General features: G+C 43.3%; 1 protein-coding gene across 2 annotated transcripts; it reads left to right on the top strand.

Moving 5' to 3' along the window:
- The first annotated feature begins 3,001 nt into the window (after window positions 1-3,001).
- On the top strand, window positions 3,002-35,843 carry MTX3 (metaxin 3). Of its 2 annotated transcripts, XM_083152346.1 has the most exons (9): window positions 3,002-3,132; window positions 9,431-9,500; window positions 14,830-14,906; window positions 20,507-20,599; window positions 21,490-21,672; window positions 23,564-23,640; window positions 24,986-25,143; window positions 25,381-25,469; window positions 31,411-35,843. In XM_083152346.1, the coding sequence occupies exons 1-9, from the start codon at window positions 3,064-3,066 to the stop codon at window positions 31,507-31,509; spliced, it is 915 nt and encodes a 304-aa protein (XP_083008472.1). In that variant the 5' UTR covers window positions 3,002-3,063; the 3' UTR covers window positions 31,510-35,843. The 2 variants fall into 2 exon arrangements, with proteins under 2 accessions (XP_083008472.1, XP_083008480.1); XM_083152354.1 differs by lacking the exon at window positions 25,381-25,469.
- Window positions 35,844-60,948: the final 25,105 nt, after the last annotated feature.

Here is a 60,948-nt window from a genome sequence, read left to right as displayed (position 1 = left end):
AGTTGGTCCTAGACCACCAACCCAGGGCACCCCTGCATGTGTCCCGAGGCACCCCAGGAAGCCACGGTACACAGTTTGGGAACCACTGTACTAAGCAATAATAACACAATTAAACGTGCAATGGATAAACAATAACATACCACCTACAGGCCTAGATAGGATGCAGCTACATTTCACACCATCACTGTAGTAATGGATGGTACGCAGCAGACAGTAGATTCCTCATAGCTGAATGTTCACAATGAAGCAGAGAGGTGGAATTTTAATTTTCAAGTTTTTATTTACAGTGAATTACACATCCCGGCATGGCCAGGCTGCCATGTCAAGCTGGGACTTGGAGGACCAAAAGTACAAGCTTGCCCTTGTACCTGCACTTCAGTACCTACTGCAGTAATTTTTTTCCCTACAAATTATTAAAATGAACCCTTTGGGCTACTACTGGTCAGGGCACCGGGCAAGCCTGAAATAAAGGATTAAAAGTAAACATTTGTTATGTATTCATAATCAGCAAGGCCTGGTGTTAGGGTAAGCTGCCATGTGGTTCTGTAAACTCAAGCAGACCCTCCCAGACACTTCTGACTGGCAACCCATGTTAAGTAGTGTTCATTCTAGCGCCCGCTATCTTTGAAAATCCATGCAGTTCCTCTTCCCTGCCTGGGGTGTCACTGTCTGCTGTAGTGCTTCTAGCACAGTGTGGTCTGTATATCAGCACTGATATGCAAACCAGACCTGTGCTAGAAACACCACAGCAGACTGCGACACCCCAGGCAGGGAAGAGGTACTGCATGGATTTTCAAAGATAGCGGGCGCTAGAATGAACACTATTAAGACTTGGGGGTACACTTAGTAAGATGGGAGTTCTATTGAAGATGGGATATTTTCCATAGCAACCAATTAAAAGTAGAATCTGTAGAAATTACAGACATTGTTGTTGCTGCTGTGTTCAAAACAAACAGGGTTTATGGATTCCAGCATGTGTGAACTATAATGTCAGAAAGTGAGATGCTGAACATGAACATTTTGCAGGAAAATACTAAAGATAATTCTGGGAGAGTACAAAACCTCACACTACATTTACCTAAGTAGCGTTTCCCGAACCACTATTACAGGTAGGTGCGCTTATATCTGGAATACTGGGACAGGGGTACTAAGAGAGAGAACAATGCATTAAACTGCATAAACAGTGACTTTACATGTAATTTAATATTTGGTTGCATACTATATATTTCACACACACGTTCCCTGGTGCTTTCCACAGTCCACACCAGGATAACATTTACACCAGGATAACATTTACATGATAGACAGCACTCATGATATAAACACCAGGACCACAAGGTAAGTTACAGATAGTTATTTACAGTGTGACCACTCTGCATGGCTGTGTAAGAAGGGTCACCAAAGGAGAAGATACACAAGAGAGAACGTTTGTCAACTAGACAGGGACTGTATATTATACACCTGCCCCATTTACATAACACAATACACACCTGCCTATAGAACACATATGCCTGACCGGTCAATTTTACCCATAATACTATACTGACTTGTCCATAACACCACTCACTTACTCCATCCTGTCTACATAACTATATACACACCTGCCCTTTACCCATAATCATATACACCTGCCCCACCCTGTCCTTATAATGCTATACACACCTTCCCCTGTCCATATAACACTATATACCTGCCCTGTCCTATGTGCAATGTTCCCTCTAATTTTTTAAAGGCTGTGTGCGGCAAATGATTTTGGCTGTGCAACTTTGGAAGGAAAGTTAAATTTTTTGTGTGTCATATATATATATATATATATATAACTGGAAAATGACGTTCAGCATTTGTGTTAACTTTACTTCAAAATGATATTAAACATTTAAACATTCAAAACACAGCACACAATGTAGTAAATGGGTGAAACACACATTAATTGAGTCCACAACTGCAAAAAGGGACCACTGCTGCTTTGTGCGCTCTGTTGTAATGTCTGTGCGCACAGCTTAGAGGGAACACTGCCTATGTGCCTAGAATGCTATACAAATCTGCCCCATCCCCTACACCAGTGGTAGCCAACCCTAGCCCTCGAGAGCTACCAACAGTTCACATTTTCCAGATAACCTACTGTAGCTGCTGCACTCATTACACATTTTAAAAGATACACAGATGGAGCTAATGAGCTCACTTGTGTTTCTGTGAGGAGACCTGCAAAACATGCACTGTTGGTAGCTCTCGAGGACTAGGGTTGGCTACCCCAGCCCTACACTATACACACCGTCCCCTGTCCCATCATGCTACACACCGGCCCCATCCCCATAACACTATTACTCACCGTCCCCTGTTCCATAATGCTACACACCTGCCCCATCCCCACAACAGTATACACACCGTCCCGTGTCCCATCATGTTACACACCTGCCCCACCCCCATAAGAATATACACACACCTGCCCCATCCCCGTAACACTATACACACCGGACCCTGTCCCATAATGCTACATACCTGCCCCACCCCCATAACACTATACACACCTGCCCCATCCCCATAACACTATACACACCGGCCCCATCCCCATAACACTATACACACCGGCCCCATCCCCATAACACTATACACACCGGCCCCATCCCCATAACACTATACACACCGGCCCCATCCCCATAACACTATACACACCATCCCCTGTCCCATCATGCAACACACTGGCCCCATAACACTATACACACCGTCCCCTGTCCCATAATGCTACACACCTTCCCCATCCCCTTATAACCCTACACCTGCCAGAGACAACACTGCCAGAGATGCACCCCAGGACGGAGGGGACCGGCGGAGAGCTCCCCCCGCTGGTGGCCGTGTGACCGCACGGCAGGAGGGCCCTGTGGTGACCAGCGCGGCGCCCCCGCAGGTCACAGACAGGACACGGGGTGGTCTCGGATTGCGGGATGCAGCACGCTCCGGCAATGAGCTCAGGCCCCGCCTCTAGGGGGCGGCACCGGTGAGTCCCCGGCAGGAAGTTCCCGGCTGTCAGACAGCTGGCCCGCAGCATCAGGGATTCCCACCGTGATGGAGCTCAGGTTCTGGGGCGGAGATTGGGGGCTGCCCTCCGTGCACCCCGAGTGCCTGGTCGTGCTGGTAAGAGAGGCTGCAGCGCATGGTGTGTTCTGCCAGTGTACACTGACAGCATAGCCCTGCGCATAACCCTGCATCCGCTGCACAGACACTGCAACACCTGCATCCCTTGCACAGAGGCAGAGCACTGCAGCACCCCGGCTGCCATATTCCCCATGTAGTGTGCTGCTTCTGCTGTAGAATATAATCATCTACACAAAGTGAAAGTGATGTGATGAAGGTCACACTTTGCTGGTAGTAACTGGGGGTATCCGGTGGATAGGTCAACAGTCAATAAGTCGACCTGTATTGGTAGACATATGGAAAAGGTCAACATTGACAAAAAAACATGTCATAGTAACATAGTAAGTGAGGTTGAAAAAAGACGTTAGTCCATCGAGTTTAACCTATTTGACTTGTAACTACTGATTTGAGTATGTCAATAGTTCGATATCAATTTTCCATGATTTTTTATTAAAACCGACTTGTTCTTACTTAACAATCCAAGTGGGGCAGAGTTAGATCAAATGTTCCCAAACGTTATGCTTTTCATTTATGAATACCCCCTCACCTTAATTTGAAATTTCCACAGTACTTACGAATGGAGTGGAAGCAAGCGGTATGTGTGTACCTATATTAAGGAGTAGTGTGCGGTCAGAAAAAGTGTTGGCTTTTTAACTGTCGACCTTCCCAATATCGTGATAATGGCCCTGTCAACCTTTTCAGTGTGCCGAATTAAGGCTTGTTGACCATCAGTGGTCCTCCGAATGAATGTTGACCTTTCTGTGGTAGATCTAGTGACTGTATGCAATCAGAAATCTGTCCGCTGGCTGTGTACTGTCTCCGGGTTCCCGCTAACGCCTGTAGGATAAATGCTGCTGCTGCTTACTCCACCCGTGGCAGCACGGAGCAGATGAACGCTGTTGTCTAAGCGCTGTGTGGGTAGCTCGCATGGGATTGCTAGTTGGGTAAAAGGAGGAGATGCTGATAACGCTGCAGGTGGAATGCAACGTGGTTAGTCTGCAAGGCAACGGGAGATGTCTTGCTCTTCCACCATTACCAATATTATTTTCAAGTGGCTGTTGACCTGGACATTGTCAAGCTAATATTTCACAACCGTAACTGTGATGAATCTCTAGGGAAGCGGTTCCCAACCGTCCTCATGTGGCAGTGCCCTAGACTCTCTGCAGTTTCTTCAAAGCATCTATATGCCAAAAGTTTTACACTAATAATAATAATATTATCATCCTTTATTTATATGGCTCTATAAGGGATCTGCAGTGCCCAATTATAGACTACATAAACAAATAAACAAGATAGAGGACCAGTACAGGGTGCATACCCAAAGCTGCATCAGCAGATGACACTGACATAAATATCAGGGAGGCAGAAAGCTGCAGGATTTGGGGCCATCTAAGATGGTTTAAGTAAGAAATGAAAAAGCACAAAAAACTGTGGCAAGGCATGATGGAACTTGTAGTTTCCCAACAGCTGGAGGCCATAGTTTGGACATGCCTGCTTTATATGCTCATTAGACCATTAGCTATATGCTTTTAGACTTCTCTATCTGCCATGTATATGCCCGGGCTACATCATATACACAGGGCTCTTCTCTTCCTGGTCAAGCTCCTGCGACCAGCGATTAGAACGGGGCTGAAAACAGGAGCATGCACCCGGCGATCACCGGGGCACACTCCCATCACTGGCAATATGGTCGCCAGCGACCATATTCCCAGCAATATCAGCCACTATCACTGCCGTGTGTACCAGGCTTTAGTCTATATATCTTTACATATTTTTCCCTGTTTAATTCCATAAGGCTTTGAAACATTTATGCCCAAGTAGCTGAAAGCTGGTGGGAAGTATTTTATTAAGGGTCATTGGGGAAGGGGTGGGGGCAATGTATTTTACCAGGCATTGAATGCAACCAATCTGCAGGCGACTACGTGCAGCACTGAAAAAAAAAAAAGCATTGCAGCCATAGCAAGACCTTGGGCAAGGCAACCATCGATGGTCATGCCCCATGTCAGATACAAGAGATGACAGTGCAATGACCTAATGTAAGGATGGATTTGGAGCTTTCATTGCTGATCTAGCATCCAGATAAACAAACTTGCTGTTTAAACTTAGTGGCTAATGTATCAAAGAATGCTAAAACTCGATGATTGCTTGCGTTTTGAACTTTTAAGTAAAAAAAGCATTGTGTAGAGAACATTGCACCGGGTTTCTTTTGGCTCGCGATGTGCGCTCCCACGCATCACATACATATATATACAGTACAAAATGTAACGTGTGTGGGCACAATCAAGGTTCAGTCATCGCATCATGTCTAGTACAAATTGCCTCCTGTATAAAGGTACCCATACACGCTGCGATGCGCACTCCCGCGGGCATCACATCGCACAGTACAAAAAGTATGTGCTGCACATACTTTTTGTACTGCCCGTGCATCGCATCGCACGCTAAACGCATGCGTTGCCATGCGATACGCCCAATAACGCGTCACATTGCACGCTGCTATCACAGTGTGTATGGGGACCTTAAGGAATCACATTCGAAATGTACTTTACATATTTAAATCACTAATTGTAGTCTAGTCCAAATATTATGTAGTTCGAATAGCACAGTGTATAAAGTTCAAATTGCAAAGCACATTGTATAGCTTAAATCGCACCTAGCACACATCTCGCCGTGTGTGGGCACCAGAAGATAAATGGTGCTGATTGGGAGATTAGTTTGATCATTCGCATGTTTTATCACTTGTTGATAAATAAGGCCCTTAATTTGAAAAATGGGGCAGAGAGAGATAAAAGAATGGAGACTGGGCAGATGGGTGGTGGGAGTGAGAGAAGAAAGAGAGAATGGGTCACCATAGGGCAGTGGTCAGGGAACTCGGTCCTCATTACCCCATGCAGTCCATGTTTTCCAGGTCTCCTCACAGAATCACAAGTGAAATAATTAACTCCACCTGCGGACCTTATAATATATGTCTGTGAGTAATTAGTACACCTGTGCACCTGCTGGGTTACCAGCAAAACATGCACTGTGTGGGGTAATGAGGACCCAGTTCCCTGACCACTGCCATAGGGGGAGCTAGGTGAGGGTAACATGAGTAAAGCTGGGATAAGACCAAGAGATAAGGGGTAAAATATGCCACTACTGCTAGCGACTCTGCAAAAGATGGCTACCTAATATTAGCATGTCATTATGAGCGTGAGGAAACAAACGGTGACAATAAAGCCTTTCTGGGAAGACCTGAGATGATAAGTGTTTAGTCGTCCTACATACTCTACATACACATTATGCTGCTGCTCCGTAGGTGCAGTAGATTTACTAGATTGCATTTGGACCTTTTCCTTCCATGTTGTGTGTTGGGCCTATGAAGCAGTAGTGTAATGAGACTACATACGGTTTTAATTACACTGTAAAAGTCATTGGTAACGCAGCTAGTGGAAATGCTGTTGGCATGTTTGCAATTTGCTTTGGTAACGGGACTTTGGGGTTTGCTTAGTGCTGGATGTTGATACAAGCTCACAGAGTGATGTGTGATGGAGGCCAGGCTTGTGCATGGACTGTGCATGAGTCGCCATTTGTAATAAATGCCAGGAAAGCTCCCATTTCTTATATACTGCACACTAAGGACATCTCCCGTGGTGGCTCCAGTGTCTAGTAAACCTGATACCCCCAATGTCCTAGACAGATGCAGACGGTTCCTGGAAACGCATGACTGGGTTCTGGCAGCTTGTCTGACCCACTATTCCATTGCACTGTTCTTTTGCGGCTTATGATTCTTTCCCTGAATACTAGGTACAGTTGTAGAGAAATCAGACTTGATTATGATATTACTTGTTTCTCTATGCCAGTGGTTCTCAAACGCAGCCCTCAGGACTCCACACAGTTCACGTTTTATAGGTCACCTGACAGACGCACTCTGTCTGACACATATGAATCGTTCCACAGGTGGAGCTAATTATTTCACTTTTCATTCTGTGAGGAGACCTGCAAAACATGCACTGTGTGGGGTCCTAAGGACCAAGTTTGAGAACCTGTGCTTTATGCCTAACCAGTCTCTTAGAACAATTAAATGTCCTCTAATTAGGTGTGTGTTCTGTTGGATTAGTGCAAATTAATGTTAATGAGCAGTGGCCTGTAGAGTATCTTGTTATTAGTTTTCTCCCTTACCCGTTGTCAGAAAACGTGGCTTACCTATAACTATACCTGTCTGATGTCAACATGAATGTCGACAACCGACTTTAGGGTTAGCATGCTGTTAGTGTTGACATCCTAAATGTCGACTTTTTTGTACCACACCCTTAGAGAACCACTGTTGTAGAATTTAGACTACAATTTAATCTTTGTAGCCTGCAGGTCTGTTCCAGTAATATTTCTACAACAATTTTCCTGCTTGTAAAGTTCTGTTTCTTATGTCAATGTGACTAGTTGAAACCTGAAGTTCTTCATTTATGTGGACTTAAATCCAGTTTAGTTCTTTGTGCAGCTAGCAGCAATGTTCTTACAGTAGTCTATAATTAACGTGTGTTTATGATCAGAGGCGCTGGCGTGTCGGCTGTAGATTATTCCGCAGTACAGGCAGTACAGTATGACTTTGGTCCTAGGAATGACATTGAACACTTCCTGACTGCTCCGTTGTGCTTTGTTGAGTTTATGTTCCTCTAATCACAGTCTAGAGGTTGTCTGAGTTGAACTTTGAAGTAGCACGTATATTTATTATTATTATTATTATTTATTTATAGTTTATTATATAGCGCAGCATATTCCGTTGCGCTTTACAACTGGAAACAACAGTGATTAAACAAACTGGGTAGATACAAACCGACATTGAGGTAGGAGGCAGGGACGTGCGGTGAGGTAAATGGCTGAGGAGTCCCTGGCAAGTACCAGAGCTAGATTTGCACACAATACATGAGCCATGGGGTATATTCCGGCATTCTACACGGGATGCAGTTAAAATCCCGGCGTTCAGAATCCCGACCGCCGAAATGCCGACACATTCTCCCTCCTGGGGTGTCCACGACACCCCTGGAGGGAGAATAAATTAGTGTGCCGAGCGTAGCGAGGCACCGAGCCCGCAAGGGGGGGGCGATCCACGTCCCCCCCTTGTCGGCATTTCGGCTGTCGGGATTCCGGCGTCGGGATTCTGAACGCCGGGATCCCGATCGCCGGGATTCAATACTGAATCCTTCTACACATATGCAGCAGTATACACTGCTGGAGATTCGCTAAGTTTTGATAAGAGATGTGTAGAAAGGTAGCCAGGTGAGGCACTGCCTCACCTGCCATAGACTTTTCACTCCAGAGTTTTGACTATAAAAATCATTAGAATAATAAAAATAAGATCTTTAAAATATATTCTTTGTATTTTTGACATACTTTATAAAATCAAAACTCCGGTGTATAGGTTAGTATGACAGGAAAGGCTGTGCCTCACCTGCTTCACCCCACCGCACGCCACTGGTAGGAGGGCCCTGCTCGCAAGCTTACGATCTCTATTTGTTTTGTTGTGACTTATTTGTGCAGTTTTTATAACATCATTTTATTTGTATTATGAGGCTAAATATTTGTGTGTGTATAGATTATATTTCTCGAAGAACTGTTGGCATAGTAATTTATGGGTATTTTTTTACCTCCGAGCACTGGGGGCTTCTCCCCCCCCCCCCCCCCCCCCCAACATCCTATCTGTGCGGAGTTTGTATGCTCTCCTGGTGTTTGCATGGGTTTCCTCCTGGGGTGCTCTGGTTTCCTCACATAATCCAAAAACTAAGTGGTTGGTTAACTGGATTCTGATGTCTTGATGAAGTGATGTTTGTGAAAGGCAAGTTAAATGCATATGGGACATTGGGTTGACCACTAAAGGTAGACAGCACTGTGCCCACCCCCAGCCCCCCCCCCCCCGGCGCACTGCCCCGGCCGCAGTGCGGTGTGTAGCCCATAGGCTACAGTGGGCTACCGCCATCTGAGAACGTCGGTAGCCCAGGGACCCCAAGTGATGCTGCCTGATGCTGATACATCAGGCAGCTTTGCATCCCCATAGTAACCTATGGGGGAGGTGGCTGGTGGCGGTGCAGGAGGGATCGCAGCATTCCTGCTGCGGTCCCTCCTGATAAATTCAGGGGATAATATTTGTGGCTGATCCCCAAACGAGTCTTTTTGGGGATTCAGTCACTAATATTAAATGAAGAATGGACCCCTATATGGTTTTAGCTAATAATGTTTGGAAAATATGTGTGCTTATTATGTGTAATACAAATTTGTAACATTGCCGTGATTTCTTACCTTTCTATCATGTTTGTGTTTTTTCTAGACATATGCAAGATTTGCTGGTGCTCCGCTGAAACTAAATCCTGTGGATTATACCTGGGCATGTCATCGTGGTATGTCTTACCTCCAGTATGGGGATGGTTTCTAAGGGCCCAATACATTAGGACGAGGTACTGTATGTGAAGCTCGGCAAGTGAAAAGGCAGCTCTCCGGTGCAAGGGTCACATGCGATATATCATGTGCAGTCCTTTTGCATATGATATGTTGCATAGCATCCCAGCTGAGGCTGCCAGATCCGACAAATCTTTAGTGCGACCACTGATCCGATGTGTACTGGACCTCAAATTGGAAAGAAATCTGAGAACTTATCGGTTCAATGCGTCGAGATCGGGTCAAAAATAGGCCTTTACAGTACTTCAAATAAGATATTTCTATAACTTAGCTCAGCAGTGTATCAAATGCTGGCAGCAGGGTGGTGGTCAGTGACGAAGGCAGATTTGCAGCAAATACGTTTCACTAAAAAGGAATTATTTTGCTATTTGGTTAAGTCATTGTAGGTAAGGGATTGTATTATTTTAGCTTCCAAATGGTGGCTTGTTAATGTTTTGGTAGCCCTATAGTGAATCTAAAAAGATTTGGCCACCATATTGCGCCTCTCCTTCAGCTGAGGCTTGGATAACAACTAGACATTGGGTGTACTGGATGTTCCATCTATAGTGTCATTAAATACTAGAAAATGACAACACATTACGTCTCACATAAAACAAGTGCCACTGAAGTTAAAAAGTAGAACCCATGTACAGGTAATACTCCGAAATATGAGGCATATAGTCTCCTGCTGTGTGAGACCTACATAATGTCTACCTATATTAGAGGTTCCTCCCCATGTTTTAATCATAGATCGATAGATAGGCCCTTATTCCAATTCACTCACAAAGGCAAATTCCTTCTCAAATTGACAAAACCATGTGCACTGCAGGTGGGGCAGATGTAATGTGCAGAGAAATTTAGATTTGGGTGGGGTTTGACTTCAAGGTGAGATCTATATTGCAGTGTAAAAATAAAGCAGTCTGTATTTACCCTGCACAGAAACAAAATAACTCACCCAAATCTAATTCTCTTTACACAAATTTGCCCCCTCCCCCCCCCCTGCAGTGCACATGTTTTTTTTCCATTTGAGAAGGAATTTGCCTTTGCGAGTGAACTAGAATAAGGGCCATAGTACTTTTCCATCCACAGCTGCTGGTGTTTCCACCAGAATGTACTGTATGTGTACTGTATGTGATCTGTTACTTATCCAGAGGTCCTCTGTGACAATATAATATGCAGGTAAAAATGCTTCCTTTTGGGGCTCAGCGGCTCATAGCGCGTTTCGCTGCCTGCTATAGGCTGCTTCTTCAGATCCTTTTATAGTGATTGGCTCTTGTAGCTCCAAAATGGAAAGTAAAGCTACATACAGTAGCTCCTAACCACGGGTTACTTTGTATGATGCCCAGGGATGTGTAAGTGTAGCCACGTACTTTTATTATGATTACACGTAAACACTATAAGGAGTTGGGACTGAACCAGAACTTTTTGATGGCAACCCTACAACAATAGTTTTACGCAGGTAGGTTGTATGGGTCATAGGGTCAACAGCACAAAGGTTGACATGCAGTGGATAGACCACTATAGGTCGACATGCATCAAGGTCGACATGGGCAAGGTCGACAGTCAAAAGGTAGACATGGGTTTTTCACTTTTTTTGTCCCGAATGTCGTCATCGTGGACACGGACACCGGAACGTAGCACCGCTGTAAAAAAATGGCACATCAAAGTGCCAAATCGTATGTGAGCCCTCCCGGGGAGCTGCCAGGGAAATCGGGTACAACTTGTCCTTAGACCAAGTTGGCCTTCAGTATTTTGACTACTGTATATATCAATAAAACTTTGCTTTTATATATTACATTGAAAGTATTACCCTTTGTTTTTTTATAGTTTTCATTTTTAAATCTACAAAATAATTTGGGTGCTATTGTGCCTGGCATCTGTGCCATTCATATGCTCACCTTTACCCATAGAAAGTATACTTTATTAAGCATTTCCATCCTTCACTGAATGCACCTGGCAATGAGGCAGAAAATGAGTTCATACAAAGTAATCAAAAACCCATAAAAATAAGTTTTATAAAGCTTGGATTTCGGTTCTAGGTTATGTAGTGAAGAAAGCGATTTTTTTTTTTTTTCATAGTTGGAAATGTTCTGGGAAACATTATACAGGGAGATATTACAGTAAGGCCGTCACAAAGACATGACTAACTTAGGAAGGAACGCTAAGCAATGGATTCTGAGGTGATAGGGGCTTTTAGGGAGATTATGTAACATCTTTTACTAATGAGGGGTCTGGTATTGGAACAAAGAGCATGTAGTTTGGGCCATTGAAACTGATGCAATGGACATCATCATGCCTATGCTGTATACACTGGTTAAACCACCCGAGGATTCTGCTGCCTTTATATTTAGACTAGGTGATTCATCGCGCCCTACGGGCGCTCTTCACACCGTCGTAAGGGGCTGCGCCCCCTTAATTTGTGAACGTTTGTATATGAGAAATATGGTTAGAATTGTATGAAAGATGCCCTGTATTGCAACTTAGGTGTCCGCGAATCGCGGGAGGGGGGGTCGCGGAGGGTGCCGCGAATTGCAGGAGGGGGGTCGCGGGGGGTGCCGCGAATTGCAGGAGGGGGGGTTGTGGGGGGGTGGATGCTGCGAATCGCGGGAGGGGAGGGATTGCAGAGAATCGCGGGAGGGGGGTCGCGGGGTGGGTTGCCGCAAATCGCGGGAGGGGGGTTACGGGGGCGGGGGTTGCGGCGAATCATGGTAGGGGGGTCGCGGGGGATGTGCCGTGAATCACGGGAGGGGGGGTCACGGGGTGGGGTGCCGAGAATCGCGGGGGGGTGTGTGTGTGCCGTGAATCGCGGGAGTGGGGGTTGCGGGGGGTGTGACGCGAATCGCCACAAGAAAAAATCAACACAGAAAGGTCAACACATGTAAATGTTGACATAAGTGTGGCACTTAATTGGTGTCCATGTCGACACATGAGAATGAATATGAAAACATTCAAAAAATGAAAAAAAAAAACTTCAAAAACTCATGTCAACCTTTTTCATTGTCGACCATAGCCATGTCAGTGTTTTCCATGTGCAATTTAATTCTGGAGCTGCCGCGAATCACGGGGGGTGCCGCGAATTGCGGGAGGGGGGGGTCGCGGGGTTGGGTGCCGCGAATCGCGGGAGGTCGGGGTTCACAGGGGTTCCGGTGGGGGGTTGCCGCGAATTGCGGGAGGTGGGGGGTCACGGGGGGTGCCGCGAATCGCGGGAGGGGGGTTTGCGGGGGTGTGTGACTCGAATCGCCACAAGAAAAAATCAACACAGAAAGGTCAATACATGTAAATGTTGACATAAGTGTGCCACTTCATTGGTGTCCATGTCGACACATGACAATGAATATGAAAAAATTAAAAAAATTAAAAATAAATCTTCAAAAACTCATGTCAACCTTTTTCATTGTCGACCATAGCCATGTCAGTGTTTTGCATGTGCCATTTAATCCTGGGGCTGCTGCGAATTGCAGGGGGGGGGGGTGCCGCGAATCGCGGGAGGGGGGTCGCAGGGGGGGTGCCGCCAATCGTGCAAGGGGGGGTTGCGGGGGGGTCCTTTTTGCCGCGAATCGCGGGAGGGAGGTCGCGGGTGGGGTGTTTTTTCCGCGAATCGAGGGGGGGGGGGTCAGGGGGGAGGGTTTACAGCGATTCGCGGGAGGGGGGGGGTCGCGGGGTGGTGGTTATGCCGCGAATTGCGGGAGGGGTCGTGGGGGGGTTCTTTTTGCAGCGAATCGCGGGAGGGGGGGTCGCGGGGGTGTTTTTGCTGCGAATCGCGGTAGGGGGGGTCGCGGGGGAGCGGGTATTTTTGCTGCAAATCGCGGGAGGGGGGCGCGCGGGGGGGGAGGTTTTGCCGCAAATCGCGGGAGGGGGGCGCTCACCTGGTGGCTGTGGAGTAGCAGTGCTGGGCAACATGGGAAGGCAGTGGGTGTCTGGCACTGTCTGTGGGCTCACTGGGCTGGTTCTCTGTCACATACCTCCCAACATGACCCTCTCCAGGAGGGACACAATGCTCTGTTTCTAGACTTCCCCTTAATGTATGATTGCCATCACCTGTTTTAAACAGGTTAATTTCTCAGAAAGGTGTTCAGCACAGATGAAGGCAATCACACATTAAGAGGAAAGTCCAGGAACAGAGCGTTATAGACACAGACACCCACTTTGAGTGACAGATGTAGCCAAATATATAGGAGATTAATTAATTCTTATTACAGTCATTAGTTGTGTTACCGCATAAAAAGATCTAGTTCTGATTAGAAGTGGTCTGGTTATATTCTGGTTATATACCACTTATTAGGGAAAATGTATCAAACTTTCTAGAGAGCTAAAACAGAGAAGTTGACAACAGCGACCAATTGACTTGTAGCTATCAATTATGTAGCAAGCTTAAGAAGCTGATTGGATGCTATGGGAAAATTCTCTACCTTTCCTCTCCAGAAGGTTTGATGCATCTACCAGATTGTCAGAATATGTCAGAGAACACTAATGAGCCAAATGTATTAAGCCTTAACGAGTGATAATCAGCTCCTAACTTCTGAGCTGATTGGCTGGTCACTCTACTTTTTATCACTTGTTAAGGCTTAATACATTTAGCCCAATGTGTAATATATGTGATATGTGTGATATATGTGAATTTGCATTATGCATTTCCAGGTAACATTGTGCATTAATGACTATAACATCTGGGTCTGGTTGAGGTTTGTTCCTGTCACCGATAAAGGCAGCCATTTTGTGGGCTCAACTGCATTCCATCATGTGATTACAGTGGTTTCTAAACTTTTTAAATGCATGGCACCCTAAAGTACCAGAATTGTTTTCACGGTACCGCCAGGCCAAAAGTTCCTTATTGAAATATTAAATTAAGGAAATTGTGTTTATATGTCCGGGTGAGATATGTGGTGAGAGAACGGATTTATTTCTGTTTGTCCTTGTGTCTTCTGGGAAGACACAAGCCCTAGTTTAGCCTATTACACTGACCAAGTTGAATTTGAATAATTTCTGGGCCACCAGAGGCACATGTGCAAGTGTCCCAAGGTACCCCAGGGTGCCACGGCGCACACTGTTTGGGAAGCACTGTGTTGTGTCTTAGTGAATAGACAAGCTGCTCTTGGTTCAGCCTACAAAATGGCTGTTTGCACTTCATTACACCATTTGCATCCTCCATAAATGTTTTCACATCAGTATGTATGATAGAACATTTTTGTATGACTATGATTATAGTTTGCATGGGTTTATTACCCTTTCAGCTTGTGACTTTTGAATGCTGAACACTGCTGACTATTAATGTGCTGCATTCCCACCTCACAGGGTCTGTGCCTGTACTAACATCGGATGAGGAAGTTATCACTCAGCCAGCAAATATTTTAAACTTTTTCAGGAAACAGGTAAGATGATGATACTGCAGTTTTCTTTGCCGTCTTATTGCTTTAGTGACTAACTATAATCCACACGTGTTACTATGGACAATGTATAATCAATATAAACACTTTTGTGGACCTGAATGGAGTCTTTCATTTTACCTGGCGCTCACTGCCTTTCCGATCTTAATTATTTTTTGTATATATCCTTTGGGAGGCCACAGATTTAGGAAATGTATCAAACCTTCAATAGAAATCTAGGACCAGATGCACTAAGATTCAAAATTGATCAAATAGAGAGTGACAAACAACCAACCAATAAGCTCCTAACTTCCAGTTCACAGACTGTGTTCGAAAAATGTCAGACAGGAGCTGATTGGTTATCACTCTCCATTTTCTCACTTTTGAAGCTGACTGCATCTCGTCCTTAATTGTAGAAGTTTTACATAGGTAAAAGTCCATACTTCACTACTCTCCCAGAAGTTTCAGGACACTCACAATTTCTCAGGTAGTCCCCTGCACTCCCTGAAGTGTGGATGGATCTCTCCATTCCGCTCACTTCCTGACTGGAAAAGCATCTTTTAACCCTGTCTCTTCCTCAATCTATGATTACCATTTTGCCACAACCGGTAGTGGCATCTAATGATACGAGAGCTTGGCCCTGTCTGCGGAAGTGGCCAGTTGCATCTCCTCTCTGGGCTTCTTCCAGTGAGGAGCTGCAAAATGTTGGCAAGTATGAACCAATTTAATTACAGGTATCATAGGCATATTCTATAGAACGACTAGAAGCTTATTAAATGCTATGGTTAATGTATTCACTTGTCCTCTGTAGAAGGTTTGATACATCCCTCCGATAGTTGTTATGAAGAATTATGGCTTTGATGGGCAACAGATACCCCATCCCCCCCCCCCCCCCCCCGTCCGTCCGTGCCCTCACATGCATGACTTACCTCATTCCTGCTTGTTATTTGTATTTTATAGCTTGTTTATATAAAAGTCCTGCTTATACCATGTGTTATTGCACATGTGTGTTAATTCCAGATGTTTTTACATGTTTCCCACAAAAAATCTAAATCTACCCCAAACGTATGAATTAATTACCACAGTATATGCATGAGGTATTGGCTGTGGTCCCTTCATTTTCAGTCACAATCTCTGCTCCTATAAGTTTCTGGGGGCTCGATTATGAAATGTACCAGACTCTAATCAGTGTAATTTGTCCCTGTTCGCTTTATAGCCTATGGGGTGTATTCAATCCAGGGTCACTACTGTTGGGCCAGCCCGACAGTCGTGACCCTGTCCCGTTCTCGGCCGGCTCGCCATGAAATTGGCAGGTGGGATGCAATGTCCTGTCTGCCAAACACCAAAAAGGGGGTGTGGGCACAAGATACAGCCATGGATGGTCGAGCTGTTGCCGGGAGCTCGACAATCCACGGCTGTTCTCGGTAGAACGGGCCCATTCTGTCTAGATCCCTGTTCAATGCTGTCCGGGAAGACAGCATTGAATAGGACCCCGCCGCGATTTCCCCTGTCGGGAATAGCGGCGAGAAATTGAATACCCCCCTTAATCTGCACATTTATCAGGTGAGCGATATGAAAGGGGATCCCCACTAATTACCTGCCGCTAGCACATATGTAATCAGATTACTGCAGTATAATGCCAGGAGCGAACTCTGAAGTGAAATGATTGCACAGGTGACAATACTTTTATACTTCTCAGGGATAGTTGCTATGTGGTAATATTCTACTTATTGGGGCTATTCAGGACAATGGCAAATTTGCACCACAATCTTCATTAGGCATATTTGTTTATGTCTTACACTGCATATGTCTTTGTAATGTCATCAACAATGGCCAACGTAGCCAATCAAACTGTTATATGTGGCATGAAAGGAAGTATCAAAATGCTTGTGGGTGGTATGCAGGCACTAGGACCCAGGGTGCTCTGTCTTCCAATCGGATGCACCATGTGACTGCAGTTATCTTGTATAGCTATCCTTATGGTTGCGGCTAGATCCGCTTCTGTTTTGGGATTTTTCCCATCATGCATGTGGATATCAGAGATATGGCACTGCAGTTCCCATAGAATTCTACAGGGTTGCGATGTGGCTGTATGCATCAGGCTCCAGAAAGCTAAATGTTTCTCTTGAGCTTGTACCTGATCAGCAACACCATCCATAGATGGAGTGACCTATAGAAGCCTGTGGAAATCTCCAGAGAGGGAATTAAAGGATCCCTCTCCATCGCCCTCGTCGCTTACACAAGACACTGTATGTGCAATATGACTTCTGAGTCATAAACTCAGAAGTACTCACTTTGCATTAGAAAGACCTTATCGGAAGAGCCGTCCCAAGTGTAAGTCATGGTGCACATGGCATTAACGGTAACAATCGAATGAAGTAGACTATGCGGTACACGGTACATCCCTCCCTGTTCCATTTTTATACAAATTTGTGACACTGTGCAGAGAAATATCTGATTTCCATTCCTTTTATCGAGAAGTTATTTTGGATAAATCTATGTAAATAAATGGCTTAGTTTGTCGTCTTCTTCTTTCTACTCTTTGAAAATTCTGAAGAATTGGCTTTCATTACCTAATTACCCGGAATGATGTAATCCTAAGGAAGTCCGACCAGTATTAAAGCTCTTGCAGTTAGTAGTGTTTGAAGAGTTTCTAATTCTGTGTTTTGAAATCCGTTTCCTGACTCCAGATATTTCAGCATTCCGTAAGGTAATCTGCTTGAAACAAACATCTGCGGCAAGCAGTCCCAGAAATGCCAGTCATCGGCATGACCGAAGTTTTCCAGTTACGTGTTATTAATAAAGGTTCTTTATATAAAGAGAGACTGTATATTGTGGCGGAGTGTTGTGAAATTCAACATGTGAACGATTATTATCTTTCATTTATAAAGCATTAGACTCAGTATTTCTGTACAATGGGAAAATATCATTGGGGGCCTATTGAATTAGACATCACCTTGCATTTACAGATTCGCATGCATGGTATGGAAGGTCCTGCATAGGTTTGCACGGTTCAGCTACTGTATATACTGTATAGGTAACAGAACTTCTTAATCCAGCACCGTTCCCAGATTAAATAAATGCATTCTAGATTTGCAGGTATCGCCTCTCCACTGTCCCATGTGGGTATATAGTGTAATCCTGTATAAATTCCAGATGTGGAAGTGTTGCTACTTCAGATATTTCGCATTGGAATGCTTGTGTCTTTTTACTGGGTTTGGCAGATATTTAACAAGCCAGAAGAAAGTGAGAGGATTGCTAAGCTAGCGCGGTGTTAGACTTCTGCGGCTTTCAGAAGGGAGCCAGCCGCACTGGTGGTCCTTTCATTCTAATACATTTGTGGCTAAGTACGGCTTCTCTTTCTGCTGGAGTAAAAGGCTGGATATTTTATCAGTGTGTGTGTGTGTGGTTGGGAAACCTAAACCGCTAAGTTAAGCTTAGGTAAACCGCTTTAAAATACCTAATACTTGCCTTGCAACGCAGAGCAGTTTGTGTAGCACACACAATTGTATAATGAGGTTTGAGTGTAGGACACTGGTGTCCACATTAAAGCAACCCTTTACTGTAACTAGCTTCTGCTGAGGAATTCATTTCATTTAAATCTTTTGCATCTGTTATGGGTGGCGGGATGCAAAAATCCTATCCCGCCTCTAATCGCATGAGCATCTCATTGATACTAATCAAATATGCACTAACAAATTCAGTTAGTACTGCAAAGGGCCGCTGCTCCGGTAGGAGCTGCCCCTTCTGATGAACGTCCTGGTCCACGAATCCCACTGCACATGTGCAGACTAGTGCTGGCGGCAGCGGAGCATGCTGGGAGGGTTCCGTGCCGGATCCCTCAAACAGTGATGGGGAGACCAGTCCATAGACTTCATTGGGGTAATGCCAGCTCTTCTCCAAGGAGCTGTCCTTTGTGGTACTAATAATCACATATGTTAGTGCATATGCGTTAAGTATCGATGCAATGTCAATGCAGAATACATCAGCAAGGTTTACTCCAGGTTTTTTTTCTCTACTCCATTGACCACATATTTACTTAAACCTTTGGCTGCTTACTCTATCCTACCAAGCAAAAATGCTGTATGCCACTAAGAAGCGCTTGCTTGTGTGACCAACAAATGTTGTGGCTGGCTAACTAATGGTGTTTGGGTGCTTGCCTCTGTGATATAGTATATGATCTCTGGGAAGGTATGCAACGCGAGAGATGTGTGTGAGTCAGTTTTGCACAGCTGGTGGAAATATTTAGGGAGAGCCCGCTCCTGCAGCACAGCTTGGCCTGAGAAATGTCCGGGCATACAATCAAAGAGGTCAGTAAGGGTCTATCTGCTAAGCCTTGGAGATACAGAAGCAGACGGAAATAAAGTACCAGCCGATCAGCTCTTAACTTCCATGTAGCAGGCTGTGCACAGGGCATGCTGAAAGGGATCCATGTCAGATCCCTCAACCAGCGATGTGATGAGAAGCCCTCTGCTATGGAACCCCGACATGCAGAGCTTAGTGCATAGTAGTAAATTGGGTTTTTACCACATTTCTCCTTTATTGCATTCTGCCTTGTGTTTTCAAAATGACAGTAAGAAGCTCATTGTTATCAATAGATGTGTACCTCAGTATATTATACTATGACAGAAGAATGTGGACATTGCCTAAAAATTGTCAGCTAGGAGCTGGTTGTGTGGTACTTTTATCTCTACAAGGATTTGTACACATGCCCCTATATTAGGGATGGGGAGCTTTCGGCCCTCCAGCTATTCTTGAAGTGCACATCCCAGCATGACCTGCTACAGTTTTGCTGTCTGGCCATGCTAAAACTGTTGCAGGGCATGCTGGGAGATGTTTCCATTATATTGAATGTGAAATAGTCCCGGACAATTTGAAGGCAGCAGTGGTCCAGTCTCTCGCGCCATCATAGCAGTACATGGCTGCTATGGTACTTGGGAGAACCATGGACTCTCTCTGGGTAAGCCAATCTGACCTCACAACCAAGGGAGCATGATACAGTAGGGCAGATATATTAATCAAACCTAACATTTGTAAAATAACGGGTCCCGCTTCTCCTGCATAATTTGGAGAAGTCGACACCCGTTACTGCCTCATGTATTAACTCCCCCTTTGACGATAAGGAGAGGCGTTATGGTGCCCCAGGCAGCCCTGCGCATGCACATTTAAAAAAAAAAAAAACTTCTGCCCATACCCCCCCCCCCCCCCCCTGGCCTGCAGTCTGGGCATGCTTTTATCACAAGGTGTTGTGCGCAGCCCAGAGCCAGCAGCAGTGGGGATAGGACAACACTAGCCCTGAGCTGGCGAAGCGGCCTAGGTGGCTGTTAGTACATCGCCCCAGCCGCTAATTACTGGGGGGGATTGCGGGGGACAGCCCTGCCGAGCGTTAATTATTGGTGGGTTGTCCTTAGTGCACCTTAGGTGCGCTCGTAATACGTTATAAAAAATAACGTAAACCCCCCCCCCCCACGTTAACTAGCTTCTGCACTTAACACTAGTTCATATATCTGCCCCAGTATGTGCTGATCTATGTAAAACATTGTTCTAGTAGCAGGAGTTATACCGGTTGAACTGCATAGCAGAATAAAATGTGTTATTTGTTACAGAAATATAACGCTGATTATGTGTTATCGGCAAGAGAAGGATCGGATACGCTGGCATATATTGCACTACTCGAAGAGAAGCTCCTACCTGCAATGGTATTTATACAGTAATTAGGGTCTGTATATACTGTTTCTGTTTGACCACATACATTAGGTCACTTCCCTGGACAGCATGTGGGCGCTGGTGCTTTCTGCAGTAAGATTCCATTTCATAAATCGAGTACAGACATACATTTCAATTACATTTTTTTATAATTCAGCGCTTCAGTCCAGTAATAATCATGTTCAAATAAGAATATTAACAGACTCTATTAGTTACCTCACAGTACTTACTTCACCACATATGGTCGGCATGCATTTGGACAACAGGGTCAAAAGTAAGCTTGATGGGGTCTAAAAATAGCGATACAGTTTTATTTTATTTTATTTTTTTTGGGAATTATGTTGTATATTCAACCATATCTTAGAACAGTCATTGAGAACGTGTACACTTGCAGGCTCTCTTTGCTCACCACACTTTGGGCAAGGTGGTGTGCTCCACTAACACTGCGCTCACCAGTTACTATTCACAATCATAGTCCACCTGGATATGAAAATCAATCAAAAGTTGGAAAAACATGTAGAACCCCCAAAAAACCTTGTCGTCCATTGTCACGTCGATCTTTTGTAACTGTCTACTTATAGCAATGTCTACACTTCACTTGGATCTTTTTGACCATCTTAACCTTGCGCACTTTTTGACATAATACATGCCGACCTATTTACGACTTATACTTTGCAATACATTTTTTAGTGACACTTGTGAAATGAGTTAATGCCGTACAAAAGCGTGCACACGCTGGGATATTGGACTTACACTGTTTACATAGTATGCTTTCTCTATGGAAACTCAATCCTTTGTCAGCACTGATTTATAACTACAGTAACCTTGCTCTGCCGCCTGCTGATTCTCCTGTTCTTAGCAGTGTTCCTCCATGTTGTTACAGCTGCACACATTTTGGATTGATGATGAGAATTATTCCAATGTGACACGGCCCTGGTATGCTTCACGAACTCCTTTCCCGCTAAGATTTTACCTGCCTGGTAAGATGTCCAGGGAAGCTTTGAACAGGATCCTGGTGACCAGAGGACAGCCTCCCCTGTACAGGCTGAATGAGGTGGAAGCTCAGGTAAACAATAACCAGAAATCCTGTAATCCAGTCTGTACTGTTTGCAAGTTATTGGTGAGGTGATGAGGATTTCATTAGGTCTTTTGAAGTAAATCTTTTCCAGACAGGTTATAGGAACTTTTGCATCATTACCAGTAGCTGTTCTGTGAATGACAAATATGTATTAAAGGTCTAGTGCAGGGCTGGGAAATTGCGGCCCTCCAGATGTTGATGAACTACACATCCCAGCATGCCTTGCATCAGTTTCAGCATGGCCACATAGCTAGACTAATGCAAAGCATCCTGGGATGTGTAGTTCACCAACATCTGGAGGGCCGCAATTGCCCAGCCCTGGTCTAGTGGGTCCATTAGCTGTGTATTTAGTAGGGCTGCCGGCATCTCGGCCGTGCCCTGGTACTTGGTGGGCTTGTGACTAACCAAAGGAAGTGTGGCCAGGCTCCATCCAGTGGAAAAACCCATGTCGACCTCGAGACCTGTCGACCTAACGCATTTTTCAACCTAAAACCATGTCGACCTTGTCGCATGTCCACCTAGAACCCTTGTTGCCTGTCGACCCAACGGTGTCGACCTAATGACTGTCGACCTAAGACGGGTCGACAATACGATCATATCCCTGCAAAAGGAGGGGAGCGAGTGCCTCAGGCAGGCATTAATGGGTGAGAAGCGGGCTGTGGGCATCTTCGTGTGGGCAGCAGGGATCGGCGGTCAGGGGGCATTGGCAGGCAGCTGGAGGCGGCTGCACAATGGCCAGCTTCTCCTGCCCGGTTCGAAAATCCTGGGTAAGAGCCGTTTCTACAGCTTGTTACCTAGGTTTTACCTGCTAAAAACCCTGCTTGGTTCCCCAGTAAAAAATCCCGGGTCACTTTTTCCAGGATTTTTACCTTGTACCCGTATCCACTGACACAAATCTCGAGTAGGTGCGCGTTTATGTGCAAAAACCCTGTATTTTTAGGTCTGTGGAAAGTGGTATAAGTAATGCACAAAATTATATCTCTGATATACCTACTTTGAGATTGGCTTTATCTAACTGTATATTGCCTGCTGCAGTCAAACAAGATTCTGTAATAATTATAATATTGTTTTAAAATGTCAGGATTTGCTTAGTGCAGTGGTTCCCAAACTTACTTGACCAGGGCACCCTAGAATATCAGCATTTGTTCCAAGCACCCCTAGTCAAAAAGTCTCTTATGAATTAAAAATAAATAAATAAAGTAAAGTCTGCTTAACTGTCACCCTCAGGTTCAATTATTTGGTGTGGGAACATAGCTGTGGTCCTAATTGTCCATACATGTTATGATTGGCAGCCTATCACTTCGAGCATAAATAATTTGTTTTGATCGTGGACCCCCAACCTGAGGCAAACATCCCGAGGTACCCCAGGGTGCCTAGGCACCCAGTTTGGGAACCACTGCCTTAGTGTGTTCTTCACTGATCCATTTATTTCTTAGGGAAAATTGATCACAGGATATTCTTTAATAAAGACAAGAGAATGGGCCGTATTCAATGCAGCCGGCGAGGGGGTTTAACCCCTGTGCCGGCCGCTCACCCTATTCAATGAGCTGTGGAAATCCTTGCTGTCAGAGGACGGCGAAGATTTCCCCAAACAGCGATGCTCACTGCTAATGCAGGGAGCCCACTGCATTTAGCCGTAAGCCTCGCTGTTTTAGCGGCCGCAAACGCAGTTTCCTCCTCGCTACAAAAAACCTAGCGAGGAGGAAACGGCGTGTGCAGGGGGTCTGTTGAATACTGACCCTGTGAGCTGGCACAACGAGCAGTCATTCAAATATCAATGAATACATCCCAATGTTTTGTTTGTTCTCTATGCAGATATGTTGGATTTATACAGTATGTAAGCTTGTAGTGTTATGTGGGTTTCTTTTGTCCTTTCTAGCTTTATAAAGATGCCAAGGAATGCCTGAATCTCCTCTGCAACAGACTCGGCACATCGCACTTCTTTTTTGGTGAAATGTAAGCGATGCAGTGGTTAGAATTGTTGCCCTGTGTTCATTTACAGCCCGGTAGTGGTATGTAATACAGTCCAAGTTCGGCAAAGGTGCAGGATGTCAGCCGAACTTGGACTTTTTTAAAGTAAGGCAGTTGTTTAAAAGGCATGGGTTTGCCTTGTAAATGATTCCCGCTATTAAAAAACGCTGATGGCATCCCGCACTTTTGGCAAACATGAACTGTATTATATTCTGCAGTTCTTATTTGTGGGGGGTTTATATGTTCTAACTCTGCAGTTCTTATTTGTGGGGGGTTTATATGTTGTAACTGTGCTGGTGTCTGAAGTGGCTGTAGCAAGCAGATGCAGAAGCTAGATTTACTAATGCTGGTGTTTGTGAGTAAGTGGGAATCTGTTCCGCCCATTGAACCCGCTGCAGCCATTATTAGTATCTGCAGTGCCGCAGCGACATGCTAGGTGCAAGGGTTCCCCGTCAGAAGCAGAGTCCTTTCCCCACATGCACAACTCAGAATTGCACTGAGCTTATGAAGCACTCAGATAATGAATACAAATGTGTCAGTGAGTAACGATTACACTTGTGCACCTAATAATATGTTAGCAGAACATTTGTAGATATATACTTAAAATATTGGTGCTGATTCAGCATTTTGCAGATGAATTTTGCATCATTTAACACTGCTCTTGTGCTTGGCCTATCTCGCACTATTAGGAGCAACTGCGGGTGATACAGAGTCACAGATCACTCTGTTGCATCTCCACTTGCAGCTGATTGGGTAGAACTGGGTATTCAGAGGGCATACATTCAGTAGTTTTGCAGATATTAAGTTGACCGTACATAGAAAGATGTCTTATTTCAGACAACTCTTTATAGTGCTTGAGTAATGACCGCTCCTTCCACGAGTGGGTAGATGGAGGCAATCTGCATTCAGTGCGGCTGCAGTCACATCTGACCTCTGTGATACTTAAGTTGCCTGTGACTTAAAGTAGTGGTGTTGCTCACAGCGATCAAACATATTCTGTCTGTATATATTTTATAGGATGCAATAGGGAAATGATAGCTGGAATCTGGTTGCTATGGGCAACAGCACTTTTGCTTTTTGGAAGCTTTACTAAGTCTTACCCCCCCCCCCTGGGGCTTTCTTAAACCCAGTAGCTTCGCCAGATGAGTGAAGAACACAAAAGTAGGAAATAATAAATGTACTGTAGTAAAAGCTGCAGGTGTCACAGAGCAATGCTCCAACCATGAAGATGAGGAAGTATGAGCGGGGTTAATATTCCCATAATGAGTCTTATCCTGGTGACCTTACTACTGTAGTAATTGTGATATCTAATCTATATGTTCTATTACAGACCTACTTCCCTGGATGCCTTTGTGTTCGGCTTCCTGGCTCCTCTGTATAAAGCTAATCTGCCTAAAGTCCAGTTACAGCACCATTTGAAGCAGCTTCCCAACCTCTGTCAGTTCCTCGACCACATCCTCGCTGCCTATTTCACGCACAGCATTGAAGGTATCCCTAGTCAGCTTTGCAGTTTCTCTGAATAATTGTATCCACATCAGGGTGTATTTAATATAAAGGAAAACACCTTAGATGAGAGGGTTTATTTAAAGAAAGAAGGAAAATGTGAGCAAGGCAGACTGAGAAAACCGTATGTGACACGCCCATTACATGCATGTCTTTTACTGTTCTGTTCATACTAACCTTGTCTATTCTCTGCTCCCACCCGTCTCTGCTCTGACTGTATAGGCACGTCTTCCTCTGGCCTGGAGACAGTAGACGCAAACTTGCAGAAACTCACCCAGCTTGTAAATAAGGAGTCCAACCTAATAGAAAAGGTTATAACGTCTTTGTTTCTTTCTCCCACTAACCCACCCCTGTCCAGCAAACTTTCTTGCATTTGGAGCTTTGTTTTAGCATTGTGTGTGTGTGTGTGTGTGTGTTTTGTGTTGTCATGTTCTCCAAGCTTTGCTGTCACTTTTGCATTTTCTATGTTCTCAGTGCCTGATTTAGACCTGATTGATAGGCTGTGTGTTTTCTGATCGAAGGGATCAAGTAAATGTCACCCGCCGCTGCACTCCTCTCGCCCTTGTGCACAGCTGCAAATGCGATCACAGCCGTGCACATGAGAGGAAAACCATTCAAAATAGCTTGCCTGATCGCAGCTGTGCGGTCAGGTCTGAATCGGGCCCTAAGCCCTGGAGAGAGAGACATAGGCGGGTATGCAATGTGTCTATTCAATGCTGTCTTGAGCGACAGCATTGAAGCGGGATCACGGCAGAACGGGCCCGACTTTAGAAGCTGACGGGCCCGTTCTGCCGATAACGGCCGTGGATTGTCGCAATCCCGACCGCAGATCACCAATCCTTTTTGCGGCCACGCCCCCTTTGCACTGAGCGGCAGATGGGACATTGAATCCTGTCCGTCGTTATGTGGTCGATCTGACCGCAAATGGGCCAGGATCACGGCTGTCGGCGGGGATCGACAGCCGTGATCCCAGATTGCATACCCCCATAAAGTGAACGGAGTTAAAGTGCCAGCCAATCTGCTGCTAACTGTTATGTTACATACAGACTGTATTTAAAAAATGACAGTTATGGGTGGTATGGCTGATTCTTTCTCTTTCCAAGGCTGAGAACATAGACCCTTACTTGAGAAACAATGCTTCAGAAATGCCTGACTCGCCACTAAATACAAGCAAATAATCAATTAAAATCTTGCATATTTAGTACAAGTGAGTCTTTACGTTACCTTTTTCAAGGTGCAAAAGTACCTAAAAAATGCTCCACACCTCTATCTGCACAGGTGCACCGGTCAGTGGTGGTAAGAGTGTGAAATAGGTGTACAGTACTTTAGATCCCTCAGAGAATACTTCTGAAACACATTACGAATTGAATTTAATCAAAGGACTAGAATCTACTTATGTAGTACTCACATGCAAAAGAAAGTTTTGTTTGATGGTTCGATCAGGCATTGCCAAACCGATCCTCAAGATCTGCCAACGGTTCTGTGGATCTGTAGAATGTGTCAGTTAGGAATGAATGCAGCTAGGTGGTCTGGAAAACGTGAACTGTTGGTAGAGCTTGAGGACCGGTTTGGTAGAGCTTGAGGACCGGTTTGGTAGAGCTTGTGGACCGTTTTGGCCAGCCCAGGGTTAGATCATCTGATATGACAAAGAGAGAATGTTTTTGGAGTTATTCCCTGTTTGAACTATTGGGTCCCCGAACCTGCAATTGACCTGGGTCTTTCTTCTTGGGTTGGTGATCCGGGTAAATTGTGAATTGTTTGACCTGGGAATTTGCTCACTGGCTACTTGAAAACTGTTTTAATTGGCCAGGAAGGGCCACATGATGCCTGCTGATATCATCAGTGATAGCTGGAGAGGGACAGATGCCACACACAAGAGGAACACAGAACACAGGCCCTGATTCTCGTTCACTCGGAATTGGTCAAATTCGTCCCGTTCCGATGTTTTTGGGTCTGCGCAAGCGCGTATTTGCAGACCCTGGCAACGTACCGCTTCGCCAGGGCCGCTCGAAGTGGGGAGGGAGGGACTGGGTGGTGACGGTGCTGGGCCATGGGAAAGTCCATCTTTTTATGGGCGTCCCCATGAAAACGCTGAGCATTCCCATGTGTATGCGGGTGGGCCAATGCCTGGCAGGGGCATGGTACCCAGGGGATTTGGCCAATGTGAATTAGGTCCAAAGTGCAGAGAAGTGTGCCAGTGCAAGAGAAGAGCCTTGTTTACAAGACAACTTTTTATTCTTTGACTAAAAAATGTTTGAAAGGAAAACCAGTACAGTATTTTATATTGGCATATGATACATGGAATGTAAATTATTTATGGTTGTAATGTGACCACACCTGGCCCATTTAGGGCTGACCCTAGATCTGCATGACCTCATTATTGCGTGCATCCAAACCATTTTAAAATGAGCCAGGTGTGCCGATTGCAAGTAAATGGCAATGATTTGTTACAGGTAAACTAATCTCAATGACGCCATTGAGGTGGTGGAGTGCTCATTGGTATGGAAGACACAGTTAGAAATAATCTTCATTATCCAGTAGATTTAAACTTGAATTAAATTCAAGACAATTTTTGTGCTTACCATTGTACTGGCTAAAAATGGACGTATTCCCAACACGCACTGGAGTCATATACTGTGTGACTAAGCTAATGTTTCTGAGCATCATGTATTGTGGGAATTCTGCCTATTAGGCAGGACCTTCGTGCTAGCAATGGTCCCTAACAACTGTATAGGCTGCAGACAAAGTAGATGTGTTGATGACAAATCTACTTTACCACACATTTCTTTTGTATTGTCAGAATGCATCTGTGAAACCCTCTGTCCTCTCCTACTCCCAGCTGCATGCTACCGCACTGGTGATTATATGCTGTCCCGCTTGTGGGCCAGATGCACTAAGCTTCAAAAGTGATAAAATGGAGAGTGATGAACAGCCAGCCAATCAGCTCCTACCTGCCATGTCACAGGCTGTGTTTGAAAAATGTCAGACAGGAGCTGATTGGTTGGTTGTTTATCACTCTCTATTTTATCACTTTTGCAGCTTAGTGCATCTGGTCCTGTGTCCAAGATGCTGCTAGTATATTGCTGCTACCGTGTTTCCCCGATAATAAGACCTACCCCGAAAATAAGCCCTACCCTTGATTTTGGACACTGGTCCTAAATAAGCCCTACCCCGAAAATAATTCCTAGTAAAATTTCATTATCTGGCATTCAGACAATAGATTCTACACCTGCTAAACCCCCCTGATCCCCGTTGTGTAGGTAAAAGCACAGGCTTCTTCTGAAGCCGCTTCTATTCCCATGGATGCATTGCGGTGTGGTACGTCACCGCGCACATAACGCGGCTGCAGAACGGAGCTGTGTCACAGCAAAGAAGAGCTGGACATTATTGAGACTTAAAGGAGTACTGGGGTATGTTTACCTTTATCACGGAGGACTGGGGACATGTTTACCGGTATAATGGAGGACTGGGGGCATGTTTGCCGATATAATGGAGGACTGGGGGCATGTTTATTAAGGAGTACTGGGATATGTTTACCTGTATCAAGAAGGACTGGGGTCATGTTTATTAAGGAGGACTGGGGGCATGTTTCTTGACATTTGCTGTCAATGTTCATTAAAATAAGCCCTATGGTGTTTTTTGTTCAAGAAAAAAAAATAAGACAGTGTCTTATTATCGGGGAAACACGGTAGTATATTAAATATATGGGAATCCTGCATTGGGGTGTATTTGTTTCAATAGCATGTTATGTGATGGTTCAGCTTTCACTACGCTGTGCAGTGTTACTCTGCGTTACTTAACTCGTCTGGCACCCACACTTCCGCTCTTCCAGGAAGTTTTTGTGTTACTCTTACTTACCATGGCTTATTAGATTCTTTGAAGGCCCTCAGACCACACGCAGGTGCATGCTGTGGTAGATGAGTGTTGGACACCACTTGGCATCTTTTCCTCAAACACCTAAAAGCCAGTCTCTCCCACCAGGGATGGCAGTCATGGGAACTAAAGCTCCAATGCTAAACGTAGTTGTGAACGAAACTATACACATCTGCTAATGCTATTGAAGCTTAGTCACAATTACATATTGATGTTCATCTGGAAAAGCATTTCCTATTTCTGGGAACAGAGTAGGTGTGAAGGGATGCAGCAATCTACTGGCACGGCTGCGGGACAGTTTCTCCAGTCACCGACCGGAGAACCTCTGTCAGATGATCCCGGAATGCATTGTTTATTCTGGTAATCTGATTGATGCACAATTGTGTTCCTTACACAAAGAATGCTCTGTACCCTGCTGGCATGCCACACGGGCTATATTTTCCTTAATTATCCTGATTCAGTGGCTACGAATCTGCATCCTTTACTTGGCGCTGTGCTGATGTCATCACAAGAGAAGTATCCATAAACAGAGACTACTCACAGAGTTACTGAGCTCAATGTGCCGACGTTAGGAAGCTTCTGGAATACCTTATAATTACAAATTTAAGGAAACGCTACACTGTTTTTCTGTTAGTTTTCTCATACCCCCAAAAGCTGCATCTATTGTTATTAAAGCATATTAATGGCCGCGTTCTGCTTGAGTGTCTGACTGTATAAACCCGGTTGTACTCCATGAGGATTGAAGAAGTGCTATGAGCTGATTGTGAATGGGGCACGGTGGTGAGTGTAAGCATGTGCAGAGGCAAAGCGACGCATTTATTCTGGTCTCCATCCTATTTGAAGTCCTATTGAACTTGAACGGATCTGGTTTCTTTGAAGTCAGCAGTTTGGGGTGGGAACTAGACGGCAACAATGCATTTGCACAGAACTGTTGAGATGGCTTGTCATAGAAGATCCATGGATACAGACAACAAAACCTGTCTCTTTTACGAACAATGGATCAGTGGATGGAATAAAATCAGGTGATGGCCTGGCTTCCTGCTTGTAGATGCACGGAACCCTCCATTAACTCTACAGATTCTAATATTCGTATTCGGTAGTAAGCCAGTCTTCCATAACTACTTGCAAATCCAGCCTTTGCCTCCAGCAAACTATGTTTCAAGAAAATACTGATGTATGTACTCCCTTTGGGTATTATGAAGCATACACCTCAGTTGTATAATGCTTTCTCCTGCAGGGCCAGCACCAGAATAAACCACTTGGTGCGGCCCAAAGGGAGGACTAAACATCAGTATTTTCTTGAAACATAGTTTGTGGTTCCTAAAGGGTCAAATTCCCCTTATTTTAATTGAATATTGGTTTTACATGATTTAATACCTTTCTCTGCATGAGGCTGGGTCTGTGTGTCCCTTAAAGTACCCTCTGGAGATGTTATGCCCTGATGAAGTCTGTTACGGATGAAACGCATTGGGTATTTCTACTATGCAATTCTGATCAAGAACTATTGTCCTGTTCTGCTCCTCTTTATAACTTAAATGTTGTGGCAATGGTTGTTGTTGTTGATGTGTTGTTGTTGTTGTTGTTGTTGTTGTTGTTTTTCTAGCTGCAAAAGTATATAAAATAGTGGAATTTTATGGGATGCTTTAGAGTACAACACCCTTTTTAATGAACCGCTATCATAAATATTTCCATTGATTTGTAGAGGGGCAGAATGTCAGTGTTGTATGCAGTGGAGCAATTTTATATACGCCTAAACTGGGTACACATTCGTGCGACCGGCAATCGCTCCAATGTGCAGGGCGATTACCCTTTGCCTTGGATGACGGGAGATTGCAGGTACACACTAGGTAGATCGTAATAAGTGGCATCGCAGTTCAGCTCACATGTGAGTGGCAAGAGTGCCCAATCGGTCGCACACACTGTATAATACAGCCGATTTCTCATTCCTGTTCAGCCGAATCAGACAAATGGGCATGATATCATGCAAGTGTGTACACAACTTAAGTCATACTGCACATGTGCTGCGATGGTCTCTATGTGGTGGTTGCAGTAAGACTTTAGTCACAAAGTGATTGACCACACGGTGGAGCTTTTGTGGATTGTAATTGGGGTGACTCAAAAGCATGCATGTCACAACCATTTTGGTCACAGCCATGTTTTTGTCCGATGGTTGCATTTTCCAACATAAGTGGGTATGGGGGTCTAAGACCCCGCCATAGGGCGCCTTAATACATATTCTTGCATCTACAGTACACCATGTCTGATTCCGGCTGTTTATACCATGTTCATGTCACGAGCAGTGTAACCAGACTTGTGCATACTTGAAACGAATGCAGTCAGTGAGTTTGTTTTAAATTACTTTAAATTGTGTTACTGTAGATGGATGACAATCTCCGGAGAAGCCCCCAAAACCGCCCCAAGACTTTAACAACACTACAGCCTACAGCCAGGAAGTCTCCCCACCTCCTCACACCGTGACCGTGCTTGTGACTGGCATTTGCTGCTAAGAGACTGCAGCCTGGAAATGTTGTCTGTTCTACCTTATGGCTGCTTGTGGTAAGGGGGACACCTGTTCTTAAAACCTATATTTTCCAATATTTATATGGGATCATGAGTGAAGTGCAATATGTACACTGATCATTAAGCTTGGCCTGTACCATAAAGCTAAAGGATATTATACAGAGTTATCTGTAAAAAAGAAAAGACTTTGCAGAAGGTAGTGTTTAATTACTGAATGTTAATGGATCTAGGTAATGATCTGTGGCTATTGGGATAAGTAGGGATATATTGTACTACAAAGGGGGCGGTGCTTCTGTAATCCCGCCTTCAGTATTCTAGAACTGACGAAAGAAGTTATATTTTGCTTTTAGGTAATAAATTTACACGGGATCATGTTTTCCACAATAGTTTTTGTACAGAAATAAAACAAAGTATAACTTTAAAAATAATGTACATAGATATATTATTTAACACTGAAAAAAAGTTTTAACTAATCATCTCATATGATTGCAGCAACGTCTTAAGGTACACACGGATAGATTTGGCAAAAGATCTGGGCGTTCCCGACCCACGACCAATCGCTCAAATCGTTCCCTGTGTATGAACGATATATCGGATGATGCACATACCCGCCGGTCGTTGGTAGAGGTCGATGATCTTTCCTGCATGCAGAAAGATCATAGATCAATCATTAGCGATGTGTACCCATCGTTGTATGTGTATGCACCATTAACGATTTGGTAAGGCTGATTGGCTCCCTCTCCCTCCACCATCGTTAAAGATCAATCGTTCATGTGTAATCGTTTGCTCAATCATTCATCAGTTGACACCAAATTGTTTGTGCAGGAGTTCAGAGGAAATTGTTAACTAGATTGAATCGTTGGCCAAATCTATCCGTGTGTACACACCTTTAGTTGTTTTGGTCATTTAAACCTTTTCACAAAAATACCCCTTTCACATTGCCAAGACGGGTCCGACCCGGGTCCGGCGCTTCACATTAAATTTGGGTCAGCCATTATACAGAGGGCCACCCGGGTTTAACCCTTCTTGTATCAGGGGCAAATTGCCCGGTTGGTTGACCCGCGTTATAAGCTGTGGTGCTTTCACACCATACCTCGACCCGGAACCATACGCCACCTACCCAGCACTAACCCAGGTCCGAGGTACGATGTGAAAGGGGTATATGTGAATACATGCTCTGTGCTTTTTCTTCATACAGTATCATTGTATAAGCTGTAATCAATAATTTATGCAAAGCACTGATGTCTTTCTAAAGCAGCCTATAAAAGGCATGTAATGATCTCCCGGAAGGGGCCAACTGCATAAACTGTAATTACATACAGTTAAATGGTAATGTAGCCATTACCTCGTCCCATAAGGCTTCCCTTGTTATTTGAAGCCTGGAGCAACTGTCAGTTACTGGCTGATCTTCACATTGGGACTCTGTGTTCTGTGGAGCTCTATTAAATTGGAGTGGATGAAGTGACGTGAGCTTGGTACATCTCCTATCCATTCCCAAAGGGAACCTCCCTAAACTCTTCCCTCACTTCATCGACCGGGATGGCCTTGCAAGCCCGGAGATACTCCATAGTGCTTGTTACAGATAATTCTCCAGCCATGGCATCCTACTGCCTTCTCTAGGTATGTCAGACCAAGGCCACTTTGACAGGTGTTGACATGGGGCGCTGTCGCTGAGTAGGCAATGCTTAGCTGGGGGTGTTAGCTGTACATTAATGATTGTACACCCATTACTGAAGGAGATCTAAGGTGACGAGGAGAAGAAAATAGGAGGCCACAGACATTTGTGGCATGATTGTCCTTTTTTTTTCAATAAATAGATTTTTATGACTTTCCTTGCGGAGCTAGCTGCTTATTTTCTACAGATACAGTTTGATACACGTTTTGATACGTAATACACAATGCCGGAATGTTTCCTATACTGTTATTTAAAAACATAGGTTTTATCTTTGCAGTATTTTATTCTTAGTATCATTTTGTTTGATCCATTAATATATTATATTGGTATTGCTATCTGCTAATTGCCTAACATTTTAGTACAATATGGGGAGCTACATTATAATCTTCTAAACATATTTTTAATATTGTAATATTTATATATGCTGAAATATTAGTCAGGTATCTTATCCACTGTAAACAGCAGAGACACGTATGTACAATGTTGTTCAACATGCGGTGGTTGAGGAGCACTAGCCGTTGTTGACGTCACGTCCGTTGATCCCATGGAGTTCCATTGTAGTCTTGTGGAAGAAATATTTGACAACTGGGTTCCATTACCACATACATGTTTCTGTTAGTGGATAAGTGGCCTTAAAAGGTTTCTTGTTTCTGGGTCATGTGTTATGTATTTATATTTTGTGGTATGTTATTGTTTTTTATCAGAACGTCCGTCTGTCCCCCGCACGTTTATTGTAACCTCATAGCTTTGCTGTTTCTCTTGTGCCAAAGATATTATTGTGAGACTACATTGGTACATCCAGGTAACTAATCTAGTGCATAGCATGTCACAGAGTATGTAAAGTCCAAATAAGCTACATATAAATACATCTACGTCCTGAAGAAGCACCATAATTATAGTATGTGGGGAATATTATGTGGCTCTAACATCTGACTGTTGCACTTTCCACATGTACTTCCATCCAGTGTACGGAGATTGATGTCTTACCAAAACATTCTAAGATAAAACTCTTGTACAAAGTTATATATTTTACTAGGTCACTTTATTGTCATGCTTAGCATGGTATTCACTGATGGGGATGTTCGGGAAAACTCAATAATTCAGTACTGATAAAGGTTAAATGGCAGCTTTTCCATGTTTTATTATTTCCCAAGCTAACCTAGAACACCTAAAGTGGGCATAAGGGCATCTAGCCCAGCCTGGGAGTAAGGAGGGGGGGGGGGGTTTAAGAATACACTATGGGAGAGCCAGTCTGCTTGTGCTTTACCATTAGGTAAATATGGGAAATGTAGATCACACTAGGCTCTAGTTACTAGATGTAAGAGTCAATGTAGACGTGAGTCCGTGCTACCATTGCCTCCATGGAGAAAATTAAGGCTATTCTTTATATCTCCATATCCACGCACAAAATGTCCACAAAAATATGGAGTGTGGTATAGCTGGTAGACAATATCTAGGTCAACCATAAAACATTGACATGCACAAGGTTGACACAAGGAAGAGTTCAGCACAAGAAAAGGTCAACATGAGTTTACAAAAAAAAAAATATTTGGTGTCAGTCTCAACCCGTGAGCATGTGGACCCCCAATTCGTGTACAGCGTCCCCCGTTCGTAGCTTGCTTCGCTGGCCCTGCTTTGAGCCAAATGCCTCGCTACGCTTCTGCTGCATTCTGCACACTTTAGTGTCTCCAGTAGGAGTCCACATGTATGGTAAAGTATTAATGTCCAAAAAATGCAAATGAATCATAAATCAAATCGTCCATTGCTTATGTCGACCATATATTGTTGACTTAGATATTGTCTGACAGACATCCAGATACTGAAGACTGCAGGTTGTATGCAACATCCGTTATGGACCTGTTACTCATGTTTTAATAACTGGCCCATTCATTATTAGTGGCCTATTGGGGCCATCTAGGCATCGGCAAACTCCAAAGACTATCATTTGGTTCCAGTAGTCTTGGAAAAGAGGTACAGGATTGCAAAGCTGTAACTGACTGGATCATGGGGAAACTCCGTTCCGGAGCTACTGTCCCTGAACCCAAAAAGTACTGAATGGCTCCAATAGATAAGTCTCCACCACTGTAACATGTGGCATATTGAATACTGATGAATGTGCCTCTTCTCCTTAATTGTATATGCCCCAATAAGAGTCCTCTTTCTTTCCACATAAGATGCCTATTACCCTGTGTGCAGGTGGCCTGTGTTGCTCCCTTTCTGTAGCTGTCCATTGTCCTGCATATTGCTGCACTATGTTAAAACCATAGGGGTAAATTTAATTAAAGCTTCTTGAAATGAAAAAAAAAAAAAAAAAAATAATGTTGCTGATCACAACCAATCAAATTCTGTCTCATTTCTCTTGCATTCTAGAAAATGAAAGAAACTGGTTGGTTGCTTTGAGCAACCTCATTTTAGAAACATTTGTAAATTAACCCCGTAATGTCTGAATGCATGTCATACATAATTTATTGTTCCATATAAATGTACCACATACTGTATTATCAAATGAAGAATTCAAGAATGTATCTTTTCAAACTATATTAAAAAAATATATATGTATACTTTTTATTTCATTTCATGGCAGTTCATGATTAACTTATGTTTTGGTGTATTTAATTGCTTCATTTTATTGTTTTTGAATAAATGAATATGTTACAATCTGGTGTTACTGGTGTGTTATTTACTGGCTCCATTATTATTGTGTCGGGTAAGTAACTGATGCTACTTTTAGTCGTTAGATTAGTCGGCTTTTGTTAAGGGCTCGTAACATCGCCTTTGGGAAGGGAGATGCACAAGCCTATAAAATAGCAAGGGCAAATTTGAGGAGGGGGATTGTAAATGCAAAGCATTGTTATAAGCTGAAAATAGAGGAGCATTTTTTAAAATCTGACTCCCGACGCATGTGGCAAGGTATCCATGTCGTGAGTGATTACAAGCCAGGGGCTTCTGACTCAGTGACTTCGGATGTCTCCTTTTTGAACGAGCTAAATTATTTTTATGCACGTTTCGATAGAGGGAATCACGAGAGGGTGGTTAAATTGCCTGTAAGTGGCCAGCCTCTTGTTTTGTGTAGTAGAGAAATTAATTTGAAATCACAGACAGGTGCGCACCCAGGTGTGCAGCAATAGCGTTGAAGATATCTGGGAGGTAATTCCACAACTCCTCCAGAACAAAGCAGATTACAATATGGATGATATCTTCTACACTTATGCGCACCACACTCTCATATGTGTCAAAAACACCAAATTGTACAGAAATATCTTAGCTTTCAAAACAGCTGATTCCAATCTGATTCCTTCTTCAGACTCTCTCCATTTAAATCATGTAAGAGAGAATGGTAAAACAACCATAGCGTAAAACAGTTTAATAAAACATGTAACACATAGGGTTAAAAATACATCAGGCACGGTGCTGGTGGAAATCACAATTACCAGATAAAAATGAGAACTGTCAGGTAGTTCTCTAAACAAGCATAAAACACATTTAAAAGATGGTCCGCCACGTCGCTTCAAACAGGAGAAAGATAAATCAACACAATTACCAGATCTTGTTGAGAACCCAAGATGTACTCGGTTCTCTGTATGGGTATGATGTGCGATAATAGGCGCTCCTGGAACTCTGCAGAAGTCCTTCGGTAGCGTCACTCTCCTTCTGTTCTTGCTTCAAATGGCGGGTCACCCAGGTCCTCCTTAGGCCGACGCGTTTCGACCACGTCCGTGGTCTTTTTCAAGGCAATGTAGGGCGAATGTCCATTTGTGCTATAGTGCAGATTTTTAAAGCACATGAAAGTCCCGTATGTCCAATCAAAAGGCTTCTAGAATTAGACGCCCTTGTTGCGGCGTCACCGCCGTCACGTCACCGCCGTCACGTGATCGGCGTCCACGGGTCCGTCCGCCTATTGGTAGGGCTCTATGGGCACATATTCCCTCCTTAAAGATGGCCGCTATGAGGCTTCCTGTCTTTTACGTATTTGCTAAGGATTATCCGTGACGCCCGCAGACACAGATCACATGACCGCAGCGGCGTCATCCATTCTCTCCGCTGTTTGTATAATTTGGTTGTTATAGCAACCAATATATCTGAAAGGAATATAAAACAAAGTAAATCTCACAGAACATAATATTTTAACAATTTACACATAGGATGAAGCAGTAAAAAAATATAACCGACATACATAAACCCAGCAAAATTTATTTCAGAAACCACTTAAGCTCAAAGTCTAAGTTCAGACCTTCTGGTGCCAGAGTGCCATATTCATATATGTATTGCATTTCTTTTTTTGCAAGCATTGATGCAGTGTCTTTATATCTCATATTTTTTTTAATGAGCTTAATGCCTGCAAAACATTTAATGTGACTAGTACAGCAATTATGCTTTACTTTAAAATGGTTGGATAATGAATGGGTCTCCAGACCCTTCTTAATATTTCTTAGGTGTTCCCCCAGGCGAGCTTTTAATGGCCTGGAGGTTCTTCCTATGTACACCAGGTCACATGTGCATTTTAACATATATATAATATTGCTGGTATGGCATGTAATAAAATCTCTGATAACCAGCTCTTTTCCATTAATTTCGATTTTATCTATTTTACTATTACCATCGCTTTTTATTCCTTGGCATCCCAAACAGATGCCACACCGATGGAACCCTTTAGTTCTAATATTACCTTCCCTTTGTTTAGGAAGGTGGGCACTACTAACTAGATTATCTTTTAGATTCGGGGCCTTCCTGTAGATAAATGCTGGTTTCTCCGGTAAAACACTCTTTAGTACAGGGTCTTTATGTAGAACTTTCCAATGTTTACGAAAAGATTTCTCGATTTCTTTGAATTGAACATTATAACCTGTAATAAAGGCCCATTCATATCTATTGTTGGTAGGTATATCACTATTTTTCTTATGTAACAATTCCCGTCTGTCTATTTCTTCCACTTGAATTGTAGCTTTTTCAATGATATTCTTGTTATAACCACATTCAGAAAATTTGGCTATAAGATTCCCTGCTTGTTCTTGGTAGGTCTCATTGCTAGTGCAATTTCTCTTCATCCTCTTCAATTGGCCACTCGGAATCGAGTTAAGCCAATTGAGGTGATGACAACTATCATAATTGATATATGACCCGGAATCCGTAGGCTTGTGGAAAGTTTTCGTACACAACTTACTCCCTTCGGGAAATATGGTAAGATCCAAGAAATCGACACTCTCGGTACTTATATTGAATGTTAATTCGATATTCCAGGTATTATCATTTAGAGTGCGGCAGAAAGCGTCCAATGACTCCCTGTCGCCATTCCAAATGAAAAGTACATCATCTATGTACCTTTTCCAGGCTACCAGGCTCGCCCCATGCCTCTCCTTTGGCCAAATACATTCGAGCTCCCAACTGCCCATGAATATATTGGCGTAGCTCGGGGCGAACCTGGTGCCCATAGCGGTGCCATTACGCTGTACAAAGAATGTACCGTTAAATAGAAAATAGTTGTTTGTTAGTATGAAAAGTACTCCTTCCTTAATAAGCTCCTGAGCTTGTGGATTAATATCACTTTTGTCCAGAAATTCTGAAACTGCTTTTATGCCCTTTTCGTGTTCTATGATTGTGTATAATGACCTCACATCGGCCGTCACGAGGAACATCCCCTCCTCCCACTGGACCGTGGGTAGGAATTTAAGGACGTCCCCCGTGTCTTGCAGATGCGAGTCATTTAACATTACTAGGGGTTTAAGAAAATAATCTATAAACTCGGATAGATTAGCTGTTATCGAGTTAATACCAGCCACAATGGGCCGTCCAGGGGGGTTTTTTGGGTCCTTATGGACCTTGGGTAACAAGTAGATCACAGGAATTGTTATTTCTGTTGGAATGAGGAATTTTTCTTCATTCTCACCCAATGTACCATTTAAAGTGTATTTTCTTATTAACTTTTCTAAGTCTTTTTGGATCCTATCCGTAGGGTCATTTTTTTTTTTTTTAGTCTCCTATATGTTGTATGGTCCTCTAGATGTGTACTGACTGCCGTCTCATACCATTGTCGGTCCATCAGTACCACCCCTCCACCTTTATCGGTGGGTTTTATAATGAGCTCCGTGTTCTTTTTAAGACCCTCCAGGGCTTTCCTCTCATTGAAAGTTAAATTGTGTTGGAATTTATCAGTTTTTAGATGTTTAAGATCATCCTGAATCAGGGAACTGAAAGTGTCAATAAAACTTCCTTTTATATGGGAGGGGACGAAAACTGACTTAGGTTTAAATGATGTTAATGGTGGCTCATCATCCAATTTTTCAGTCTGGTTATCCTCTTTCATCAAGAAGAATTTTTTAATACACAGTTTCCTAATGTATTTATTTAAATCAACAAAAGTTGAAAATTTATTTACCGGAACTGAGGGAGCATATTTCAATCCTCTCTTTAGCACTTTTTCTTCATAAATATTTAATTCATGTGAGCTAATATTGAAGATTTTAACCCCTTTTGCTTTTATATTGGGATCCAGAGCCGATTCAATGGGGGATTCCCTGTTTCTAGATTTTTTCTTCTTTTTCTTCCTATTTTTCTGTTTTTTGGGGGAATGTTTCCCTCTTTTACCCCTATGAGTCTTCTTCTTTCTTATCGGTTGAACCTCCTCTCCCTGTGTTGGGATTGTGGTCTCCCTCTCCCTAAAAAACGGGATTCCTCATTTTCTGTTTGTAGGGGGGAGAATCTATTTTTATTTCTTGTCCTCCATTCCCCTTCTTCTACATTTCTTTTGTTGTGTGGATACCTTTCGTTGTTATTATGTTCCCAGTTATCTCTATAACCCCTATTTTGAGTATTTCTCTGGTGTCTAAAATTGAATTTCTGTGGTCTAAAATTCCTATCAGGGTAATAGTTGTTTTTCCTTTCCCCATAGCGAGAGCGTGACCTTTCCCTCCTGGGGGTCCCTCTATTATTAAACCTCGTATGTCTGCTATCAGATTGATTTCTGACATAACCTGTCTTTCGCTTTCTAGGTCTAATTTCGGGTGTATGTATAGAAAAGTCAGGACAGTTACATTCCGGGATTGGGATATCAGGGGTGGGAGTACTTCCCCGATTCCTATCTTCTCTTTTATCCCTTATGAACTTCCTGACTTTTTTATCAATTATGGCTTTCTCTTTGCTTTTAATGTTAGATTCTATTCTTGTTTCCAATTCCTTATATTCTGGCATATCACAGAAAGGTTGTATGAGTTCCCTATATTTTTTAATTTCATCGTTAAGGTCTCCTAAATCTCTCCGTCTCTCTTCCAGGATTAATTTGATAAGAGACAGGGAGCATTCTTTGGTGATGTTATCCCAAGTGTCCCTAAAATTTTCAGATGATGAATTAAACGATGGTTTTTTATCTATTTGTAGACCTTTGGGAACTATCTGGCTCACTAGATACTTCTCTAGAATGACAGTTTCCCACCAAATTCTATTCTCTTTTAAGAGAGTGGTTTCTAGTTTTTTCATAACACTTTCTAGACTTGTGTCTAGCAATTCTATATTGTTGCCATCATCTTTAAATAATTTTTCTAGCATTAAGCGTCTATGGTCTCTGTAATTGAACATATTGTCGCACCACAGGTGATATCAAAAAGTAGTGGAAAAGGTAGAAACGTGTAGTAGAGAAATTAATTTGAAATCACAGACAGGTGCGCACCCAGGTGTGCAGCAATAGCGTTGAAGATATCTGGGAGGTAATTCCACAACTCCTCCAGAACAAAGCAGATTACAATATGGATGATATCTTCTACACTTATGCGCACCACACTCTCATATGTGTCAAAAACACCAAATTGTACAGAAATATCTTAGCTTTCAAAACAGCTGATTCCAATCTGATTCCTTCTTCAGACTCTCTCCATTTAAATCATGTAAGAGAGAATGGTAAAACAACCATAGCGTAAAACAGTTTAATAAAACATGTAACACATAGGGTTAAAAATACATCAGGCACGGTGCTGGTGGAAATCACAATTACCAGATAAAAATGAGAACTGTCAGGTAGTTCTCTAAACAAGCATAAAACACATTTAAAAGATGGTCCGCCACGTCGCTTCAAACAGGAGAAAGATAAATCAACACAATTACCAGATCTTGTTGAGAACCCAAGATGTACTCGGTTCTCTGTATGGGTATGATGTGCGATAATAGGCGCTCCTGGAACTCTGCAGAAGTCCTTCGGTAGCGTCACTCTCCTTCTGTTCTTGCTTCAAATGGCGGGTCACCCAGGTCCTCCTTAGGCCGACGCGTTTCGACCACGTCCGTGGTCTTTTTCAAGGCAATGTAGGGCGAATGTCCATTTGTGCTATAGTGCAGATTTTTAAAGCACATGAAAGTCCCGTATGTCCAATCAAAAGGCTTCTAGAATTAGACGCCCTTGTTGCGGCGTCACCGCCGTCACGTCACCGCCGTCACGTGATCGGCGTCCACGGGTCCGTCCGCCTATTGGTAGGGCTCTATGGGCACATATTCCCTCCTTAAAGATGGCCGCTATGAGGCTTCCTGTCTTTTACGTATTTGCTAAGGATTATCCGTGACGCCCGCAGACACAGATCACATGACCGCAGCGGCGTCATCCATTCTCTCCGCTGTTTGTATAATTTGGTTGTTATAGCAACCAATATATCTGAAAGGAATATACAGTAAAACAAAGTAAATCTCACAGAACATAATATTTTAACAATTTACACATAGGATGAAGCAGTAAAAAAATATAACCGACATACATAAACCCAGCAAAATTTATTTCAGAAACCACTTAAGCTCAAAGTCTAAGTTCAGACCTTCTGGTGCCAGAGTGCCATATTCATATATGTATTGCATTTCTTTTTTTGCAAGCATTGATGCAGTGTCTTTATATCTCATATTTTTTTTAATGAGCTTAATGCCTGCAAAACATTTAATGTGACTAGTACAGCAATTATGCTTTACTTTAAAATGGTTGGATAATGAATGGGTCTCCAGACCCTTCTTAATATTTCTTAGGTGTTCCCCCAGGCGAGCTTTTAATGGCCTGGAGGTTCTTCCTATGTACACCAGGTCACATGTGCATTTTAACATATATATAATATTGCTGGTATGGCATGTAATAAAATCTCTGATAACCAGCTCTTTTCCATTAATTTCGATTTTATCTATTTTACTATTACCATCGCTTTTTATTTTTTTACTGCTTCATCCTATGTGTAAATTGTTAAAATATTATGTTCTGTGAGATTTACTTTGTTTTATATTCCTTTCAGATATATTGGTTGCTATAACAACCAAATTATACAAACAGCGGAGAGAATGGATGACGCCGCTGCGGTCATGTGATCTGTGTCTGCGGGCGTCACGGATAATCCTTAGCAAATACGTAAAAGACAGGAAGCCTCATAGCGGCCATCTTTAAGGAGGGAATATGTGCCCATAGAGCCCTACCAATAGGCGGACGGACCTGTGGACGCCGATCACGTGACGGCGGTGACGCCGCAACAAGGGCGTCTAATTCTAGAAGCCTTTTGATTGGACATACGGGACTTTCATGTGCTTTAAAAATCTGCACTATAGCACAAATGGACATTCGCATCGGCCTAAGGAGGACCTGGGTGACCCGCCATTTGAAGCAAGAACAGAAGGAGAGTGACGCTACCGAAGGACTTCTGCAGAGTTCCAGGAGCGCCTATTATCGCACATCATACCCATACAGAGAACCGAGTACATCTTGGGTTCTCAACAAGATCTGGTAATTGTGTTGATTTATCTTTCTCCTGTTTGAAGCGACGTGGCGGACCATCTTTTAAATGTGTTTTATGCTTGTTTAGAGAACTACCTGACAGTTCTCATTTTTATCTGGTAATTGTGATTTCCACCAGCACCGTGCCTGATGTATTTTTAACCCTATGTGTTACATGTTTTATTAAACTGTTTTACGCTATGGTTGTTTTACCATTCTCTCTTACATGATTTAAATGGAGAGAGTCTGAAGAAGGAATCAGATTGGAATCAGCTGTTTTGAAAGCTAAGATATTTCTGTACAATTTGGTGTTTTTGACACATATGAGAGTGTGGTGCGCATAAGTGTAGAAGATATCATCCATATTGTAATCAGCCTCTTGTTTTGTCATCAGAGGAGGTTGGTGCAGCACTGGGTCGGATTGACGTGGGCAAGTCGGCTGGACCTGATGGCATCCCTGGGCGGGCTCTCAGAGTGTGTGCAGAGCAGTTGGCAGGGGTCTTTGCAGATCTTTTTAACTTATCCTTGTCTGAGTCAGTTGTTCCCTCATGCTTTAAGAATACTGCCATTATCCCGTTGCCTAAGATAGCTAGCCCGAAGGGGTTGAACGACTACCGTCCGGTGGCGCTGACGCCAATTATTATGAAAATTTTTGAGCGGCTGGTTTTGGCGTATTTAAAGGACAGTCTCCCCCCTTTATTGGATCCATATCAGTTTGCATACCGTAAAAATAGGAGCACGGAGGATGCTATCTCCATGTTGCTCCATTCTGTACTGTCTCATTTAGACAAAAGCAATACTTATGCTAGACTATTGTTTGTGGACTTTAGTTCAGCATTCAATACGGTGATCCCTGCCAGGTTGGTTAACAAACTATCTGGGTTGGGTATTAACAGTTTTATGTGTAACTGGATTGCAGATTTCTTGACTAACAGACCGCAGGTTGTTAGATCGGGATCTAACAGTTCTGCACCCATTATATTAAACACAGGGGTGCCTCAGGGCTGTGTGTTGAGTCCCTTTCTGTATTCAGTTTTCACTTGGGATTGTAGACCAGTTCATCCATCCAATACTATTATTAAGTTTGCGGACGACACAACACTAATCGGTCTCATTAGTAATAATGATGAAACAGCTTATAGGGAGGAGATACAATCTCTTGCTGATTGGTGTTGTGTCAACAATCTGCTGCTTAATACTAGTAAAACAAAGGAGATTATTGTGGATTTTAGGAGGCAGAAAGTTGATCAGGTTACTCCTATTCAGATAAATGGGATGGAGGTAGAAAGGGTCCAAAGCTTTAAGTTTTTAGGTACCTATATCTCGGAGGACCTTTCATGGTCAGTTAACACCGGGGGTCTAGTGAAGAAGGCCCATCAACGGCTTTTCTTTTTGAGGATGTTAAAAAGACATAAATTGTCAGCAGGCATACTGATGAATTTTTACCGCTGTGCGATAGAAAGTATCATTACCAACTGTGTTACAGCTTGGTATGGTAATTGTACAATGCAGGAGCGTAAGAAGCTGCAGCGGGTGGTTAGAATGTCCGAATGGATCGTGGGGACTACATTACCATCATTGGAAGTCATTCAGCGGAAGCGATGTTTGCGCCGTGCGAACAACATTGTAAGGGATCCGACGCACCCAGCACATGGCCTATTTACATTGTTGCCATCGGGCAAGCGCTTTAGATGTCTTAGAAATAGGACTAGCAGATTGAGGAATAGTTTCTATCCCTCAGCTGTTTTAGCATTGAATACTGGCTAGTGTTATTAACAGTTTTTAGGCAGAATATACCTTCTTTTATGTATTATATTAGTATGTATTGTATTGTGTAATGTATTGTAGTTTGTGTAATTGTATGTAATGTTGACTGGATTACGGTTTGGATGTTAAAACTGAATTTTGTTGTCCTGTCATGGGGCAATGACAATAAATGAATCTGAATCTGAATGAGAAAAACATTTACATTGTGACAGCCATTAATATAGGATTCTATTAATGTACAAGTACACGTCACAGTCTAGCAAAGCCTCAGCATAGTTTTATATATGCGGGTTGTGTTCCGTAGCCTGTGTCACTATACAATATTTTCCTTAAAGCAGGGATGGCCAAACCTGTCCTCAAGGTCTACCAACAGTTTACGTATATCAGGCCACCTGTGGATCTATAGTAGGAATGACTGCAGCAGGTTTGACAATGTGACCATTAGTAATGACTGGAAACGTGGACCGTTGGTAGATCTCGAGGACCGGTTTGGCCGCTCCTGCCTTACATTGTCCCACCCTTCTCATTAATATTGAAATAGTTACTTGTGGTCTCCAGACTACTGTACATAACAGCGTGCGTGCAGCACTGGCTCAGGACCACCAGGCTCTTGAGCCAGTTTTGGTGCTGGAAATATGGGAACAAAATGGTTTCTGACTGCTGACATCACTCCCGAGATTGCACCTCCTACAGCATTCTGGGGGCATATGTGCTGGGAGGGTAACGTTTTTTTCTTTCCCAGCACATCTATACTGATCTATGTGTGTGTATGTGTAGAGATTAGTTGAAGTATGGTGGAGGATCACTCCGCTTTGCCACCCATGCTCTACCCATGCCACCCATGCTCTACCCATGCCACCCATGCTCTACTGCGCACTGCAAATGGGTAAACAGGGAAGGGGGTAGTATGGAGGCATCTTTTTGCACTGGGGATTGTGGGTGTGGGGGGATGTATGATGCCCACAGTTTGTTTGTTTGAGGGGGAGGTTGATCTATCTTAATAGATAGTGGGGGTCCCATTGACATTGGGGGTGAGGATTTGCATTGTGCCACATGGATCTATTACCAGCCGGGGTGATAATGCTGAGGAATATTTTGCCACTGTGAGGGGTGGGGGGGTCTGTGACTTCTTGGGGGGTGGTGCTATTTTACAATCGGGCCTATGGACATGGGTGAGGTGCAAAATACTTCAGAACTATGTATTTTTAATATATTTTTAAAATTAAATTTTAAGCTTTATTAATAAAAAAAAATGCGTTTTGACGGGATCAGGGCAATGACTTGTCAGTGAAGTGGTTGATTGGTGTTCCAGGTGCGCTACAGGTCACCTATGTACTGTTAAATTGCACTGAAGTTACTGCACCTGTGACATAAGTCTGTAGAACAGCAGCACATGGTTACCGCGGGTGTCTTGGTTAACGTAGAATGTATGATTCCAGAATGTGTCAGGAAAATTGTCATTGTGTATTTTATTACGCTCTCTCCCCCTTCCTGCTGTGTTGTACATACCTCCAGGTTCTCTCTGCTCCATGTAACAGATTTGGCTTCTTCCTCCTGATTCCCGCCAGCAGCTGTTCCACACTGTTCTGACGGTAAATAACATGCATGACAGCAGAAGGAATTCCCCGGATAGTTTCAGGTCTCCTGAAAAACACAGAAAAGTGTTTGGCTTAGTATAGGTTTTATACTTCATGACATATAATAAAATCAAAATTGTATTTTATTGAGCGCTGTGCAATTACTTAAGCTTATTGCACTTTTAAAAACACTAATATATTGGGGGGAGACACACAGGTAAATTTACTAAGATGGAAGTTCTATTGGAGATGGGATGTTGTCCATAGCAACAATTTACCTACTATCTATTAACTTCTAGAACAGTGGTTCTCAACCTCGGTCCTCAGGACCCCCCACACAGTTCCCGTTTTCCAGGTCACCCTGCAGGTGCCCTCATTACTCTCTGACACATTCTAAAAGATCCACAGGTGGGGCTAATTACTTCACTTGTGATTCTGTAAGGAGATCTGGAAAACGTGAACTGTTGGGGGGTCCTGAGGACCGAGGTTGAGAATCACTCTTCTAAAAGGTGCTCAATAAATCAGTAGAATCTGATTGGTTGCTATGGGAAACATCCCATCTTCAATAGAACTCCCATCTTCGTAAATTTAGTCCACTGTGTTCTTGACTTCCCAGATGACAACCCTCTAGGTATGAGTTATCCAGACTATTACAGGCTGTATTTAAAAAATGACAGGAGCTGATTGGTAGTCTCTCTCTCATAGCTGGGACATAAGCCTCCGCCCCCTCATCCAAAGTACAAACTGCATCAATTGTTCGTACTCTGAAATCCTATGCCATCTAAGCCATGTATATCACATGACCCCATCCGTCTACTATAGCACATTATTGTCTTGACTGACTATCTCAACCATTATTCATTTATCCTCCCCTTTACTTATATCTGGTACTTGTTTCCTAGCACGGCGCCCATCGCATACGATGCAATGCGATTTTCATGTTAAATTAACAGGAGTGCTTGTACAATGAAATATCGCATGTGATGCAATGTGATTTTTAATTGTACAAGTACCCTGATGGGTGCTTACAATGTTAAATGCACCCCCATTGTCAACGACACCCCCACTATCAACGCCAACCTGAAGTGTGGCGAGCGGCGGCGGTACGCGTCCTCCGACCTTTTCATACCCCCACTATCCACGTGGAGTTGATATTAGATAGTGTGACGAGCCACCGAGCCTGAAGCGTGGCGAGCGGACGCGGAATACATGTAAAGTAATCCGTGTCCGCTCGCCACGCTTTGGGCTCGGTGGCTCGCCACACTATCTAATATCGACTGTTGGCCACTATTGGGCGACAGTCAAAAGGTTGACACATGAAAGGTCGATATAAGTTTAACTTTGTTGTGTCTGTCGGCACATGTCGGCATGGACCCCGGATAAGTGTACCGCATACCCTTGCATGGCTCGCTGTGCTGGTCATGCTTTGAGCTTGGTGCATAACTGTGCTGGGCACAATATTATATTCTTTCTCTATGCCCACTGGGATGGTATAAACAAGTTTGTTTTTTATCATGAAAAACTCATGTCCCCCGTTTTTAATTTAGCCCTTTTGACCGTGTCGACATTCTGACCATGTCGATCGAATGTATGTCAACATTTTTGATGTGTCGACCTATTGACTCGACCAATCACGACTGCATACCTTTTGGCCTGTGCACACAATGTTGCGTAATATGCCCATTGCACTGTCCTAGAACTCATCGTCCTATTTCTCAGGGATCTCTCATTCCGGCAGGATGCTCTGTATATGATAGGGAGATCATTTAGCACAGATGTATTCCATGTATTCTGTGCGATATATGTTCAACTGAATCTGTGTGTTGAGACTGGATTATATGACACTGCAATCAAAACCTGTCACGAGCAATCATGTCGTTATCTTCAGCCAATGCCATCTGCTGTGTAGATTTCTAATGGTATGGCTTTCAAACAAATCTGTTAGAACTGTATATTTTCCAGCATGAGAGCCGGGCTAATTGGTTTACCATTGTGACTTTTTTATTGCATGCCAGACCTGTTACTGCATAACAGTGGACGGTGTAGTGTGTCTCTCCTCCCTGCGGCCCACTGTAGTTTACTCTATAAATCATGTGACATGTTCCATTTATCCTTTGCAGGCTCTGGAAAAGATATCATGGTTGTGTCAGCTTGAAACAGACAAACATGCCAACAGATTGCACTAAGCGGTCAGACGGTGATTACATTAACAGCTACAAGAGATAATAAAGAGAGGGTGCTAGACTTCAATTGTTTTCAATTTGTTTTTTCCCCCATGTAGTCTGGTTATGTAATCAGGTCTGCTCTTCAACAGAAGGACCTTGTGTATCACCTCAAATCTATGTGCAATGGAAATCAGTGTAACTTTATATCCACCAAGGATGTTTCATGTAATCCTTTGTGTTCCTGGCAATAATTATTAAACTGCAGCTGGAAACGGAATCAGCAACAATTATGATATCATTGTGAGCCGCTGTCTATGGGGGAGATGTATTAAGTCTTGGGGCGAAATAATGCACTGCAGGTGGGGCAGATGTAACGTGCAGAGTGTATTATGATACGTCTAAGGATCCATTAACAACATTTGTGTTAATGAGCGACTTCTTTGGAATCAAATATTATAAATGTTATTATGAAAAACAGCAATCCCATCAAGTTTTTCCCATTAATTGTGATTTATATGAACATCATTCTGGTGCTCTGTTAGGCAACCCATAGTTTTGTTGTAGAATATTTCATAGTATTTTTCTTTAATCTGTTCTTAATTATTAGTGCCATACAGTAATAGTGGTATATAAGAGAGAATAGGAGCCCAAAAAATCAAGTAAGAGTAAAAACAGGCAGGAGGAAAGTATTACGAGGGGTGTAAGGATTTCTGTTACTGTAAGAGAGTGTACAAACATAATACATAAGGGAATAATGATTGAAGACAGACTGGAAGATAGTGAGGTGGAGATAGGAGATAACTGAAAACAGACCTACTTGAGAGAAAATGAAGATAGAGAGCCAAGCTGCAAGAAAAAAAAGCCCATACAAATGAATGGGCAGCCAGTGATTGGCTGAGAGCTCTCTCAGCCAATCAGCGATTGGCAGAGAGAGCTCTCAGCCAATCACTGGCTGCTCATTCATTTGTATTGTTTGTTTTTTAAGTGTGCCCGCTGCCCAGCTTCCCCTGCCCGCCTCTCTGGTCCCCTCGCTGGCTTGCAGCATCCCCCGCCCACCACTTCTCTGTGCCCGCCACTCAGCTCCAGCTGCACATAAGATTTAGCAAATACTGGGGCAGATGTATTAAGCCTGGTAAAGAGATAAACTGGAGATAAAGTGGAAGGAGATAATGCACCAGCCAAACAGATCCCAACTGTCATATTTCAAACACAGCTGATTGGCTGGTACGTTTTCTCTTCCATGTTATCTCCACTTTATATCTTCTCCAGGCTTAATACATCTGCCCCCTTGTGTGCAGCTGGTTCGACTGCACGATTCCAATTCGATCTGCACATCGGGTTGGACGGGATGTCTACACATGCAATTTGGGACGATTTCACGGCCTGATCCATCGGATTCGGGTGAAATGGGGCCCAAATTGCATAGTGTATGGGAGCCTTAAGGGTCCTTTGTATTAATAAACAGAAAAAAACAGTATGGTGCTTAGCCTTGTTTTTCCATAAGACACTTGCAATATGTAGTATAGTGTACATAAGTCAATGATACTTAGACCACCTGAGAAGGCTCCTGGGCGAAATGGATGTTTTTTATGTGTCCGTTAGTGGGTTCACCTCATGTAAAAGGGAAAAGAGAACAACAGCTCATGATGTAGTAAGTCAACCAACAATGGACACCCTGAAGTGTAGGAAATCTAATAAAAGCATGGGAATAGATGTAACACTCCACCAATCCAATAATGTATACTGTATAATTTGTACTCATAAAGGTATCTTTGATTACCATCCTTTCACTGCATAGAAAGGCCATAACCTGGAACATCACCAAGGGCAGCTGACTTTACAAATAAGTGGTTAAAACTTACTCACACAACACGATGTAGAACAAAGCACATAGTGGTTTCATTGTTATTCTTGTTGGCATCATCCTCTTCTAGATTATTGAATCACTCTCTCATATATTGTAGGTGGTATAAAAGCAAAGGTACTGTAGATACTTCAGTGAAAGACACTAATCTCAATACAACAAAGTATGCTGTTTGCTCAACCTAATAATATAATATGGGATAATGGGGCAGATGTATTAAGCCTGGAGAAGAGATAAATTGGAGATAACTTGGAAGAGATAACGCACCAGCCAATCAGCTGTGTTTAAAATATGACAGTTGGGATCTGATTGGCTGGTGCGTTATCTCCTTCCACTTTATCTCCAGTTTATCTCTTCATGAGGCTTAATACATCTGCCCCAATATGAGAAGAGAAAGGAGGATGATATGGGATGAGAAAGTGTGACTGCTACCCCTTTCATACCAGCCTGAATTCCCGCTGGTGTGTAAGGTTCTGGGGCCAATTTCCTGGGAATATTTCCCTGGAATTCAAACCTGCTAGATAGCAGGGTTGCTCCCGGGACCATCCCGGGAATCAGGCCGGTGTGAAAGGTACTTACCCAGCATCCCGGCTTGCTTCTATCTGGACAGAGGGTTCCGGGGTCCAGGGATCCGGGCGGCAAGGTCCAGGGTCTGGGCAGCGAGGTCCAGGGATCCGGGGTCCGGTGGCGTGGTCCGGGCAACAGGGTCCAGGAGTCCAGACTGCGGGGATCCGTCAGAGCCGGCTGTGCGCTTGTAGTGCTATTTGCCGGGCAGTGGGACAGGAAGTGCTGCTGGATTTGAAAATACTGGCCAGACGTTCTGAGCTAATCAGTGTCTGGTCAGTCTTTTCAAAATGCTTTCAAATTCTCCCGGCCCGCTGCCTGGCAAATAGCGCTATAAGCACTCAGCTGCCGCTGCCGGATCCCCGCAGTCTGGACCCCGGTCCCCACCACCCGCTGCCCGGATCCCACCACCCGCCGCCCCCACACACCAGAAAATGCAGGGTCTAGACCAGTGTGAAAGGGGCCAACCCGGGAATGTCCCTGCATCATCCAGGGACAATATTCTCAGCCATGTCCCTGAATTTTCTGATGTGAAAGGGGTATAATACCACTTTCAGAAGGGCCCCGGCAATTACTTAGCACTTTGAGAACTGGGCCATTTTGCTGGGTGCAATCTGACCCCCTTTTACACTGAGCAGCAAATTACTAGGTTAAAAATTTCAACCAAGTAATTTTCTGAATTAGACGAGTATTTCTTCAGTGTGAAAGAGTCAACACGGGTCGCAAATCCTGGGTCACCGACCCTGGTAAAGAGCAGGGTCGTTGACCCTTTAACACTAAACAAATTACCAGGTAAACCTGCTTCACCCAGTAATTTGATGTTCAGTGTGTATAGATTGTAAGCTTGCGAGCAGGGTCCTTCTACCTTTTGACTGTCTGTAAATACCCTGTTTGTTGTATCATTGTCTCCTTTTGTAAAGCTCAACGGAATATGCTGCGCTATATAAGAACCTGTTAATAAATAAAAAGGGGTATCAGTGATTCAGAAGGAGATGAAACTCACTAATGGAAACATCGATTGCAATACCATGTTGTTGTAATGTCATTATTTTCCAAACAAATGTATTACATTGCTCTTATTGTTATTTAAAGGAACCTTCTTGGGTGGACCAAGGGTGCTATTTAATTAGCCCCAGACATTTTCTTTCTGGAAAAAAACGGCAGTCTGTGAGATTTTTGACCGATGGCCTTTATTATGCTATCCAATTAAATTAAAGGCCATTTTTTTCCAGGAAAAAAAAGTCCAGTTTTCATGCGACAACACATGCACCCCATGTTTTTATAGTGGATCTGAGGATGCTTTTTGAAGATTACCCTTCTGGTACCTGAACCACGCAAAGCATAATCCCCAATAAATGCCGTATATCGGGGGAAATATGTCTAGGCTGCAGCTAATTGAATACTCCTCTAGGTAACTTTGACTTGACTGTACATTACATCATTACTGCATATTGCAAGTGTTCTATAGAAAAACAAGGCTGGGCGCCATATCTGGGTTTTTTTCCCTTCTGTTTATCTATAGCAGGAGTGGCTAACCCGTGGCTCTTCAGCCTTATGAGACTATTTTCTTAATGAGTTGTGACTGTGGTATCAAGCAGCAGTGCCATGGGTGCGGGAGCCGGCACACAACGGAGTAGCGCACAATCACTGTGGTCTCTGTTAACAGCGGCTGTCAGCTCTTCCATCTGTCCCCCACGCGCTGATACACCACTGAAGTTCTCTGGTGGGTCTTGCAAACCCAGCACTCTTGTATGAATTTATGAGAGGACACTTTTATTGTTTATCTTTATTTTAGTGCCACAGTGGTGATAATGCTGCTCTCTCCAGTGCTTCACTCTATTGGACCAGCTTCTTTACTAGGCTTGTAAGTTATTTTGGTCTCATTTGGTGGGACTGATTCCGTTGTAGGCTTAGCCTGCAATTGAGTGCTGCAAGAATAATATATGTTTCAGTTGGTGTTTTATAGAGCTTAAATGGGTTGCCAAGATTAAAATAATTGTGTCACAAGGTGTTATAAATGCATTAAATGGGCTGCTGGATTAATATAAAGATGATAAAAAGCATAAATGCACTGCTAGTTTGAAACTGAGGAGTCACAAGATGGAGTATATTTGGAGACAGGGTAGGGATTGTCACGGGTGTGGTGCACCAAAAGAGAAAATAACTTCTAGACTCTAAAATATACCTTTTATTGGGTTTGTTTAAAACTGCGAAATATACAGACTAACATGAAACATTGAACAGTGAATACAGTGATTTGTTAAAAACTGCACGTGCGGTATTGGCATGCAATACCTCCTAGTGTGTGGATCACTTCTCCTGATGTCACCTCTCAGTACTAACCCTTAGCGTGTCTGATGGCTTGACATAGGCCCTTATTCTGATCTCGGCGGTACGGCCCGCGTGCGGCCGTACCGCCGATGTTTTCACTCTGCACATGCGCAGAGGTCACTCTGCGCATGTGCAGGGGAAATCGCCGCACAAAAAATGTATACGCCGCAAAGGGGGCGTATAGGGGCGTGAGGGGCTTAATAGCCTCATTACCCTATGCATACGCCCAGCGTTTCATGGGCGTTCCCATGCAAACGCGGGGCGTATGCATGGTAATGAGGCTATGACGCCAGTGATGGGGGCGGAAAGCTGACATCGCCGGATGTCAGCTCTCCGCCCCCATACAAGCTTTCACACGGACGATTGTCCGTGTGGTCTAAGCTTGCGGGAGCTGGTGGAGCGTGCGGCCCTGCCTTCGATGGTCGCCGACCATCGAATGCAGGGGGCAGCTCCCACCATGGTGGAGGCGTACGCCCCACCATTTTCATGCGGATCGCCAGCCGTCCGCGTACGGACGGCCGTGGCGATCCGTATTGTAGGCGGGGATTGGTTTGTGCGGCCGGAGCAACGTATGCGGCTCCGGCCGCACAGATCAGAATAAGGGCCATAGCCTTGTAACAGACATCAGCGGGTAAGGGTACTTATGTTGATATATCAGGTGATCCGTATTGGTGTCTCTTAGTATCTGGATTGCTGCTAAGTATGGCAGTATCCCTATGTCCGTGCAGAGGGCGGCAGCAGTCAGTCGATATTTTAACAGGGAATTTCTTGATGTGAGGAATGGTGAGTTCAAATTGGATCAATTTCCAAATCTCCTGGTGTGCATGCAAAAATCGTGATAAAACAGATGTGCTGACTCTGCATTTAGTTAAGAAAAATGTCAAATGAAATTAAACAACAATACCATAAATCTTAATATACATAAGATCCCTGGTCCAGCGGTGAGAATTTCACATAACATACAAAAAAAATCATTGAGAAATAGAAAAACACTATCATTTTACATATAGAAGTGAGATATGCACACAATACAATAGTACATTTCAATAAGGAAGATAGAAGCTTGGCAAAGGGCATATCAAAGTCATGTACATAGATCCATAGTAACATGTTTGTAGGCCCACCATTCTGTTTTATCGAAAATCTTAAAGATTTTGGACCCCATTTCTTATAGAATGATTTTGCACCTTTTTCTAATTCAGGTATCATTGTATTCAGAGAGAGTGGGGGCTGTCTTATTTACCCAATGAGTGAGAATCATTTTCTTGGCTACGGTAACAATATTAGTCATGATTGGGATTAAAGTGCTTCCCATACCTTCCGTTAGCCGGTCTTGGAAATTAGCGCAAAGAAATGGAAGAAGTTTCATCGATAACTGGATCTTAAAGGTCTCATAATTAAATACTAGGATTTTGTTCCAATAATTCCACTCTCCCAAAATGGGTGTAAATATGTTATCGTGGTACCTTTACATTTTACACAGGTAGTCTGGGATTCAGTATGGAATTAATTATATATGGCCAGTGAGACGTAGGCCTTATGTATCATCCTAAAATGAACCTCTTGTAAACCGGAAGATCGCAAGAGCCTCATTGGTTTTTTTCCGGTACAGAGCGTAAAAGCTCTACATAGAAGTACAGTATTGTGTCCTGTACGGTAATGTTTTGAAAAGGTCAAGCAGTTTTGGAATCGGATCAGGTGTGGTTACAGAAATTGGCAAGGAACAAACATACAGTAGGCCCTTATTCAGATCTGATCACAGTACAAATTTGTTCTCAAAATGGGCAAAACCTAGTGCACTGCAGGTGGGACAGATGTAACATGTATAGAGAGAGGGTGGGGTGTGTTGAAACTGAGATCTATATAATCTAAGAAAAAAGCCTGAGAGTATTCTAAAGTCCGGCAATCCCAATCCCCCCAATACACGCAGTGTGCATAGCTTCGCGCTGGCCTCTCTAGGTTTACCACCTCTCCATAAAAATTTACAGATCATTACATATAGTCTTTTAATGTCCAATTTAGACAGTAATACACAGAGCATTTGCATGGTATACGCGATTTTTGGGAATATTATAGATTTTATCACTGCTATTCGTCCAAGGAGAGATATTTGCTGGTATATGTATTCCTGGTACTTGTGTATTAGCACGGTGCCCACTAAGCAAATTGCTTAGGGGGCGATTCTGCGTAAGAAAATCGCATTGCATGCAGTTTTTGCGTGCGATGCGATGCGATTTTCCTATGTAATTTATTCACTGCTTTTTTTTACCCCTGGTGGTGCGATCGCATTGCACCGCAAAATCGCATGCGATTTTATAGGGTGCGATGCCATTTACTTTACTATACACTTATATGAGATGTAATGAGCGTGGCGAGCGGCGGCGGAACGCACCCTCCCGACCTTTTCATACCCCCACTATCCACGTCGGCATGGAGTTGATTTTATATAGTGTGGCAAGCCACCGAGCCCGAAGCGTGGCGAGTGGATGCGGAATACATGTAACATAATCCGTGTCCGCTCGCCACACTATATAAAATCAACTCTGCGCCGACATAGATAGGGGGTGTATGAAAAGGTCGAGAGGACGTGTTCCGCCGCCACTCGCCACACTTCGGGGTGGAGTGGATAGTGGGGGATGCCTCAATCTCATTGCATCTCATATAAGTTTATAGTAAAGTAAATGGCATTGCACCCTATAAATTTGCATGCGATCGCATGCGATTTTGCGATGCGATCACATCGCACCGCCCGGGGCAAAAAAGAGCAGTGAATAAATGACATAGGAAAATAGCATCGCATCGCATGCGATTGCATCGCACGCAAAAACCGCATGCGATGCGATTTGCCTACGGTGACGTACGTATGCTAATTGGGCTCCGTGATAATACACAAGTACCGTATTCCAAGATATTTAAAGTGGAACTAAACAACTTTTAGAGAATTTAAACCTCATGTTGTTGGTAGAAAGGAAGGTCACCCAATAGCAGCGTAATCTCTTATTTGTCTATGTTTATCTTATAGCCTGAAAATAGCCTGAAAATTTTCCAAACACCTCTATAGTCTCAAATACTACTGTCAGAGAGTGTGTGGGGTTGGATAGAAATAGTAACATGTCATCTGCTGCAAACAGGGCCAAGCGAAGATCAATATTGCCTAAAAACTTTTAATCAGTGTTAAGAAGGGAAATCGGTCGGTAAGAGCCTGGTTTTCTTAAGTCACGACTGGGTTTCGGAAGTACCTTAACGACAACAGAGTTAAAGTGTAATGGCATTTGTCCAGCCATAAGCATTGTGTTAAACCGTTTTGTCGAAGTGGGCACTATGGGCCTTATTTTGGTTCATTCTTTCTGACAAAATCCTTCTTAGATGGACAAAACCATGTGCACTGCAGGGGGGCAGATGTAACATGTGCAGAGAGAATTAGATTTGGTTGAGTTATTTTGTTTCTGTGCAGGGAAAATACTGACTGCTTTATTTTTACACTGCAATATAGATCTCACTTTGAAGTAAAACCCCACCCAAATCTAATTCTCTCTGCACAAGTAACTCCTGCCCCACCTGCAGTGCACATGGTTTTGCCCATCTAAGAAGGATTTTGTCAGAAAGAATGAACCAAAATAAGGCCTTATGTGTTTGCTGAGTAGTTTATAATACTCGTAACGTAAATCCGTTGGCACCAAGTGCTTTCCCGGTTCTTAATTGTGCTATCACTTATTCTACTTCGAATTCAGTAATTTGGGCAATCAAAGGGGATGTCAATGAGAGTTGTGGTACTGTTAAACCTTCCCAAAATGTACAATAGAAGGGGAGAAGGGGGAAATGGGTATGTCAATCGCACTGGAGGTAAGTTTTCGTCATAAGTATCGGCCCCTCATGTATGTATTGGGAGTACAACTCAATAAAGTCTGGAGGGTGTGCTACCACTGGACAGCTGATTAGAGCAGAAGTTCATGGGGACAGAAACGGGATGTCACTGTGTGGTGCACCCAAAGAATACGTATTAAAATGTAACCTTTATTTAATTAGATAGATAAAATGTAGCGAAAATATAACAGACACAAGACATTAAACATATAACATGTAGTAAAAATGGATATCTTTATCCATGCGACGTGGGACCCCCGTTCCCTTACTAGTAATGTATTCATTTTCAATTAGTGTTCTGAGAAACTGTCTTTTAAATAAGCTTTATTAGGTACGGTATATTAGGGAATAAGTCTCCGTATAGTTAACTGTGTATGTGACACAGAGTACAGATAGTAGCGGCTAGAGCGCAATCATATATGCGGCATAGGAGCACAATGCTCGATCACGATTGTGCCTTGCGGCCGGTTAATGCCTCAGAAGTCAGGGGGTCGCAGTGCTACGCGTCACGCACTGCGCTTCCCTCGCTGGCTCTGGTGCTATTTAAGACACACGGACCTTAAAAAAAAAAATATATATATATATATTTTTTTTTTTAATTAAGCTAGACAGATCAGAAATGCATTCAATGGGTAAGGGGAGTTGGGGGTAGCCACGAAGGTACGGTCAAAGTGACCGTACCTTCGTGGCTACCCCCCACTCCCCTTACCCATTGAATGCATTTCTGATCTGTCTAGCTTAATTTAAAAAAAAATATATATAGATATATATTTTTTTTTTTAAGGTCCGTGTGTCTTAAATAGCACCAGAGCCAGCGAGGGAAGCGCAGTGCGTGACGCGTAGCACTGCGACCCCCTGACTTCTGAGGCATTAACCGGCCGCAAGGCACAATCGTGATCGAGCATTGTGCTCCTATGCCGCATATATGATTGCGCTCTAGCCGCTACTATCTGTACTCTGTGTCACATACACAGTTAACTATACGGAGACTTATTCCCTAATATACCGTACCTAATAAAGCTTATTTAAAAGACAGTTTCTCAGAACACTAATTGAAAATGAATACATTACTTGTAAGGGAACGGGGGTCCCACGTCGCATGGATAAAGATATCCATTTTTACTACATGTTATGTGTTTAATGTCTTGTGTCTGTTATATTTTCGCTACATTTTATCTATCTAATTAAATAAAGGTTACATTTTAATACGTATTCTTTGGGTGCACCACACAGTGACATCCCGTTTCTGTCCCCATGAACTTCTTCCCAAAATGTATCCTTAAAGCCGTCAGTAGTTTGTATATCTGTATGGGAATATAATTCCTCGTAAAACGATTTCATAAACTCTGCTAGATGTGCACTAGAAGTGGTGAGACCTCCATCTTTTAGTGAGACCTCCATCTTTTAACGTCAGTGGGTGAACCCTGATAGGGGCGCTCTGACCTTTCAATAGATTAGACAAGAGCTTACCTGTTTTATTACCGTACTTAGAGAATTTAACTGCTCTGCAATAAGATGAGGTAGACTCCATCTTGGTAAGTTGTGCTTCAAAATGTGTTTTAGCTATAGGATATGACTGTTTGGTTCTGGAAGTGGAATGGGTCTGATAATCTTGATAAGCATCTCATTAATCCAAATGAGCATTTATCTAGATTCTAGTAAATAGGGATCATCATTAAAAGGTAAAGTCTTGAAGATCCTCAACTGCGAGGCATTTTACCATTATCAATATAACTAGTAAGGGAAGTCTTATCCCACAAATGTTTGCATTCTGACTTCAAAATCTCTGCCTGAATATCCCAAGAATTCATCATGTGGTGAATTATAGTTCTAGAGAGAAGAGAGTGTTGGCATAAGATAAATAGCATATTGGAGTTGGTAAATCCATCTGGGCCAGGGGCATTTCCCATTGGTATTTCTGCCAAGGACCACTGTAGATTAAAGGCCCATACACACACAAAGATGTCAGGCAGACGACGGTGAAAGATTCCATTTTATTTCACCACCCTGAACGAGTCGGTCAGGTCGTGAATTGTTTTACATCATCTAGTGTGTCTGCTTTCAACGAAAGACGATGGCCGATGTTGTGCGTACCCGCGGATCATTAACAACCTAAGCCATCGTCCTTGCATTCAGGTCAATTTGGTCACCTATGTCCGACGGGGGACGACCTATCCACTCCCAGGCGCCATTTCCTAATGAAACAACACGCCGCAGCAGCACAGTGGGGATACCAGGACACGGCACGGGAGTTCCCAGAAATAATCAGCATATCACATTTTAGGAACAAAACATACAAAATAAGTAATTTGTTTTTACCTTGAAGTATTGCTCAGGAAGGAAAGTGTACTTAGACTTGCAGGTCTCTGGGATAATGAGCCCTAAAGCCTGTGGTGAAATGACCGCCCCAAACTTCATATCCTGCAAAGACCTGCCGGTCGCCAGGATCGCAGAGTAGCGATCAGCCTCTGCTCAGCAGGAATTGCCTTGCGCATCCACGTATCCTGCTTCTGGATGTGAGGCCTCACCAGTCCCAACAATTCAATGAACGTGGCATCATCCATGCGGAGAAAATTACAGAAATCATATGGACAGTCCTTGTGGATCTCAGAAAGCCGCACCATGTGAGAGAGCGAATTCCTCTTCTGGAGCCACTTCTTTGACCAGCACGAACGAAACCTTCTCCGTCTCTGTGACCTCTCCTTGTCTGCTAGCAAGAAGACTTCAACATACACTGTCATCACTTTGAAACAATAGGGAACCATCGCAGAAATAAAGGTTGAAGTAGTAGAATCAAAGCACAACAAAGATAGCACTGCGGGAGCGTTCAGCAGGAATAAATCCTCACAGAACTAGCAAAGAGCATCAAATGCAGAGATTTCAAAATGGTTGAGCCTATTTATCCCCTGTATATATCCAGACCACTTTCCATTGTTAAGCCAGCCCATTGTTTTTGCCTTTTCTATGATTGACAGCTCACTGTTCCCTTGACAATAGGTCTTCAATGACCACAGATCGTTCATCGTCGCTCATCGTCCAGCATCGTTCTTCATCATTGTTTTGTTTTACACTGGTCGTTTACTTTCCCCTTGAAGGGAGAAAGTAAACGATGGTAAAGTATGTGTCGTTAGTGACACATCGCTGTGTGTGTGTATGGGCCAGTCAAGTGAGAACAGCTTAAGTAAATAGAGATCTTTTAAAAAGGAAGTTATTAAGAAAGAGGTGGGTGGTATTATGCTAGGGTCATAGTTCAAATGATACAATTTTTTGTAATACTTAGCAAATGCTTCTGCTACTTCAGAAGCTTCTTCCCATCTGGCGCCTGGATAGATTTCATTCTATTTTGAGCCTGACGCAGTCTAAGCTTATGAACTAGTATTTTGCCAGTTTTATTGGCTAATGTGAAAAACTTCTGTTGCAGTTTACAATAGGCATGTTGCATTTGAATTGAAGTTCACGTTTCAAATGACGTGAGGGCTAGGACCTATTCAAATACTCAAAAACATCCCTCCTGTGTAGGCAAACCTGCAGGGACCGTGGGAAAAAATGATTTGCTGTAAATTAGGCAGTTTATTAGCAGTTTGTTGGTTAGCTGAGCCATTGTCAGGATTTTTACAGTTTTATTAGCGATATGACATTTTTTCTATCTTTGTGGTGTAATTCTTTAGGGGGGTTTTCTGGCCATTCAAGTTACACTTATACGATATTTAGGAAAAGTGGGATCCCTTCAATGCCGAAAGGTAAAGTAAAATCCATTTAGCAAAAAATACTTCTAGAGCACGAGTACACATGTGTTGTTGGAATGGGAGGTGACCATTTTATTGGTGACCTTATTAACCCTGCTCCACAATGTGTTTATTTCACAGAGAGAG

The sequence above is a fragment of the Crinia signifera genome, chromosome 1 (assembly GCF_055691185.1).
Source record: "Crinia signifera chromosome 1, ASM5569118v1, whole genome shotgun sequence".
Classification (NCBI taxonomy): Eukaryota; Metazoa; Chordata; class Amphibia; order Anura; family Myobatrachidae; genus Crinia; species Crinia signifera.
Note: the sequence above shows the minus strand (reverse complement) of the source record. Positions and strands in the feature narration are given on the sequence as shown.

Coding starts and splice junctions, on each gene's coding strand:
- MTX3 (XM_083152346.1), top strand. CDS start 3,064: ATGGAGCTCAGGTTCTGGGGCGGAGATTGGGGGCTGCCCTCCGTGCAC. Junction 20,600..21,489: donor AGAAGCTCCTACCTGCAATG/GTATTTATACAG, acceptor ATGTTGTTACAG/CTGCACACATTTTGGATTGA. Junction 21,673..23,563: donor TGAATGAGGTGGAAGCTCAG/GTAAACAATAAC, acceptor TGTCCTTTCTAG/CTTTATAAAGATGCCAAGGA.